Consider the following 72,089-nt stretch of genomic DNA (forward strand, 5'->3'; position numbering starts at 1 on the left):
AGGTTACATATACGCTGAACAAAAATACAAATGGTACATTTTTTGGTTTGCTCCCATTTTTCATGAGCTCAACTCACAGATCTCAGATTTTTTCTATGTACACAAAGTATTGTTCATAAATTTGTCTAAATCTTTGTTAGTGAGTGTGACGATTCAGAGTCTGGCTACTTGTGTTGGGGGTGAACAGCTCCCAATTGGGCCAGATGTATGGTTCCTTTGATAAATCAAGATAAGTCAGCCATTGGCTCATATCAGAATGATGGGAGCTCTATTATCTGTTAAATGTGTATTGTTTCAGCTCCTTTAACTATATAATTGAGAGGAAAATTGTGCAGTTGGATTGAACTAGCGACCAATGAGAGAACAGCCATCTCCCACCAATTCTCGAAGACATAATACCCTGAAATGAGAACTGAGGGGTATAAAATGGGCCTAGCTTCTGTCACCAAGTTGACATTATACAGGACTTTAACGTAGTATCTACAGTTTCAGCTACAGGTTCACAGATTTTCTTCACTTTGTTTATTCTAGAAAACTTCAGCCTGGCATCTATGGTTCCAGCTGGAGGATCACAGAACTGCTTCAAGAGTTATATACTATAGAATGTCAGCCTAGGATCCATGGTTACAGCTGAAAAAAATCAGAGAACTGCTTCCCTGCTCAATGCTAAGCCCATAAATTTATTTGACGAGCAGCGGTTGGGACAACTTTGTCACCTGGCTACATATATTGCTGTGCTCGGGCAGCTTCCTAAACTTGCCGCTATTGTGTCTCAGTGGGTGTTGGTCAAAAGTGAGGTGCTGCTGGCAGGGATAGTTGGCCCTGGATGCACCGAAATCATGAAGATTCTAATCCGTGGTGTGTCTGTGGATGGGACAGTCCTACCAATGTATGGTTACCTTACCCTGTATTGTCTGAATAGTGTTCTGCCCACGAAGGAGTGTGAATGTTTAGTGAGAGGAGCCCTGGTCAGTGCGGTTTTTCTGAAAACATCCAGACAACTGAAGACAACATACGAGAACACCCACTGACCCTCATGTCTCCACAAGGACTCCCCTAACACTTTCACTCATTGACCAATTTATTTAAAAAAAATTCCCCTGAAGCTACAACACGATCCAGTACTGCAAATCAGACTACTATAAGTAGCAGTAAAATACAGCTAATTTTAGACTATGAAGGGGTAAATACTTGCTTTTTTTTATTGGAGGAGAATGATTTGCTGATTTAGCCACATGCTTCTCTACCAGCAGCCAGCCATTTTATGGAAAGCAGTCTTTAAGGAAAGCTGTACTAACAAGTAGAGGAAAAGAACCTATCACACATGTGTACACAATCATACCCCCAACTCTATTAAAGATCAAAAGGCCAACTCGTTTAAAATAAGTTCAAGGTGCAGACTTCACAAGCATCACTTAAGGCCTATGTCTGTTCTATAATATAGAATATGAGATATATATTATATATAAAATCAGTGCTGTTCAAAAGTATTGGCACCCCTGCAATTCTGTCAGATAATATTCAGTTTCTTCTTGAAAATGATTGCAATCACAAATTCTTTGGTATTATTACCTTCATTTAATGTCTTCAATGAAAAAGAAAAAAAAAATTGTCATAAAGCCAAATTGGATATAATTCCACACCAAACATAAAAAAGGGGGTGGACAAAAGTATTGGCACTGTTTGGAAAATCATGTGATGCTTCTCTAATTTGTGTAATTAACAGAACCTGTAACTTACCTGTGGCACCTAACAGGTCTTGGCAATAACTAAATCAGACTTTCAGCCAGTTGACATGGATTAAAGTTGACTCAACCTCTGTCCTGTGTCTTTATGTGTACCACATTGAGCAAGGAGAAAAGAAAGAAGACCAAAGAACTGTCTGAGGACTTGAGAATCCAAAATGTGAGGAAGCATGAGCAATCTCAAGGCTACAAGTCCATCTCCAAAGACCAGAAAGTTAATGTGTCTACGGTGCGCAGTGTCAAGAAGTTTAAAGCCCATGGCACTGTAGCTAACCTCCCTAGATGTGGAAGGAAAAGAAAAATTGACGAGAGACTGATGCAAGATTGTGCGGATGGTAGATAAAGAACCTCGACTAACATCCAAACAAGTTCAAGCTGCCCTGCAGTCCGAGGGTACAACAGTGTCAACCCGTACTATCAGTCGGCATCCGAATGAAAAGGGACTGTATGGTAAAATACCCAGGAAAACCCCACTTCTTACCCCGAGACATAAAAAAGCCAGGCTGGAGTTTGCCAAAACTTACCTGAGGAAGCCTAAAACGTTTTGGAAGAATGTTCTCTGGTCAGATGAGACAAAAGTAGAGCTTTTTGGGAAAAGTCATCAACATAGAGTTTACAGGGAAAAAAAAAAAAAAGAGGCAAAGAAAAGAACACAGTCCCTACAGTCAAACATGGCGGAGGTTCCCTGATGTTTTGGGGTTGCTTTGCTGCCTCTGGCACTGGACTGCTTGACAGTGTGCATGGCATTATGAAGTCTGAAGACTGCCAACAAATTTTGCAGCATAATGTAGGGCCCAGTGTGAGAAAGGTGGGTCTTCCTCAGAGGTCATGGGTCTTCCAGCAGGACATTGACCCAAAACACACTTCAAAAAGCACTAGAAAATGGTTTGACAGAAAGCACTGGAGACTACTAAAGTGGCCAGCAATGAGTCCAGACCTGAATCCCATAGAACACCTGTGGAGAGATCTCAAAATGGCAGTTTGGAGAAGGCACCCTTCAAATCTCAGGGACCTGGAGCAGTTTGCCAAAGAAGAATGGTCTAAAATTCTAGCAGAGCATTGTAAGAAACTCATTGATAGTTACCGGAAGCGGTTGTTCGCAGTTATTTTGGCTAAAGGTTGTGCAACCAAGTATTAGGCTAAGGGTGCCAATACTTTTGTCTGGACCATTTTTGGAGTTTTGTGTGAAATGATCAATGATTTGATTTTTGTTTCATTCTCTTTTGTGTTTGTTCATTGCAAGAAAAATAAATGAAGATAATAATACCAAAGAATTTGTGATTGCAATCATTTTCAAGAAGAAACTGAGTATTATCTGACAGAATTGCAGGGGTGTCAATACTTTTGGCCAGCACTGTATATCTAGCTGTAGTACCCGGGCGTTGCCCGGGATAGTAACTGTCTCTCTCCCAGTCTCTGTATCGTCTGTCTCGCTGTGTCTTTCTTTGTCTGTCTGTGTCTATGTCTCTGTCTGTTTCTATCTCTTTGTCTGTATTTGTATCAGTCTGTCTCCATCTCTGTGTCTGTCTGTCTCTATGTGTGTGTCTGTCTCTCTCTTTCCCGGGCTGTCTCTTTCCCCATCTGTCTCTTTACCCGGATGTCTCTTTCCCCATCTGTCTCTTTCCAGGGCAAAGAGACAGCCCTGGAAAGCGACAGCCAGGCAAAAAGAAAGATGGGCAAAGAGACAGCCAGGCAGTCTCTTTCCCCATCTGTCTCTTTGCCTGGGCTGTCTGTCCTCTCTTTCCTTGTCTCCTTCTCTCTGTCTGTCTCTCTCTATCCGTCTCCCCACCGACATCTTATTACCTCACACATAAGCTTCTTATACTAACAGTTTATTTTGTTCCTATAGCAACCACTGACAGTTGCTATTAACACTAGAACTACTGAGGTAGTCATTTTGACTACTTTGCACCATGTATTTCTATATAGGTGTCACGAGTCCAGTAGTTCTAGTGTTAATAGCCTGTAGCTCCCACCTCCATTCAGTTTAATGGAGGCAGGATTTTGGAGACTAACTAAAGTGCAGGGTTAAAATTTCCCGTCAAAACATAGTCTATGACGTTCCCTGGGTCACACGGGGCGTCTGTCTGTGCAAAATTTCGTGATTGTAAGTGCGGACATACACACATACTGAACATACACTGAGCGTTATATATTCGATAAAATGTGTTAAATCATTAGACCTGACAAGACCATTTTTTCTTCAAAAAAAAAGTTCAGAAACCTATTTTTTTGGTTAATTCAGTTCTCCAATGACTTTGAGGAGCCACACAAATCGCATCATTTTAATATGTAAACTGCTTATAGTATTCAAACTAGAACTAAGAAAGTCTGTGAACTCTTAAGGCCGCTTTACACGCTACGACATCGCTCAAGCGATCTCGTTGGGGTCAAGGAATTTGTGACGTACATCCGGCCGCTTTAGCGATGTCGTTAAGTGTGACACCTATGAGCGATTTTGCATCGTCACAAAAACGTGCAAAATCGCTAATCGGTGACATGACCCCTATTCCCAATTATCGTTGCTGCTGCAGGTACGATGTGCGACACTGCAGGAACGAGGAACCTCACCTTACCTGCGGCCGCCGGCAATGCGGAAGGAAGGAGGTGGGCGGGATGTTCGTCCCGCTCATCTCCGCCCCTCCGCTTCTATTGGGCGGCCGCTTAGTGACGTCGCTGTGACACCGAATGAACCACCCCCTTAAAAAGGAGGCCTTTCGCCGGTTACAGTGACGTCGCTAGGCAGGTAAGTAGTGTGACGGGTCTGAGTGATGTTGTGCGGCACAGGCAGAGATTTTCCCGTGTCGCACAACTGATGGGGGCGGGTACGCGCGATATCGTTAACGATATCGCAGCGGGTAAAGCGGCCTTAAGGCAAACTAATTCAAAGTGGCAAAAAATTATATTTTTTTTTCTCCTATGAAAATGTACATTTAGTCCCTAAGTTTTCATTCTCACAAAGTTGTCCACTATCATTTGGGCACATGGCAAGACACAAGGGAAAGAGTGCCTTTTGGAGCCAAATTGCATGTTAAGGCCCTTGAGATATTAGTATCAAGGAAACCCCAACAGATGTGACCCCATTTTGGAAACTTTACCTGTAAATCGGATTTGCTAACTTTGATTGCTTTTTATCAAAACATTTTTCTGGGTGAAGTGCTTAATAAAACAGGAATTTCTGGGTTGCGTTCACAAGAATAGCCAAGTGACAAGTTAGTTTTATAGGTCGCTAGTTAGATACAGCTATGCTAAATCTATGTATTTTTGTCAATACTAAAAGGACTTTAAAGAATTTTTTATTTGCTTTGCTAGTGTGATACACACCTAGCCCTGAGTCAGAAACTGTTTGAGTCAGATGCTGCTGATTCATTGAGAGGCACACCCCTTGACCCTAATCTTACTCCAGGCACCAATTGCAGTAAGATTTTTGGCATAAGAAACAACTTGCCATGAATTAGATGAGCTATAGTGTCACATCCTTGCTCTGCACATTTTGGCAAAGCTGGGCGAAACTGGTATAAGGATTTTGTCATGTGCTCTCGAAAATCCCATTACTGGTAAGTAACTTAGCCTTTTCCTTTCCCCATGACAGCACCAGAGAAGGGCTTTACAGAGAAAGCAAATTAGGGAGAGACCAGCGCCTCCAGAACCCCTCTTCCAAAAGAAAAGGTCACCAGGTGAGCATAGATCCAATCTATAGTGCTTATAGAAAGCACAGGGTGGGCCATAAGTATGGATGCACCCTGATAAAATGGAAGTGGTTGCTGATATCAACTTACCGTTTTTGGCATATTAGTACATGGGAGGGGCAAAACATTTGAGGCAGTGTGAGCCCAGGGCTGCCATCTGCAAAGCTGCCATTTTGAATTCAACTTTACTCTTTTTTTTATCAGGGTGTATCCATACTTATGGCCCACCCAGGGTGTATCCATACTTATGGCCCACCCTGCAGATTGATAGGACCAAGTCACTGCTTTACATATCTGGTCAATCGACGCCTCCACCGTCTCAGCGCAGGAAGTTGCGAGTACTCTAGTAGAATGGGCTTTAATGCCTATCAGAACTGAATTACCACTAGAGGAGTAGGCTAAGCTAATGAAAAGTAAAACAGGAAAGTCCAGCTCAAACGAACAGTTGCTTCTTTAGTTCTTGAGAATTTGAAGTACACGGACATCAAAATTTTCTCAAGGAAACCACTGTTTTCTTGTGAAAATTTTGATGTGCCATGTATTTGAAATTCTCAAGAAATAAAGAAGCAACTGTTCGTTTGAGCTGGACTTTGTTTTACTTGTTCGATCAGGCCATGGCAGGGCCTATTATTACACTAAGCTAATGACATTCCTAATCTATCTCGCTATAGTGCCCTTTGATACCCCTAGGATTTCCTAGGACCCTGAAAGGAGACAAACAGTGACTGGATCTTCCTCCATGGTTTAGTCCTTAAAACATAATCAACTAGAGACCTCCTGACATCTAAAAGGGGGGGGGGGGAGCTCAGATAATGCCTTGAGTACCAAGTTCTGATCCCAGAGAGGTACTTTTGTAATATGTACTGGTCTGTCTCTATCACACGCTCTGATAAATCTATAGCAATCCATCTACTGCCTGCTAGGTCACTATTATACAAGGCTATAGCTGTTTTTGCACCCTGAGAGTACTGGTGAATAATCCCATGTCTAAACCCTTCTAAAGGAACTGTAGAATAATTTGGAGGACCTACCTGCTTTATGCACCATGCTGCCAGCATATCTCTGCACTGCCTGAGCTGGCATAGGCTTTTTTGGTGTTGTTGAGGGAGTCACAACAGGGGCTTTTAGTCCAGGCCCTCAATTTATCAATATAGATTACGGTCCTAACTGGGCTTCTGATGAACTGTTAACACTCGGAAACGCGTTGAGGCGAATAAGTAGACTGCAAAGTACCAAGATAGCTTCACACATACAGATGACCGATGTGACGATAGTGGGATTTTAATATAGAATAAATCAGGCACTGCTTTGTGAAAAAAGCGAATATACTGTGTATTCAAGAAATTCTTTTATTAAAATGACTCAGAAATAAAGAATAGGCATCCAACTTAGTGGGATTTTAACCACAAGCTCTCTCCATCGATCCTCTGGTTCCTGTTATACGTGAGACAAAGTTAAAGATAAAGAAGGAAGTTTCTTATGAAGCTAAGTATTGGCCTATGGAGCGCTTTGGATGATCTTTGACAGATTTTGGCCTGTATTCAGTACTTGCAGTGGGTCTGTGATTTCTCTAAAAATCCCCCTCCCCTTATGTATTTTTACACAGAGCGTGTGCGAGTTTCAGGGAGGGACAGCCATTGTGGAGCAGGGGTACCACATAAAATCAGGGCATATTTCCTCTATTGACAGGCAGGGTGAGGCTAATTAGGCTAAGTATAGGCCCTGGGCTTCCATCCCCCTGCTACGCCATGCCATCTTTCATGTTTATACATCCAGTGTACTTTTGTGCATATTGATACCTGTGGGTCCATATGATTTTAATGTTCTAATTATATTTTTATGACTGGTTTTTGATATTTGTATTCCCTTAGTCACCAGATATTGTGGAACTCTAGAATAGGTCACACAGGAACTTCTTCACTAAGCTGACCCAGATTACTTGATAAAATGTTTCCCCCAGGTCGTGCCATACATTCTTGTTGTTAACAGTGGCTTTCTACTTCTAAGTAAGGTAGACCAAATTTGGTATGAAAACTTTCTGAATCAGAAGTGACCTTCCTAATTCCAGGGTGTCAAATGTAGTTCCGTCATTAGTGTAGGTTCCCTACAAAAGGACAGGAATCCAACTGTCCAGGGTAGAGGTACCGCCCTTTTATTCAGTAGGTTTCTTGTTCTGGTGGGAAGGATCCCTCTCTCATGTGGTGCTCTCATGGGGGAAAGGAAAAATTGTATTTTCTTTTTTCTTGGGGCCTAAAGGGAGCAGAGGTTAATTCTCCTTTTAGCATATCTTCAGAATCCAATACCTGGGCTTCCTCAGATTCTGAGTCCTCATCCCATATTATTTTCCTTTATTGCTTAGGATGGTGCTAGAGAAAGGAATCTAAAGAAGGAAGAAAGAGGTCTCGATTTCATCACAAACCATATGCTTAATCTCATCCATTAGGGAAGGTTGTTCTTCTATTCCCATTTTGTTAGTACAACACTTATAATTGTCTATTTATGAGAAACTATATGGCAACTTGTTGCAGCAGATGGCACATTTACGGTTTGCCATTTTTTCTTCAGTCTATGATGCAGGGTTTTAGTCCCAAGAAGAGGGGAGACAGGGTAGAAAAAAAAAAACAACCCTGCCCTGAACCCAAAGATAAAAGGGGGATACCCATATCAGGATATACTTACTAGGCCTGGGTTTGTGCTGGGCTCGGCCATAGTGGAGCGAGAGGAAGATATACCCTCAATCTCAGGCATCATTAGTATGTAGTAGAGGTCATGTCCTACCTTAATTCGGGTGTCTTCAGTCAGGGTTACTTATAGGTAAGCGACTGAGACCCAACCCAGTCACCCAACCAAATGTGGCTCCTCTCTCGCGTCCAGTCAAGACTCTGTATTTGGGCACATCACAGGGTACAGCACACAGAGCACAATCAAAGATTTTTTTTTGGGAGAGCCACCTGTGGATTTCCCCTGCCATGCATGCATGTGTGCTTTGTGAAATTACCATGCTAATAGCCCTCCTGGTTTTCGCAAAGAAGGCCTAATTCTGAAAACAGGCATGCATTCCACCACATCATCCCGTAAAATACAATAGGATGTGACAGTTATTCAGGAGCGTGGCTGTGATGACGTCAATTCTGGGCGCTGCATCTGACGTCATTGCCAGAAGCTGAACTGCCTGTCTAACGAAGGAGTATGGTGGGGATAGAGACAGACAAGGGAGCTTGAAGAGGACCGCAGTCTGAACCACTCATCATTGATAGGAGCACATGAGAGTGGTTGAAACCGGTCCTGAGTCCCAAGAAAACAGGAGCAGCCAACAAAGGCAACAGGCCCTCGGCGATTAGCCTCAGCTGCTCAGTAAGAAGTATAGTAAACCAACGGAATAGACTCTGCTATTGGCCAAGAGCCTGTTTCAAACCTCTTCATGCCCCATAGGGACAGGAAAAAACTAAAAGGAGGTGGGGTGGGGCTATTTAACCTTTGTGTTTCCTGTCCCTATAAAGGGTGGGGAGTCAGCCTCCTATGATACGGTCATCAACTGTTAATTGTTAAAACATGGACTAAAATTTCTGGTCTAAGACATTGGATCACAGACATCAAGGTATCACTTTATCCAGCTTTCTATGACCTTTGCACATATAGATGGCTTAGGAGGGTTGATCTAACTGACAGATTGCCTTATCTTATACATCCATGGCTTCTGAGTTGGCACCCTGCAAGGATATATGAGAAATCCTTGACAGGGAAAGGGTTAAAGATGGAAGCGTTCAGATAGGTAGGGAACTCTGATGACATATGGACCAGATGTTCTACTGCTTGACACTATATCCTTAATCTGTGTGAATGATTGTTTAAAATACCTATGTGCTGTGGCATAAATCACAGGCACACTTCGGTTCAGTAAGAACCATTAGCAAGCTGTGGGTATTGCATGATAGATCTGTAACCTGTGAGTGGGCAAAAAAACAATGGTCTGAAAATCCCAACCTGAAATAAAAAGTCCACTTTTTTTTCCTTTAGCTGGATGCAATGCTCAAAAACTGATGAATAATCAGACTGGATTGTAGCGGACAAGAATAGACAGGTGCACAAGAAATTGTAAAAATACAAGGCATAATGTATTAAAATGAAAGGGAGAAATAAAATTTTCTAAAACCAGAAAATGACATTCATGAATCACAAAGTGAAAAATGCAGCCTGAGGTATGAATAATAAAACTTACATGAGAACAGTAAAAAATGGTTTTATAGAAAGTTATACATTGCTAATATACAAATGTTAAAATCACTTTATTCTATTTGAGAGCTTAATACCATACAAGACTGTATAAACATATGGTACATGAGAAATATCACATTCTTACGTTTACGGTGCTGACACCTTCTGGTAGGGTGGTTTATTGACCTTCACTATAAGCAACCTGCTCAGAAACATTAAAAAGACATACAAATTTGTTCAGCCCATATCATATAGGGTAATTTTTCTCCCGAGTGACAGGGTAACAACATCCATTACACAGGGAAAGAGAAAACACTGTAAGCTGCCATGATGCTCAGATTGTAATGAGCGTTTATTGTCTCAGCATGGTGTGGACGGTGGACTGCCATGACTTAGAAGTCTACTAGACAAGTGTCCGTTCTCCTGAGTGACACGCTGGGTGTAGAATATAATATAAGCCTGGGCCTTGCACACCTCTTCAACTGAGCAAGTGTGCAACTTGGAGTCATTACAATGCACCCAGAATCCTAAAGGAAGAACAGAACATTGTCAACATTCATCACTGCAAGAAAAGATATTACACACATATATAAATGCATATTATTTTATATGTATAAGGCTGCTTTCACACTACGTCTTTTTAACATGCGTCCTGAACGTTTTTTTAACGCAGAAACGGATCCAGTGCAAATGCGTTTTCATTTCAATGCATTTGCAATGGACTTGCGTCAATATGCGTTCACCTGCGTTTGCGTGCGTTATAGTGAGGATCCAGCGACTTGCAGTTTTTTAACATCTTTCAAAAACGCTACTTGTAGCGTTTTTGAGCTGCGTCCAACTTCTGCAAATTGCTGGATCCTGACTGAACAGCACGCAAACGCATGTGAACGCTGGCATGCTGATAGGCAGGATCCTGCTTGCTCTACTGAGCATGCCCAGAAGCCAGCCTCCGTGATCAGTCTATCTCTCTCCTACCTCTCTGTCTCTCCCCCCCTGTCTCTCCCCCTCCCTCTCCCCCACCTGAGAGCTGCAGACACTCGTAACCAAGGTAAATATCGGGTAAACACTTATCTTAGTTACCCGATGTTTACGTTGGTAACGTGTGCAGGGAGCCCGGCTCCTAGCAGCTGCAGACGCTTGTAACCAAAGTAAATATTGGGTATCCAAGCAAGTTACCCGATGTTTACCTTGGTTACGAGACTCGCAGCTGTCAGATGCCGGCTCCCAGTCTGGCACGTTTAGTTTCCCTCACTCCCGATCACATGACTCCAATGCCCGCCCCTAAACATCCAGTGACAGGATCCTGCAAATAAGACATGCGTTTGCATGCATTTTTTGCTGTAAAAGCAGGATCCGCTTTTGCAGCAAAAAAACGTTCAGGACGCATGTTAAAAAGACGTAGTGTGAAAGCAGCCTAAATCAGATTTATTGTATAGATTATATATACACACAAAAGTTATGTTATATTTCATTATGATAACACCAAAATAAGAGTGTGTGTCTCGTCCTCAGACATGTTCCTTTATTAAAATTGATGTCAACAATTCTGTTTGGCCAAATTTTGATACTCTATTTGTTTCAGACTTTATTTTCTTAGTGGAGTTCGATTAATGATTTAACCACTAAGGGTGCTTACTGTGTATGGCTATAAACTGCTAAGATTACAGAAGTTGGCCACTACTGGAACATTGACAGACTATCCTCAGGATTAGGTTAGCAATGTCTGATCGGCCAGGGTCCAACATCCTACCGATCAGTTGTTCTCGGACCCTGGGTCAACAGAAGGCGGCTGGAAATGCTCAGTTCCGGAGCTTCCATGTCAACTGATGGTTGGCAGGGTACTGCATGTCTGCCTTCCATTCAAATCAATAGGAGGCACAGGCCGCCGCCACTATCAGAAGACATATCAGCTCCAGATCTGAAAATTTACGGAAGTCTGCTGACGGGACCGAGAACAGCTGATTGGCAGAGGTGCGTGGTGTTGGAAACTGGCCGATCAGACATTGATCTATCCTAGGGAAAGAATAGGCAATCAGTTAAAGTAGTGGACAACTTCTAAACTCAAAAAGAGTTTTAGAGCTATGCATGGAGGTCCACCTAAAAGGTGGCTGCAGGCAACTGCTATGACAAGTCATGGATTCATGAATATAATAAAGATAATAAGCTGCACACTATCCAATAAAAATATAAACATGAAAAATAGTAAAGCATTACTGCTATAGGGATACAATGAAAAATACATCTGGAAAAAATGAAATACATGAAAATGGTATTGCAAAACTGCTATGAATATTTGAAAGTAGTAGAGATTTTTAGCAAATGTATTGATCAATGCAAATGAGCCCGAAAACCAACGACAAGGTCATCTCTAATTTTTCGGGACCCTAACCTTAATGCCTCATGATCCTATATAGCCAGGAGCCTGTCTTCCCATACTTGCAGATTTTTAATAGCACATAGAAGCATTAAGGTTAGGTTCCCGAAAAATTAGAGATTACCTTGTCGTTGGTTTTCGGGCTCATTTGCATTGATCAATACATTTGCTAAACATCTCTACTACTTTTAAATATTCATAGCAGTTTTGCAATACCATTTTTCATATATTCATTTTTTCCAGATAGCTAAATGTATTTCTTATTGTTCATAGCATCCCTATAGCAGTAATGCTTTACCATTTTTCATGCTTATATTTTTATAGTGGTTACTGTGCAGCTTATTATCTTTATTATAGTCATGTATTTTTAAGCTAGCACCTAATTCACACATATAGGTGTTCAAGTCAGTCTTTTTTCTGAATAGCATGTAGTCTCTTCTCACTGAGAACCCAGAACCCCACCCTATTACCAGAGTCTATTCAAGATCTTATATAGCCAGGAGCCTGTCTGCCAATACTTGCAGATTTTTAATAGCACATAGAGGCATTAAGGTTAGGTTCCAAAAAATTAGAGATTACCTTGTCGTTGGTTTTCGGGCTCATTTGCATTGATCAATACATTTGCTAAACATCTCTACTATTTTCAAATATTCATAGCAGTTTTGCAATACCATTTTTCATGTATTTTATGTTTTCCAGATAGCTAAATGTATTTGTCATTGTTCATAGTATCCCTATAGCAGTAATGCTTTACCATTTTTCATGTTTATATTTTTAGTGGATAGTGTGCAGCGTAATATCTTTATTATAGTCATGTATTTTTAGGCTAGCACCTAAGTCATGGATTCAATTTACTCACAGATCCCCACCACATTTTATTGGAATTTAATTTTAATAGCTAGTTTTTAGATTATAAACAACCAAACAAAAAAAGTATAAGGCCTAAAATTAATATTTAACATATTAAAATCAAAACATTACATATGACATTTATGGACTGGTGATACAGGTACGGGGAATAGACAGAAAAACTGCATAGAGTTGTAATGGTTCATATGAGCAATACAAAAGTTACTATTAAAAGGTGTCTACATCCAATAAATATAATAAACACAGTAAAGTGTTCATTGTTCCTTAAGGGAAATAGACATAATAAATCGGGTATTCTAGTAAAAAATATAAATATATTCTTGTGTGTCAATAGATTCATTCTTGAATTCAAATGTCTAGTACAAAAAAAAACAAAAACAAAAACACAAAGTACAAAGGACTTTCCTAGAAAGAGTACACAGCAGGACAGATATATTATTGCTTTATACAAAAGTGCAAATATAAATATCTGTACACGATATATATATTGTTCATTTAAGAACTAAACCTAATTTTTGTAAACAAACCACTGTAAATTGCACAATGAGGTAAGGTGTCTAATGTCAAAGTGCACAGTGCTAAAAAGATATATACACCTCTATATAGAACAGTGTTTGCGTATAAACATGATATTGTATATTGCACAATGACAAGGTGTCTAATGCCAAAGTGCAAAGTGCATCACAAATACTTTTATATCCAACAATCCTAGTGTAGGGATATCCTAGCCTTTTAAGAGCCAGTTTATTTAAATGTCCGGCAGGGGGGGGCTCAAGTGAATCTAAATCATGGTGCCCAAACAGGAATAAGCATAGATAACCCTAAAGACCGCATGTAGCCCGATTACATGAATGGCCCATGTAACTAACATTAGAAGATTAGATGGAGTACTTACTAAATAGAGACAGAGAATTCCATCCATCCCCACTGGGTAGTTTTTGTACTTTTATATGAACCATTACAACTCTATGCAGTTTTTCTGTCTATTCCCAGTACCTGTATCACCATTCCATAAATGTCATATGTAATGTTTTGATTTTAATATGTTAAAGAAAAATTAATTTTAGGCCTTATACTTTTTTGTTTGGTTGTTTATATTGCAGTGGAGTTTATGGCCTTATATAAGTATAGTAAAGGGTACGCAGTGTTGACTAGTATTTAGATTGTTTAAGCCCATAATTTATTTTACAAATGGCCCGGTCTAAAACAACAAAAGGATTTATACTTACGGACACCTTGCCCTCCCCCATACTGACACTAACGTGCTCCTTCACCAGTCTCTAAAAACCTTCAGTGAAAATGGTTAGGCTGCTTTCACACATCCGGTTTTTCCTGTGTGGCACAATCCGGCGCTTTGCAGAAAAAACGCAATCTTTTTTTTTTTGCCGCCGGTAGCGGGTTTTTTTTTTTTGCATAGACTTACATTAGTGCCATATTGTGCCGCATGGGCTTGCGTTCGGTCCGGTTTTAGCCGATGCGGCGGCCGGATGGAACGTTGCCTGGCACGTTTTTTTTGTCCAGCAAAACCCGCATCGCGCCACATCCAGCCGATGCGGCACGATTTGCAATGCATGCCTATGGACGCCGCATGCGGCGTCCTGCGGCAAACACCGCATAGGGCTGCCGCATGCGGTTTTTTCCACTGCGCATGCTCAGTAGCCTGCCGCAAGCGGCAAAAAACGTACAGGCCGCATGTCAAAAACTTATGCAAAGGATGGGGTATTATCGCCGCATCCGTTGCATAGGTTTTAGAGCCGGATTAGCCGGCTCTGCTAAAACCGGAGGTGTGAAAGCAGCCTTCAAAGTTTCATAGTTTTAAGTTTTTAAGGTTGAAGGGAGACTAAAGGCTACTTTACACACTGCGATATCGGTCCCGATATCGCTAGTGTGCGTACCCGCCCCCATCTGTTGCGCGACACGGGCATATCGCTGCCCGTGGCGCACAACATCGCCCAGAGCCGTCACACATACTTACCTGTCCGGCGACGTCGCTGTGACCGGCGAACCGCCTCCTTTCTAAGGGGGCGGTCCGTGCGGCGTCACAGCGACGTCACTGAACCGCCGCCCAATCGCAGCGGAGGGGCGGAGATGAGCGGGACGTAACATCCCGCCCACCTCCTTCCTTCTGCATAGCGGCCGGGAGGCAGGTAGGGAGACGTTCCTCGCTCCTGCAGCGTCACACGCAGCGATGTGTGATGCCGCAGGAACGAGGAACAACCTCGTTACTGCTGAAGTAACGATTTTTGGGAATTAGGACCCGTGTAGCCGATCAGCGATAAATCACGCTTTTGCGACGATTTTACATCGCTGAACGCTGTTACACAAAGCTATATCGCTAACGATTGCGGAAGTGCGTCACCAAAACCGTGACCCCAACGACAAAATTCGGGCGATATCGCAGTGTGTAAAGCCCGCTTTAGTCCATCTAGTTCAACCCGTAGCCTAACATGTTGATCCAGAGGAAGGCAAAAAAAAACCCAAATGTGTCAAATAAGCTCCAATGGGGAAAAAAATTCCTTCCTGACTCCACATACGGCAATCAGACTAGTTCCCTGGATCAACACCCTGTCACAAAATCTAATATACATAACTGGTAATATTATATTTTTAAAGAAAGGCATCCAGGCTCTGCTTTACTTGGATATGAATGCATAATGTGTGTATGTGTGTGCGTTTATATATTACATATGTAAACACACAATATTGGGGGCCAAGCATGGGCAATAGAAAACACCTTTAAAGCATTGGGGCACTTCATCGGTAAATGTTTCACAACCACAGAATTTCCAGCATGCGGGGCTTGGTGACCTATAAAATCCAAGTAAAATTTACTAGATATTCAGGGAAACGCTTCTCTATTCCAGAGCCTAATGGTTTGGAACTCTGACTCCAGAATCTTTTGTTGGCTAACTGGTAAGAGCATCAGGAAATTTTATACAGCTCAAGCTCACTTAAATCCAGGGTTTCACATTGGAAATATCCAGTGATCTGGACGATTAGCCCATGTGCCCACGGAAGGTATTGCTGCAGGTCCACGCAGCAACTCCCTGGAATTCGCAGCTATCCATTGATGCGGTATTTCTGCCTAATTGTTGCAGTAAACCTGCGGAAACAGTGCAGATTTCGTGCGGAATTCCTGCAGATTTCCCACCCTGTATCTCCGTAGTGGAAAGGCAGGAATTCCACAGATAATTCCGCATGAATAATTGACATGCAGTTATGTGCAGCTGCGGGAAATCCGCAGCATTTTCCGCAGCCGTAAATACCGCAGCATTGATACAGCACTCCCCAAATCTCATAGGATAACATGGGGAGTGTCTGTACTTGTGTAAATCCGCGGATTTATCTGTAAAATTTAGAAAATCCGCGCGTTTTCCGCAGCAAAATCTGCAGTTACTTTCTCTTGTGTGCACATGGCCTTAACCCCTTAACGACCCTTGACGTACTGGGTACGTCATGGTGACATGGTGCTAAACGACCCATGACGTACCCAGTACGTCATGGCGAAATCGCGGTCCCGGAGCCCCGGGGAGTGCAATTTGTTTAATTAAACAGTAGATTCCTGACCTCAGGAGGGGTGGTGCCTCCTCCCCGAACCTACAGAGGCTGTGATTGGCTGACGAACGCCGCTCAGCCAATTACAGTCACTGTAATGTTCCAGCCATTGAAAATGGCTGGAACATTGAAATCCAGCCCTGATCAGTGCTGCTGTAGCACTGGCCATTGGCTGGAGCTGGGTGATCGGTGCTTCACCCGCCCCCAGCTCTGATTGGAGAGACCAGTCTTGTGACCGATCTCTCCAATCACCGTGGATCTGGTGCCGGTGACCTGTGTCCGTCCCTGAAAGCCGAGGAGAGCGGTCTCTGCGGGTGGCCATCGGTAAGTTGCTGCCCCCGCCGCCCGCCCCTGTCCCCGATCGCCCTGCCAGCCCCGCCGCTGTCTCCTATTGTCCCGCCCGCCACCGCCAGCCCTGCCGCTGTCTCCGATCACCCCGTCAGCCCCGCCGCTGTCTCCGATCGCCCCGTCAGCCCCGCCGCTGTCTCCGATTGCCCCGTCAGCCCCGCCGCTGTCTCCGATCGCCCCGCCAGCCCCGCCGCTGTCTCCGATCGCCCCGCCGCTGTCTCCGATCGCCCCGCCGCTGTCTCCGATCGCCCCGCCGCTGTCTCCGATCGCCCCGCCGCTGTCTCCGATCGCCCCGCCGCTGTCTCCGATCGCCCCGCCGCTGTCTCCGATCGCCCCGCCGCTGTCTCCGATCGCCCCGCCGCTGTCTCCGATCGCCCCGCCCGCCAGCCTCAGCCCCGCCGCTGTCTCCGATCGCCCCGTCCGCCACCGCCAGCCCCGCCGCTGTCTCTGATCGCCCCGCCGCTGCTCCCGATCCACCGCTGTCCCCAATCTCCCCGCCCGCCACCACGCTCGCCACTGTCCCCGCCGCCGTCGCACACACCTTTTTCAGCCGCTGCTGCCCCCGAATCGGCCCCCACTGTTCCCGATCGGCCGCCGCCTCCTTCATCGGCTGCCCCTTCTCCATCGCCACTACACCTCCTCCCCCTCCATGTGCTGCAAGCCACATGTGCTGCAAGCCACCCTCCCGCCACATGTGCTGCAAGCCACCCTCCCGCCACATGTGCTGCAAGCCACCCTCCCGCCACATGTGCTGCAAGCCACCCTCCCGCCACATGTGCTGCAAGCCACCCTCCCGCCACATGTGCTGCAAGCCACCCTCCCACCACATGTGCTGCAAGCCACCCTCCCGCCACATATGCTGCAAGCCACCCTCCCCCCTCCATGTTCTGGGGGCCCCCCTCCCCCCGGGGCCCCCCCCTCCTCCATGTGCCATCTCTCTTTCCCATCAGACTCTGCCCCCCTCCCCGATCTGCTGCCTGCTCTCTCCCATCCTCTTCATCTACTGCCCCCTCTCACACTCCTCAATCTGTTGCCTCCTTCATCTGCTGCCTCTTCTGTCTGCTGTGATCCTGCTGCCTAGATCCATCCTGTAAGGTAGGTATCCCCATCTCACCTCCCTCCCCCCCATCCTCCGCCGCTCCTTCATCCACTGCGCCATTTCCCATCATCCATCCGCTGCGCCCTTTCCCATCCTCTGCCGCTCCTCCATCCACTGCGCCCTTTCTTATCTGCCGCCCTGCCCTCTCGCATCGCATTATCCAGCGCAGTTGCTCGCTTCCAGACTGGAGTGGATGATGTGATGCGAGACTCGTGCATTGCTCTCACGTTTGGCACTTGTCTTAGTGGCAGGCGCTCATAATTTTTTATTCATTTTTTTTTTTTTTTTACTGATGTCTGTATTTTTTATTTCGCCAAACTAATTTTTTTGTATGGGGGGGGGGGGGTCTGGTTTCCAAAATGGGATCACATGTGGGGGAGCTCCATTGTTTAGGCACCTCAGGGGGTCTCCAAATGCAACATGGCGTCTGCTAATAATTCCAATCAATTTTACTGTGAAATGGCGCTCCTTCTCTTCTGAGCCCCGCCGTACGCCCAAACAATTGATTTCCACCACATATGAGGTACCTGTGTACTCAGGAGAAATTGCACAATACATTTTATGGTGCATTTTTTCCTGATACCCTTGTGAAAAAAAAAGCTACCTGTTTGAAAAAACAATTTTGTGGTAAAAAAAAGAATAAAATATTTTCACGGCTGAACATTACAAACATTTGTGAAGCCTCCAGGGGTTCAAAGTGCTCACTAAACAGCTAGATAAATTCCATGAGGAGTCTAGTTTCCAAAATGGGGTCAATTGTGGGGGAGCTCCATTGTTTAGGCACTTCAGGGGGGTCTCCAAACGCAACATGGCGTCCGCTAATAATTCCAACCAATTTTGCTGTGAAATGGCGCTCCTTGCCTTCCGAGTCCTGCCGTGTGCCCAAACATTTGATTTCCACCACATATGAGGTATCTGCGTACTCAGGAGAAAATGCACAATACATTTTATGGTGCATTTTTTCCTGATAGCCTTGTGATAAAAAAAGCTACCTGGTTGAAGCAACAGTTTTGTGGTAAAAAAAAATTTTTTTCTTTTCACGGCTCAACGTTATAAAGTTCTGTGAAGCCCCCAGGGGTTCAAAGTGCACATCAAACATCTAGAAAATTATTTGAGGGCTCTAGTTTCCAAAATGGGGTCACTTATGGGGGAGCTCCATTGTTTAGGCACCTCAGGGAGTCTTCAAACCCGACATGGCGTCCGCTAATGAGTGCAGCTAATTTTGCACTCAAAAATTCAAATGGCGCTCCTTGCCTTCCGAGTCCTGCCGTCTGCCCAAACATTTGATTTCCACCACATATGAGGTATCTACATACTCAGGAGAAAATGCACGATACATTTTATGATGCATTTTTCCTGATACCCTTGTGAGAATACAAATTTTTATGGCTAAAGTAACATTTTAGTGTTAAAAAAGTAAAATTTTCATTTTTTCTTCTATATTGCTTTGGTTGCTGTGAAGCTCCTAAAGGGTTAATAAACTTCTTGGATGTGGTTTTGAGCAGAGTGAGGGGTGCAGATTTTAGAATGGGGTCACTTTGGGGTATTTTCTGTCGCCTAGGTTTCTAAAATCACTCCAAATGTGATGTGGTACCTAAAAAGTTTTTTTTTGTAAATTTTGTTGGAAAAATGAGAAATTGCTGATGAACTTTGAACCCTTCTAACTTAATTTTTTTTTTTCAAAAATTGCGCTGGTGTAAAGCAGACAAGTGGGAAATGTTATTTAGTAACTATTTTGTGTGACATATCTCTCAGATTTATGGGCATAAAATTTCAAATTTTGAAAATTGCGAAATTTTCAAAATTTTCGCCAAATTTCCGAAATTTTCACAAATAAACGCAAAACATATCGGCATAAATTTACCACTGACATGAAGTACAATATGTCACGAAAAAACAATGTCAGAATCGCCAGGATCCGTTGAAGTGTTCCAGAGTTATAACCTGTCAAAGTGACACTGGTCAAAATTGCAAAAAAATGGCCGGATCTTTAAGGTGAAAACAGGCTGGGGGCTGAAGGGGTTAAGGTACCGTCACACATAACGAGATCGCTAGCGAGAGCGCAGCTGAGTCACGGTTTCTGTGACGCAGTAGCGATCCCGTTAGCGATCTCGTTATGTGTGACACCTACCAGCGATCAGGCCCCTGCTGCGAGATCGCTAGTCGTTGCAGAATGGTCCAGGCCATTTTCTTCAAAGGTGATGTCCTGCTGGCCAGGACACATCGCTGTGTTTGACACTGTGTGACAGGGTCACAGTGACTGCTGAGATCGTTATACAGGTCGCTACTGCGACCTGTATCGTTCCTGCATCGCTGGTAAGATCTGACTGTGTGACATCTCACCAGCGACTTACCAGCGATCCCTATCAGGTCGCATTGTTTTCGGGATCGCTGGTAAGTCGTTGTGTGTGACTGGGCCTTTAGAGTTTTAACAACAGAAACTATTAGCAGAGAGACTACTGAAGTTACAGATCAGAGAGGAGCTATCACCGGGTCAAGAGACCAGTTTTTCCTTGTATTCTACTCCCACCACTCAACTGAATATTTTTTATTTATTTTATTTTTTTAAATTCCGCCATGCAGTTCCAGAGATATGGATCTTTTTATTTAGTACTAATTTTCATGGTGTTTACAAAGGTAGCGTTGCTCTTAGGATAATTGTTTGAAGACACACCTCCATGGCACAGACCATAAAAAAGAATCCCTGAGTTAAAAGGCCCATATCTCATACTGTATGGAGAATTTTAAAAAAATAAAAATAAATAAATAAAAAATACTCAGTAGACCAGTGGGAATAAAACGAGAGCAACATCTTCCAGCTTTTGACCTTGTGACAAGTCCTCTTTAATGAGCAAGGATACAGTCAACAAAAAGCCTGAATCATTTTAACAATGTCTGATTTGCTACTTTACAATAATCGTAATGGGGACACACTTGCTCTTTGGGAAACCGTGACACAGTAAGACATATATAATGGCTTTCCCACAAGACAACGTGAGTTCAGACTTCTGAAAGCGCATCAGTGTATGATTTAGTTGCTGAAATTTGAGACTGAAAATCAGTTCCATTCTTCTAAATGGGTCTGCGATTGAATGAGGCTGGCAGAAACCTATATGCTTACTTCTGACAGGACATTATTAGCTTTTATGAAATACAGAGCACATTCTCTACCTCCTTCCGGGTTGTAGCAAAAGGCCGTATAATGCCCAGAGCCAAATCCCTTCCCATGATGCATCACTACGGCGGACAAATCATAGATAAAAGAATCCGGCTTCAGACTTGTAGTAGATTCTCTACAGCAATATGGCTCCATGTTTAGCATCTGACCAAACTGGACATGCACCCCGATTTTCTCCCGATGATTGCGACCAGACCACCTAAAAAATATATAAAATCACTATGTTGTTCTTCATGCGCAACATTTTTTTATTATATGCAGAACAAAAAATATTGGGTTTCAATCATCAATATTGTATACACAGTGTGCAGAATTATTAGGCAAGTTGTATTTTAGAGGATTTTTTTTTTATTGATCAACAACTATGTTCTCAATCAACCCAAAAGACTCAAATATCAAAGCTTAATATTTTTTTTTAGATTTGGCTATCTTAGGAGGATATCTGTTTGTGCAGGTAACTATTACTGTGCAGAATTATTAGGCAACTTAATAAAAAAACAAATATATTCCCATCTCACTTGTTTATTTTCACCAGGTAAACCAATATAACTGCACAAAATTTAGAAACATTTCTGACATGCAAAAACAAAACCCAAAAAATTAGTAACCAATATAGCCATCTTTCTTTCTGATGACACTCAACAGCCTATCATCCATAGATTCTGTCAGTTGCTTGATCTGTTTACGATCAACATTGTGTGCAGCACCCACCACAGCCTCCCAGACACTGTTCCAAGAGGTGTACTGTTTTCCCTCCCTGTAGACCTTACATTTTATGAGGGACCACAGGTTCTCTATGGGGTTCAGATCAGGTGAACAAGGGGGCCATGTCATTATTTTTTCATCTTTTAGACCTTTACTGGCCAGCCACGCTGTGGAGTAGTTGGATGCATGTGATGGAGCATTGTCCTGCATGAAAATCATGTTTTTCTTGAACGATACCAACTTCTTCCTGTACCACTGCTTGAAGAAGTTGTCTTCCAGAAACTGGCAGTAGGTCTGGGAGTTGAGCTTCACTCCATCCTCAACCCGAAAAGGTCCCACAAGTTAATCTTTGATGATACCAGCCCATACTAGTACCCCACCTCCACCTTGCTGCCGTAGGAGTGGAGCTCTCTGCCCTTCACTGATCCAGCCTCTGGCCCATCAGGAGTCACTCATTTCATCAGTCCATAAAACCTTTGAAAAATCAGTATTAAGATATTTTTTGGCCCAGTCTTGACGTTTGATCTTATGTTTCTTGTTCAAAGATGGTCGTTTTTCAGCCTTCCTTACCTTGGCCATGTCCCTGAGTATGACACACCTTGTGATTTTTGATACTCCAGTAACGTTGCAGCTCTGAAATATGGCCAAACTGGTGGCAAATGGCATCTTGGCAGCTTCACGCTTCATTTTCCTCAATTCATGGGCAGTTATTTTGCTCCTTTTTTGCCCAACACGCTTCTTGCGACCCTGTTGCCTATTTGCCATTTAACGCTTGATTGTTTGGTGATCACGCTTCAAAAGTTTGGCAATTTCAAGACTTCTGCATCCTTCTGCAAGACATCTCACAATTTTGGACTTTTCAGAGCCCGTCAAATCTCTCTTCTGACCCATTTTGCCAAAGGAAAGGAAGTTGCCTAATAATTATGCACCCCTTATATAGGGTGCTGATGTCATTACACCACACCCCTCATTACAGAGATGCACATCACCTGATTTACTTAATTGGTAGTTGGCTCTCAAACCTATACAGCTTGGAGTAGGACAACATGTATAAAAAGTGTCATGTGATCAAAATACTCATTTGCCTAATAATTCTGCATGCAGTGTAAAAGACGATTACTTTTAGCAACAAATCAGAGCTCTGCTTTCATTTCTTAACATGCTCTTTTAAGATGAAAGCTGCACTGTGATTGGCTGTTTTGGGAAACATGGACATGTTTGATAATTCTGTCAGCTGTCTGAATACTTGGCTGAGAATGAAGGCAGTGATACATATGACAATCAGTTGCACATAATATAGTGCCTCACCTGAACCTCTTGAGATGCAGTCTTAGAACTTGAGGTAGTCCACACACCATAAGTTGCTTCTGGGCTTCTGTAAGGACAACTGGTTTTGATGAAAATTTCCTGCGTTTTGCTGCAAATTACATAAAATACGTTAATCACTTTAAGTTCCTTATCTAAAAAGCACTTGCTTCCTGCAAGAGGTGAACTGGGGAAGCAAAAAAATAAATAAAATAAATAAAAATATAAAAAAATTATGGAATTTTTCATTAGTGAGGCAAGTATAATCCTCCTGTGATTATTAGTGGGCAGAAGCTGTAGAATTAGTGTTAGTCTCAAACTTTATTTTCAGTAGCATACTGCTCCCCTGCCTCTCAGCTTCAGAACAGTGCTTACAAGCTTCATTGGAAAGATCTCGTAAGCACTGCACATGTTCCGGCAGTAATCTAGACAATGAGCTGTAAAAGATATTTATTAGGGGAACAGTGCATAATTTTATTAGGTAGTAAATTGCTGCCTTTTTTAGGATGGGAATAACCTTTTAAACACATAATTTATAGAGTGATCTGCAGTACAACAAATATTCAATTTTTGGGTCAAATAAGGACAATATGGCTTGGGAGAGTGCTGAATATTTACAAGCCTAATGTAAGTTAATGTATTTTACCAATTTACCACACAGAAAAATCACTATTTTTCGACATTCAAGCCAAAACAATTTTTGATCTCGGGGAGACCAGCCAGAGAAAACACTGCCGGCAGCCAACAAAGGCGCTCAACACAGTGAAATCCTAGGTGCATTGCCCCCTAAGAAGTATGCAAATCAAAAAGGGTCCGTGGAGCCTCGACACAGAAAATAGCCAGATATCCCTCCGGGAAGGACCTAGCCAAGGAGTGGCTCTTTTTAGGAAACCACCATAACTACCATATTAAGTGGCCCTTTTAGTCAATATCCAACTCTTTGACGAGTTTAAAGATATGACAAGGGCAATGCACCTAGGATTTCACTGTGTTGAGCGCCTTTGCTGGCTGCCGGCAGTGTTTTCTCTTGCTGGTCTCCCCAAGATCAGTGATTGTTTTGTCTTGTTGGTCTACTAGGCATTGCTCTCACCTGGCCAGAATCCTACTCCACACTGATGAGGGGCAATACCCCAAAACAGCTGTCTGTGGATGGATACCTGGCCTTGGTATTTCCCTTGTCATATCTTTAAACTCGTCAAAAGAGTTGGATATTGACTAAAAGGGCCACTTAATATGGTGGTTATGGTGGTCTCCTAAAAAGAGCCACTCTTTGGCTAGGTCCTTCCCGGAGGGATATCTGGCTATTTTCTGTGTCGAGACTCCTAACAGAGGCTCCACGGACCTTTTTTGATTTGTATTTTTCGACAATGTGACAGGTCCTCTAAAGTGTCTCCCTGTGATTTAAGTAAAAAAAAATCAGCTTGATTAGTAAGGAGCTGACCCTGTCAGTCAAGTATATCAATACAATGCAGGTGTTGCAGCTCTTGTCCATGTGCTGTGTCCTTCACTGTATGCCAAGGGACAGCCACCTGTGAGGATGAACATGTGAAAATGCTGCTATTTCACTATGTGCAGAAACCCATGCATATTGTTGGTAGTGTCTCCAACAACCATAAGATCCTTACTTTCAAGCATCATTCCAGATTTTTTTTTTTATTGCACCGCAGGAGTGGTGCTTTAAATGCAAGCCCCCCCCCCCCGTCTTATACTCCTAGCCTAAATGCAAGTCCCTGCCCCCCCCCTGTCTTATACTCCTAGCCTTCCGCTGTCTTTATGCTATCACCGCCTCTTTGGTCGGTCTCCTGCCGGCACGCTCCAGTGCTTCATGGAGTGTGCTGGAGATCACAACTCAATGCATCTATGAGAGCCTCGTTCTCCCTTACATAGAGTTGTATTGAGAGCTTGTGACGTAACATCCGGGTGCTATGGGACCGAAGCAGCGTTGATAAAATGTGAAACCATCGGAAGGTGAATATATAATGGGCAGTTGACTTAGGCGGGCTTTGCACGTTGCTACATCGCAAGCCGATGCTGCGATGTCGCACGCGATAGTCCCCGCCCCCGTCGCAGGTACGATATCTTGTGATAGCTGGCGTAGCGAAAATTATCGCTACGCCAGCTTCACATGCACTCACCTGCCCTGCGACCGTCGCTCTGGCCGGCGACCCGCCTCCTTCCTAAGGGGGCGGATCGTGCGGCGTCATAGCGACGTTACACGGCAGGCGGCCAATAGGCGGAGATGAGCAGGATGTAAACATCCCGCCCACCTCCTTCCTTCCGTATAGCCGCCGGCGGCAGGTAAGGAGAAGTTCCTCGCTCCTGCGGCTTCACACACAGCGATGTGTGCTGCCGCAGGAACGAGGAACAACATCGTACCTGTCGCGGCACCGGCATTATGGAAATGTCGGTGAATGCAACGATGATACGATAACGACGTTTTTGTGCTCGTTCATCGTATCATCTAGCATTTACACAGTACGATGTCGAAAGTGACGCCGGATGTGCGTCACTTTCGATTTGACCCCACCGACATCGCAACGTGCAAAGCCGCCCTTAGATTTTAAATGCCACTTCACTGCTGGAAAAAAAAAACCCGTTGGGAGTCGTGCTTTAAATTCAACAGAAGCCAACAAGCTGAAATATGACAATACAGGTAGCAATTATTGACTTATTTTTATGTTGGGGCATTTATAGATTTACAGGATATACCGGTATACGAGGGGCGATCCAAAAGTAATGATAATCTGTTATTTCTATTGCACACAGAAATTGAAATAAAATGTTTTCTTCTCTCTTAGGTACCCACTAGTCCAGGAAAAAAAATCACTTAAATAGGCCACGATTCCCGGGAGCTACATTCATTTGAATATGAACTGCCGAGGAGTGAACATCAAAATGGAAAAAAACGAGCTCAGAGCTGTCATCAAATACCTCTACTTGAAAAAAAATGACTACCTAAGGCTGCTTTCACACATCCGATTTGAGCCGTGCGGCTCAATCCGGCTGTGAAACCTATGCAACGGATGCGGTGAAAACACCGCATCCTTTGCATAAGTTTTTTACATGCGGCCTGTCCGGTTTTTGCCGCTTGCGGCATCCTACTGAGCATGCGCAGTGACAAAAACCGCATGCGGCGGCCGGATGCGGTTTTTGCCGCATCGCGCCGCATCCATAGGGATGCATTGAGAAAAGCGCCGCATCGGCCGGATGCGGGTTTTTTTGCCGCATAAAAAAAACGTGCCAGGCAACGTTCCATCTGGCCGCCGCATCGGCTAAATCTGCCGCATGTGGCAAAAAACGGACCGAACGCAAGGCCATGCGGCACAATGCGGCACTAATTAAAGTCTATGCGGGAAAAAAGCAACCGGCAGCAAAAATAAAAAACGGTTGCGTTTTTCCTGCAAAGTGCCGGATTGTGCCGCACAGCAAAAACCGGAGGTGTGAAAGCAGCCTAAGACATACACAGCGACTTGGTGGAAACATTGGTGGACTCTTCTCCTCCATATTCCACAGTTGCACAATGGGCCAAGGAATTTAAGCTGGGAAGAACATCGACGGAAGATGAACATCGTGAAGGACGCCCATCCACGTCCCTCAAATGAAGAAAACGTGAAAAAAGTTGAAGAAGTTGTATTGGCAGATCGAAGAGTGACTATCAGGCATGTAGCTGAGGTCACAGGGATCTCATATGGCAGTATTCAAAGAATCCTTGCAAAAGAATTGCATATGAGAAAGGTCTCCGCGCGTTGGGTGCCAAAATGATAACCGACGAGCAAAAGAAGAAACGAGTTGACATTTCAATAGCAAATCTCGAAAAGTTCCAAGCAGACAAGGAGAATTTTTGTCACTTTTTTGACCATGGACGAGACCTGGATCCACCACTTTGATCCCGAGACTAAAAAACAATCGATGACATGGAAATGAGCCGACGAACCGACGCCGAAGAAATTCAAAGTGTCAAGCTCAGCAGGGAAGGTTATGGCGTCCGTTTTTTGGGACGCTTAAGGAATTATTATGGTGGACTATTTGGAGAAGGGAGCCACTATTACGGGCTCCTACTACGCAGATCAAATAAGAAGACTGCAGGAGGCTATCAAGGAGAAAAGGCGCGGCAAACTGCGGGCTGGAGTGCTGTTTCACCAAGATAACGCGCCAGCTCACAAAGCTGCAGTTGCCATGGCAACCATTCAAGAAGCGGGCTTTGAACTGGTGGAACACCCCCCCCCCTATTCGCCAGATCTAGCCCCCAGTGACTTCTTTCTTTTTCCTCGCCTCAAGGAACACCTCCAGGGCAAGACATTTGACGACAATAGCGACGTGATAACCGCTGTTGGGGATTTTTTTGAGGGTCAAGATCAAGAATTGTTTTCGAAGGGAATTCTAAGTTTAGAAAAGAGATGGACTAAATGTATAGACTTGTTAGGAGACTATGTAGAAAAATATATATATTTTTTTAATATATTCATTGTGTTTATTATTGATTATCATTACTTTTGGATCGCCCCTCGTATGTGATGCAGAAAGAAAATAAAGAAGAGCATGTATAATATTCCTGGGTTTAGAACAGAATATCTTTATGAATACATACTGCATCTACTCACTGTTGCACTCGTCACAGGCGTAGATTTTTCCTTCTAGTGCCTCCGTCTCCGTGAACTTAGCCAACATCTCGGTCAACAGACAAGGTCGCTGGGAGGCAGTCTCCTTGCCACTGCAGTGATACCTCTCAGGAAACTCCAGTGACAAGTCCCAGAAGGGTTCTATGGTATTGGACTTATTATCACAGGCAAGACAAGTGACCTATTAAAGAAATACATATACTCATGTTTAGTAATGCACAGAGATGGAGTGTCGATGGTGACATACAAGTGGATTGAGTGAGAGGATACAAAGAGAAGAAATGGTTCCAGTGACTGAGATTTTGGCTCCCATATCATGAGCCCAGCCAAATGCCAGTGGATTCATGTCGATAAGCAGTAAATTCCCCAGGAGTTCCCTTTAGATTATGTTCGCACAGTAAGAATTGAGATTTTTTGATGTTGCAGATTTTCTGCACCTATTAGCTAAATTAGATTCCTGTATTTTTTTTTTTTTTTCCAAAACAATTTTTATTGATTTTACAAACTTATTTCAATATCGTATCAAAAGTAGTATGAGTTACAAAAGACAAGATTTCAGCTGTCGATAAGTATCATTGGAAGGGGTAGAATCCCCGCTCTATCTCCAATCCCGCTTCAGATTGCATTGACAAATAATGAATCAGAGTTAAAAAATCCAAACATAACATAAAACAAACCCCTGAACCCCTGTGCCATTCTCTAATAGTTCTAGTGCCAATGTCATGTCTTGATGACGTCATATTGTCTCGCCTTTGTCCCTCACCTGGGTCCCTGCTAGTTAGTCCTCAGCTTTCCCAGACTATCCTGGATTTCATTTGTGAGGTACCACTCCGTATGTCTGAAGGGTGCCACTAAATGGTTTATGTCCTCCTGTTTGTAATGAACTTCTATAAAAGTTTTCCACCTCCTAAAAAACTTGGTTGTCAAATTATCCTTGTCCCTTTCTGCTTCTAATTTCTCCAGCCTCAAAAGGTTGTGCAGTTCACTGATGACTTCCCCTATGGCTGGGGCCTCCTCCTGTATCCAGTGCCTTAGGATGCATCTTTTAGCTATCATGGCTATGTCATGTATGATTACAAATGTTTTTTTGTCCTGAGCGTTCAATCCCCCTCTAACTCCACCCTCCAAAAAGTGGAAGATCCACACCATTAGTTCTAATTTGCAGGAAATTTTCCATGTTATTTGAACTAACGCTCTGACTTGGTTCCAAAACCTCTTTATTGGACTGCATTCCCACAAACCATGCATCATGTCTGTTTTTTCTTTGTGGCACTTAGGACACCGTGCCACTCTGCCCGGTATGTTGAAGCCCAAAACCGCCCTGTGTAATATCCTAAATTGGGTGTCCCTCCAGCTCTCGTTAGTGACTTGTTTCCTCATCTGGACCCATCCTTTCAATATGACCTCCACCACTTCTCGTCCTTTCAATTGTTTTTCCCATGCTAGAAGTGTTCGACTATCTTCCCTGGATATTAGCACACCTCTAAATGTTTGGTATATTCGGGAGACATTTACATTTGTTACGCTACATCCCATAAGCTCATCAATCATGCTCTTGTTCAATTCCCTTCCAATCTCACCAAGCTCTTTCAGTACTCCATGTTTCAATTGTTCGTACTGCATAATGTGGAGGCCGTTGAGATTGTACTTGTCAAGCACCTCCCGACCTGTCATCCATCTTCTCTCTTCCACATTCATGACATCTATCAGACTCCTAATGCCTCTCTCTTTCCATTTGAGGAATAATTTATTCTCTCTCCCCTGGAGAAAGTTTGGTGACGCCCAAGGATTTAGGTATTTTGATACCTTCCAGGAGAGTCCCAATTTCCGTCTAACCAATCTCCAGGCCAACATGGTGTCTCGAAATATAACCGAGTTTCTTATATGACCTTCAACCTTAGACATTGGGGAGTGTAAAATGGACGTCAGGTCCTATGGTTCTGCATACTTGAGTTCCGTTCCATAATCTGAGTGCCTGCTCGTTCCTCTCAGCCAGTCAATCACATGTCTCATAATGCATACAATGTTATACCCTCTGACATCCGGGAAATTTATCCCACCCTCCTCCACTGACTTCATCAGCGTGCGCAGCTTTATTCTGGGTTTCCTCCCCTCCAAACAAAGTCTGCATACGCTGAATTAAGTCTGTTGACGTCTTTTAGTGTTATCAATAGAGGGATTGTATTTTTTCAATCCATTTTTCTCGTGTTTTGAGGCTGTGATTTTTGTCTTGTTTGGATAGTTCACATTAAATAAAGTGGCTTTGGTTTTTTTATACTTCCTGGTGTCCGGCTTTGAGAACATTTTCTTGATAGTCATATGCAAAGTAAAAGCATTTTTAGTGCGTTCCCGCAGCAGAAGCGAATGTTTTTACCTGAAGATTTTCTGTATTCAATGTAGTTCTAGAGGGAAAATCTGCACAAAAAACTCTGACCACAAGAGAACTTAACTTGTTCCGGATGTCAAACGTGTCAGTTTACACGGCATATAAAAAAAGCACTGTGGGTATGAAATATCTATAAATCCCATCCACTGTCTTTCTGCAGCATCAAAAACTCAGCAAACCCATTGTTACGCCGCTTTCACACTAGGTTCCGCTCCCCGTTCAGTGGTCCCGTCAGGGCTTACGTCCAAACCCCCCTGCAACACAGTTTTCGGATGTATGCGACTATGGGGCCACTGACTACAATTGTGCAAATGGAGTCACCATGTACTCCGTTGTACACAATTTTCAGGAGTATACGTTTACTGGAGGAGCATACCCAGACACAGTCGACTACGTTCGAGTGTCCGTCTGCAGAAAACGTATATGCCCAAAAATGGTGCAAAACAGAGCACACGCTAACAGAGTCTGATCCGTTATAGTCAATGGCCCTGACGGCGCATGTGTCCGAAACACGTTTTGCGGGGTGGGGGAGGGGCAGTTTGGATGGATGCCCCGATGGGACCACTGAACGCAAGTAAAAACGCAGTGTGAAAGTAGCCTTAGTGTTTGGTCAATGTTTCAGTTTTTGCTATCATGGTTTCATCAGTGATTTTCACGTATAAAGAATTACAAAGATTCCCCTACTCATTGCAATGTTAATCATGGGCAGCACATGGAGTTCACACCGATGCCATCCGTATGCATTCAGTAATTTTCAAGGACTCAGACATGTATGAACAACTTTGATCTGTGATTTTTATCAAAAACAAATATGTCTCCAAGAGTCTTGAAAATACATGGTCCAAAAAACATGGACGTGTGATCAGATACTTTTAATGGGTATATGTTCTTTCATGGATAGAACATATATGCAATTCACAGGCGTCTGAAAAGTCTAAAACTGCACCAGATGTCTCACAGATGCCCGATCTGGACCCATCCCATGTCCAAATTACCATGTCAACTTTGGTTGATGCTCTGGTTTAGACATTAAAATGCAAATTCAATAACACGTGACGTATTCTCATACATCAGGGTCCATGCCACCAGAAAAGACATTAAAAGTAATCCTTGCTACACTGCATGCACTACACTCGGTGTATTCATCCTGCAGCGTTACCAGAGGGGAACATTGAGCTCCAGCCAAGCTGAGGACAGCTGACTACAACATTCCCACACTACACTCTTATCTGACCACCACAATGCCAGCTGCTGCTCTCCAAGCAGATTACTAGGAAAGAGGACACCTCTGATGACTGAACATAGAATGTCACATGCCAACATGGCAGAGGGCGACACCAAATATTCCAGCACACTACGAAACAGGTAAGAGCTAAGATTACGGCTTTTATCAGTTAGGCTGTGTGCTCACGTAGCGTATTTTCATGCAGTTACGCTGCGTTCTGCACCGCAGCGTAACTGCATGCGTCCTGCGTCCCCAGCACAATCTATGAAGATTGTGCCTAAACCATGCCCACGTGGCGTATTAGAACTCAGCGCTTTGGCTGCTGCCGAAGTGCTGCGTTCTAAGAAGTTACATAATTATTGCATGTTCTCAGTGAGAGGAACAAAATTATAATCTTGTGATACCTTTTATCACAAAACCTTTTCACTTGTAACTAAAGAAGTGACATGTCACTTCTTTCTTGCACTTTGCATGCGGCCCCCGCTCGGTCTATGGTGAGGGCTGCATCCAGAGTGCATGAAATCGGCTTTTCATTACGGACTGTTTCTGCAGCGATTTGAAGCGCACGTGTGCTGTTCAAATCGCTGCAAAAATTTCTGCAGTGACAGAACGCAACGTGGGCACATAGCCTAATGGTTATGCCCTGTTCATAGCAATAAAAAATTATTGTAACATTCTGCATGGTTTCCCTTAGGCTGCTTTCATGCTTGTGTTGCTTTGCATTAGTTGCCATCCATCGCCTTGAGGAAATACGGCATCCTGCAAAATATTTTGCAGGATTCCGTTTTTTTCCCCCATAGACTCGTATGGACAACAGATTGTGACTGATGGCCTTGCATTGCATCCGCCGCGTGACGAATCAGTCCTGGAACGACTGACAATCGGGTGGCAGGAACGCAGCATGTAACGTTTTTTGAGCGGTGGAATCCTTTTTTTCACTGCGCATGCTCAGCTCATGTTTAATCATTGAAATCAATGTCTCTCTCGGCGGCCAGACGATCAGCTGATCGCCCGGCTACTGTGAACGATCAGCCGATCGCCCGGTGGCTGGCTACTGTGAACCATCAACCGATCGGCCGGCTACTGTGAACGATCAGCCAATCGCCGGCGGCCAGCTACTGTGAACGATCAGCTGATCGCCCGGCTACTGTGAACGATCAGCTGATCGCCCGGCCGCCGGGTGATCAGCTGATCGTTCACAGTAGCCGGCCACCGATAAAAAAACAGTAAAAAAACCCCCAAAAAACAAATAACGGATCGTTGTTTTGCAGCATCAGTCACATCAGTTGTGCCACTATCTGCAATGAATCCGTTGCATCAGTCACACAACTGATTGCGACGGATGCAAAATAACGGAAGTGTGAAAGCAGCCTTAGCTGTGACTATGTGACTACTGCTTATGCATGCAAAACATAGGAACCAAAATGATAATTTACTGCAATGGAGAAGAAAAGATCACATAAGACCCAAAGTATAGAGTTAAATACAGCATTTCTGACTGTCTATATGTATTACATCCAAATCCTAAGTAGTGATTGTGATCTCTGGTTTGTAAGAATACGTATTCCTAAACATCTGATCAAAGTATTTTAGAAAAGTTTAAGGCTAATCACATTATAACACAATCCTCAATTATTAAAATGAAGTTTGTGATGTAGAAGTCTACAATCTGTCAGCTTCCTCCAGGCCCAAATCTAAGACAAATGTAACGAGTGGGTAATCCATGATTGCTGGAATAGTGGTGCAATAGCAGGTTTTTGGAACCTCATGTGAGAGGTGCATAATGATGACAGAGACCCTACATATAACAATTAGTGATGAGCGAGTGTGCTTGCTAAAGCTTGTTAATCAAGCCTCCAGTATCTGAGTTTGAAAATGCTCGCGTTTCCCATTAACTTCAAACATACTCTGTACTTGCGTCGCAGACAAGAACTCCGATGCTCGATCGAGGAACGGGCAGTGTAAGCACGCTGACCCATCACTAAGGCTGCTTTCATATTTCTGTTTGTTTGCATCAGTTGTAATCCGTCGCCCTGAGTAAATACGGTATCCTGCATCCTATTTTGCAGGATTCCGTTTTTTTCCCCATAGACATGTATTAACGACGGATTGTGACTGATGGCCCTGCGTTGCATCCGCCGCGTGACGGATCAGTCGTTTAGTGACTGACCGTTGGGCGGAAGCAACGCAGAATGTAACGTTTTTTATGTGCGGCGATAAAAACTGACAGCAACGGATGCGTCGGCATCCGTAGTGTGTTATAATGGAAGGCTATGGGTGGCGGAACCAGTCAATTGGCGGAATCAGGCAACAGATCCGTTTTTTTTATTCAGAGCAAGTGTAAACTTCTGGTCATGAAAATTCTTTCTCTGTCTCTCTTTCAATTTTACAAGGGTAACAGGGGAAAATGGACCATAAAATTTGTTGTGCAATTTCTCCTGAGTACACAGATACCTCATATGTAATGGAAAAATACTGTTCTGGCACACAAGAAGGCTGTGCCTTGTCACATTAGCAGAGCCCCTGACATGCCAAAAAAAAAAAAAGCAGTGCCACCCATAAATGACCAAATTTTACAAAGTACACTCCTCAATGAATTCATCTAGTGGTGCAGTGAGCTAAGGGTTAAAAAGAAAGAAAATGGACCACACAGTTTGTTTAATTTTTCCTGAGTGCGCCAATACCCTCCATGTAATCAGGAACTACTTTTGAATGCAGTGGAAAGCTCAGACGGGAAGGAGAGCCATATTGGACTTCAGAGTTAGCTGGAATAGTCTGCGGGTGCCACGTCACATTGGCAAAGCCCCAGAGGTCCCAAACAGCAGAAATCTCAGTGACCCCTTTTTTATAAACTGACCTCTCAGTTACTTCATCTAGGGGTGCAGTGATCACATTGACACCACAAGTGTTATACTATTGGGCGGTAAAGAAAAAATAATTATATTTTTATTAGTAAAAAAGAGAATTTTGTTTACTTACCGTAAATTCTTTTTCTTATAGTTCCGTATTGGGAGACCCAGACATTGGGGTGTATAGCTTCTGCCTCCGGAGGACACACAAAGTACTACACTAAAAAGTGTAGCTCCTCCCTCTGAGCATATACACCCCCTGGATACCAGATCTAGCTAGTTTAGTGCAAAAGCTGAAGGAGAATAGCCACCCACAAGTAAAGATAGAGGAAGAACCGGAACAACCGGAGCCTCTGTCTACAACAACAGCCGGTGATAACACACGGAACAAGAAACTGCCAACAGGCAACAGGGAGGGAGCTGGGTCTCCCATTACGGAACTATAAGAAAAAGAATTTACGGTAAGTAAACAAAATTCTCTTTTTCTTTATCGTTCCTATGGGAGACCCAGACATTGGGACGTCTCAAAGCAGTCCATGGGTGGGAATAAACAGAAACCTGAGAAGTAGGCGGAACCTAACTTCACAAATGGGCGACAGCCGCCTGAAGGATGCGTCTGCCCAAGCTTGCATCTGCCGAAGCATGAGCATGCACTTGGTAGTGCTTTGAAAAGGTATGCAGACTAGTCCAAGTGGCAGCCTGACAGACCTGCTGAGCCGTAGCCTGGTGCCTGAAAGCCCAAGAGGCACCGACAGCTCTGGTTGAGTGTGCCTTGATCCCCGGCGAGGGAGGCACCTGAGTACACTGGTAGGCATCGGAAATGGCCGACCTAATCCAACGAGCTAAGGTCGGCTTAGAAGCCAAGAGGCCCTTACGCCGACCTGTGGTCAGCACAAAAAGAGAGGTGCACCGCCTAAGAACAGCGGTGCGAGACACATAGATCCGGAGAGCACGCACCAGATCTAGAGTATGCAACGCTTTTTCAAAGCGATGAACAGGAGCCGGACAAAAGGAAGGCAGGGAAATGTCCTGGTTAAGGTGGAAAGGAGAAACCACCTTAGGGAGAAAGTCCGGAGTCGGACGGAGAACCACCTTGTCTGGATGAAAAACCAAAAAAGGTGACTCCGAAGAGAGCGCAGCCAAATCAGAGACTCTCCTGAGGGAAGTTATGGCCACTAGAAAGACCACCTTCTGTGAAAGACGAGACAAAGAAACCTCCCTAAGAGGCTCAAAGGGGGGTTTCTGCAAGGCCGTGAGGACCAGATTGAGGTCCCAGGGATCCAAGGGCCGCCGGTAAGGCGGAATGATGTGAGACGCGCCCTGCATGAAGGTGCGTACCTGCGCCAGCTGGGCGATACGCCGCTGGAACAACACTGACAGAGCCGAGACTTGTCCCTTGAGGGAATTGAGGGATAGTCCTAGCTGCAGACCGGACTGTAGAAAAGACAGAAGGGTCGGCAAGGAAAAAGGCCAAGGAGCATGGCCGGAAGAGCGACACCAGGACAGGAAAATTCTCCAGGTCCTGTGATAGATTTTGGCCGAGGAAGACTTCCGAGCCCGAGTCATAGTGGAGATGACTTCAGGAGGAATACCAGAAGAAGTCAAGATCCAGGACTCAAGAGCCACGCCGTCAATCTGAGAGCCGCAGAATTCTGGCGGAAAAACGGACCTTGTGAGAGAAGGTCTGGACGGTCCGGAAGATGCCACGGCACGTCTACGGACAGATGGAGCAGGTCTGGGTACCAAGCTCGCCTGGGCCAGTCCGGAGCAATGAGGATAATCCCGACTGCCCTCCATTCTGATCTTGCGCAGAACTCTGGGCAAGAGAGCTAGAGGGGGAAACACGTAGGACAGACGAAACTGGGACCAATCTTGAACCAGAGCGTCCGCTTGAAAGGCTAGGAGGGCTAGAAGCACAGCTCTGGTTTCCAGCACATTGATCGAGAGGGCTGATTCGGACGGAGTCCAAGTGCCCTGTGCTCGGTGGTGGAGACATACCGCTCCCCAGCCGGATAGACTGGCATCCGTGGTGAGGATCACCCAGGACGGAGCCAGGAAGGAGCGTCCCTGAGACAGAGAGAGGGGCCGAAGCCACCACTGAAGGGAGCCCCTGGTCTGTGGCGACAGAGCCACTAACCTGTGCAAGGAGGAAGTCCGCTTGTCCCAACAGCGGAGGATGTCCAGCTGCAGAGGACGCAGATGGAACTGGGCAAAGGGAACAGCCTCCATTGATGCTACCATCTGACCCAGCACCTGCATTAGGTGCCTGATGGAATGACGGCAGGGCCTCAGCAGAGAGCGCACCGCCAGATGGAGGGACTGCTGTTTGACCAAGGGCAGCTTCACAAGTGCCGGCAGAGTCTCGAACTGCATCCCTAGGTATGCGAGACTCTGGGTCGGAGTCAGAGTGGATTTGGGCAGATTGACAAGCCACCCGAATTGGACTAGAGTGGCGAGAGTGAGCGAGACACTCCGCTGACAGTCTGCGCTGGATGAAGCCTTGACTAGAAGGTCGTCCAGGTAAGGTATCACTGCCAACCTCTGGAGGTGCAGAACCGCAACCACTGCTGCCATGACCTTGGTGAATACTCGGGGGGCCGTGGCTAACCCGAAGGGGAGAGCCACGAATTGGAAATGTTCCTCTCCGATTGCAAAACGTAGCCAACGCTGGTGTGAAACTGCAATTGGCAAATGCAGATAGGCATCTCTGATGTCGATTGATGCCAGGAAATCTCCTTGGGTCATTGAGGCAATGACTGATCGCAGAGACTCCATGCGGAAATGCCGCACCTGAACATGCTTGTTGTGAAGCTTGAGATCCAGGATGGGCCGGAAGGAACCGTCCTTTTTGGGGACTAGGAAGAGATTTGAGTAGAAACCTCTGAACCGTTCCCGGGCGGGAACCGGTACAATTACTCCGTTGGCCTGCAAGGATGCCACGGCCTGAGAGAAGGCGGCGGCCTTGGAGCAGGGGGGAGTGGACAGAAAAAATCTGTTTGGCGGGCTGGAAGAGAATTCTATCCTATAGCCGTGGGAGATGATATCCCGCACCCACTGATCGGAGACGTGTTGAAACCACACGTCGCCAAAGTGGGAGAGCCTGCCACCGACTAAGGACGTTGCTGGCGCGGACAGATAGTCAAGAGGAGGCTGCCTTAGTGGAATCAGCTCCTGCGGTCTTCTGTGGACGCGCCCTTGTGCGCCAGTTGGATTTTTGGTCCTTGGCTGAGTTAGTGGACGAGGCCGAGGGCTTAGAGGATGACCAGTTGGAGGAACGAAAGGAACGAAACTTCGACTGGTTCCTACCCTGGGCAGGTTTCCTGGTTTTAGTTTGTGGCATGGAAGTACTCTTCCCGCCAGTAGCTTCCTTAATAATTTCATCCAGTTGTTCACCGAATAGCCTGGATCCAGCAAAAGGGAGCCCAGCAAGGTACTTCTTTGAAGAAGCATCTGCCTTCCACTCTCGAAGCCACAAGATCCTGCGGATAGCGAGGGAATTAGCCGAAGCCACCGCAGTGCGGTGAGAAGCCTCCAGCATGGCAGACATGGCATAGGATGAAAAAGCTGAAGCTTGGGAAGTTAAGGCAACCATTTCGGGCATAGATTCCCTGGTGAGGGAATGCATCTCCTCTAGAGAAGCAGAGATGGTTTTGAGAGCCCACACTGCTGCAAAAGATGGGGAGAACGAGGCCCCTGCCACCTCATATACAGATTTGGCCAGAAGGTCAACCTGGCGGTCAGTGGAATCCTTAAGAGAGGTGCCATCAGCCACTGATACAACTGTCCGGGCTGAGAGTCTAGACACCGGAGGGTCTACCTTTGGTGAATGAGCCCACTCCTTGACCACCTCAGGTGGAAAGGGAAAACGGTCATCAGAACCACGCTTTGGGAAGAGTTTGTCAGGACAGGCCCTAGGCTTGGTCATAGTGGCCTGAAAACTGGAGTGGTTAAAGAACACACTCCTTGTCCTCTTAGGCAAGGTAAACTGGTGCTTTTCTGCCAGAGAGGGTTGCTCCTCTGATACTGGCGGATTGAGATCCAGTACAGAATTAATGGACGCAATCAAATCACTAACATCTGAGTCACTTTCGGACAGATCAATGGGGCACATGGAGGCAGCCTCCGAGCTCCCAGTAATGGCATTCTCCTCGTCCTGCGAGTCAGCTCTTGAATCAGAGCCGCGGGACGAGGTAGGAGAGGGAGCCCTGCGTCTCCTCTTAGGAGGACGGGGTCTGGGACCAGATGAAAAATCCTCTGTGAGCTCCGCTGAGAGAGCCCTAGCAGCAGAGGCGCCCTGAGAAGGGGGCTGATGCATGGTCAGCAAAGTCCGGGACAGCTGTCCCATGGAGTCGGCAAAAGACTGGGAGATTGACCTAGAGAAGGATTCTACCCAAGCCGGGGGTTCAGCCACCGGAGCCGGAGCAGCCGGAGGGACCACTCTGGGTGCGATTCCAGGCTGAGGCATTGTCAGGTTAGAGCAGGCATCACAATGTGGATATGTGCTCTGTTCAGGCAGTATGAGCTTACATGCAGTGCATATAGAGTACAGCCTTGCAGCCTTGCTCCTCGTGTGAGACATGCTGCTGAAGTGGGGGCTCTGAGCCAGAATGACCCCCAGAGAGTCTATAAGCAGTTCCACAACTGGAGGTTGTGGCTTACCAGACCGTTTGTGTGCCCTCCAGATCCCACAGCCCGGAACCCCAAGCAGCTTAGCAGGGATGCTGCAGCCAGCGCCGAAAACGCTGATAAAATTGCGCCGGAGCGAGGAGAGGGGGCGGGACCTGCTGAGAGCGGGATCTGGAGGGCCAAGGAGATTTACAGGGGAGGGGACATGTGCTCAGAGAGGAGTGTCCCTCCCCTGTGCCGAACTACCGCTGGGCGGAGCCGCACTGTCCCTCTGCATGATTGACATGCAAGGGCAGTGAAATCGAAAGTAGGCCTCCGGCGAAGCCGGGGCCTAAATTTAAGCGATGCGGCCGGCGAGCAGGCACCCTCGTCGCGGTTCTCAGGCGACAACCAGAGAACCGGCCGGAAATGTCAAAACAGTTACACAGCACACTCTCCCCAACAATAAAGTACAAGGGACCCCCCGGGTATAAACGTCTCAGATACTTAGCTTGCTGAGACGCAGGGTTCCAAGTCCCTGGGGATGAGTGCTCCGTCCAGCAGGATCCTGAAGGGCTGCGGATGGAGACCGGCCTCCTGCAAAGCAAGGAGAACCGTGCTGGCTCCCACTTCAAGCCCGAGGGATGGTGAAGGAGCGCGGCATGTAAGGCTCCAGCCTTGGAATCAACCTTAACAACACCGCCGACACAGTGGGGTGAGAAGGGACATGCCGGGGGTCCAGGCTTGGACCCGCTTTTCTTCAAAAAACTTTCCAAAATGAAAAATCAGATGAGAATGCATGTGTGGATGTATGCCTCCTGAACACAAAGCAATGAACTGGCTAGATCTGGTATCCAGGGGGTGTATATGCTCAGAGGGAGGAGCTACACTTTTTAGTGTAGTACTTTGTGTGTCCTCCGGAGGCAGAAGCTATACACCCCAATGTCTGGGTCTCCCATAGGAACGATAAAGAAATGTTGTTTTAGCCCTAGATTTCCAATTGTCACAAGAGGAATAGATAAAACAAGCCCCATAATGTGTTACACCATTTGTCCTGAACGTAGCAATACCCCACATGTACAGTACTGTTTGTCCACATGGCAGGGCTCAGGAGGGAAGGAGCGCCATTTGACTTTTGGAGCACAGATGTTCTTAGAATAGTTTTTTTGGACTAATATACTCTGGCAATTCATGTAGGAGTGTAAAGACGATTTTATCTCTGCAAAACAAACATGGAGTCAAACACCGTGAATGTTGCAGAATAAAAAAAAAAAATTGCAAATATGCCCTTGTAGTGCCCAGTACACTGTAGTGTCCACTCGTGCTTCTGGACACACACCCTGTAAATTAAGCGGGCTATCCTCACTACAACTTTGCCAAATGTGTGGATGTTAACTATGGTTTAGGGTACGCTCACATGAGCACTGCGATCGGACGAGTGCAATGTGAGAAAATCTCGCATTGCACTCTGACCAATGTTAGGCAATGACGGCGAGCAGTTGGTTAGCTTTTCTCGCATCCAGAATCTGGATTCCAGAAAAGTAGCAGCATGCTGTGATTTTTTGCGAGAGCCGTATCCCTCGCACCCATTCAAGAGAATGGGTGCATGAGATACATCGGACTGCATACGGATGTTATCCCACTGCAGTGCGATATATGCACAGGCTGACAATGGAGGAGATAGGGGGGGGGATTAACTCCTCCCTCCCCTCTGCAGCGCCCGCCCCTAGCTTCACAGCTGTGACCTGATTGCAGGATCGGGTCACAATCGCATGACACTCGGCTTACGCTCGCAGCAGAACCTGAGGCTGGGGTCATTAGCATATCGCATCCGATGCGCTCGTTTGAGTCCAGCCTTAGGCACATTACGGTACTCAAAAAAAAAGGGCAGCATTTGAATTTGGGAGAGCAAAAATTCATGGATTTCTTTTTGGAAGGTAGCCACATCGCTTTTCCAGAGCCTTTGTGCTAGTAACTGGAAGCCCCCTATATTTCCATTGACAGATGACAGACCTGAGTGGAGACTTGTTTATTTGTGGGTTCAGTTGAATGCCATTTGTAGCTACTTGGGGTACATTTTGGATCAGTTTACAATTATCCTCTGCTTTATGCTGAGCATTTACATTAGGGTTTCAATCTACATTTGAGCAGCACGGTAGCTCAGTGGTTAGTTCTGTTGCTTTGCAACGCTTTGGTTCTGGGTTGAAATCCCACCAAGGACAACATTTGTAAGGAGTTTGTATGTTCTCCCAGTGTTTGTGTGAGTTTCCTTCAGATTCTCCAGTTTCCTCCCACACTCCAAAGACCTACAAATAGAGAAGTAATGCGGGCGTCACACGAGACGATCTATCGTTGCGATGCATCCTCGGGGTCACGTTTTTTGTGACGCACATACGGCATAGTTTGCGACGTCGTCCCGTGTGACAACCTACGAGCGACGCAAAGCGTTTGCAAATCGTGTGCAAATAGTTTATCTGTCACATGTCGCTCATTTTTAAAAAATCGTTTATTTTTCTTTGCGCTGGTTGTTCATTGTACCCGGGGCAGCACACATCGCTCCGTGTGACACCCTGGGAACAATGAACAATGAACACAGCTTACCTGCGTCCCGCGGCACCCGCCGGCAATGCGGAAGGAAGGAGGTGGGCGGGATGTTTACGTTCAGCTCATCTCCGCCCCTCCGCTTCTATTGGCTGGCCGCTGTGGGACGTCGCTGTGACGCAGAACGTCCCTCCCCCTTCAGGAAGAGGATGTTCGCCGCCCACAGCCAGGTCGCTCAGCAGGTAAGTACGTGTGACAGCGGTTTAACGACTTTGTGCGACATGGGTAGCGATTTGCCCGTGACGCACACACAACGGCGGCGGGTACGATCGCTCGTGCGATCACACGATAGATCATACCGTGTGACGCCCGCATTAGATTGTGAACCCCAATGAGGACAGTGTTGCTGATATATGTAAAAGCGCAATATAAGTGAATAAAATTATTATTTAATTTCCGAAATATGTAGTTCAGGTAAAACCCCCGAGAGATCCATACACTAATGAGGCAGCAAAGTTACTCCGGGCTCCGTTTGGCCTCAGTGTCCTCCTTTTCAAAAAGTGCACAAAACTGTTGTTGACTGCACTTTTGTGCACACCTAAAAAAAAAAAAAAAATGTAAAAAGATGGACACCACCAGAATACAGGCCAGACGGGACTTCAAAGAGACTCCATTTGCCTCATTACAGTAAATTTTCCGTTGGGAATTTTGTCTCACATATTTTCAGAAATTTACATGGAAACCCTGATATAAGCGCCCAGCATAGAGAGCAGGATAAATGTGAGCTGAGCTTTACTGTGATCATCGGGAGGCAGAATGAACAGATCAATAATAGTTAAAAAAGTGGCTTTGTTTTTTTTACACTATTCGCCTTGAAGTATAAGTGATTAGGCGGGGTATAATTTTTTCCTAGGTTTGGCTACTATCACACTAAAAAAACTTAACAAATTTTATAATTTTTTTGCATCACTGAAGGCTATAGTTTTTTTTTTCTTCATTTTTATGCCAAAAGAGTCATGTGAGGGCTTTTTTTTTTTTTTTTTGCAGGTGGAGTTGTTTTATTTTTACTATTTTGGGCCACATTTTTTGATCGCTTTCTATTCTGTTTTATTTATTTGTGAGGCAAAATCAAAAAGTAACAGCAATTCAGGAATTTTTTGGATGCCACATTTCTATATTTATGTTTTGCAGCTTTAACACAATAATAACAAATTTCTAGAAGGAAAAAAAAGTTTTTGCATTGGTATATTCTGGCAACGATTGGACCCCTGTGATAACATTGAGGGGGGGGCCCAATTTAGTGGGCGAGGGAGCGCACTCCGTCTCCCAGCCCTACAATCGCTATTGTTCACAACATTTAGGGGGTTAAACAGCCATAGCTCTGATATCACTTACACCAAGCTCCCGGCAGCGATCGCGTGTGCACAGCTCCCGTGCCCGGATGATCGCCATAAGATAATAGTACATCCATGTGCGGGAGGTCATCGCAAAATATTACGTACAGGTATTTCATATGTCGGGAAGGGGTTAAGCAATAAGTATGCAGTCACCATGTGACTGCAGACTTGTGAATTCTCCCATTGCGCTCACTGCACACTGTGAGGATGCCGGCGCTAGGAGCAGTGGGTGCATGCCAGCAAGTATGCAATATGTATACTCCCAGCCACATTCCGTCTAGATTGCATCCGTCCTCGCTCCATATACTTGCACAGAGTGACCGCAGACTTGTAGCAGTCTTTGGAAAAACAAATTATTAAAGAAAAGGGTTATCCGGTGTAAAACTGGATAACCTTTTTCTTTAAAGAGAACCTGGCACCAGATTTTTACCTATTAAACTAAAAGAATCCCCTTCTGCAGCTCCTGGGCTGCATTCTATGAAGGTGCACCTTGGCCCTGACTCTGCTTCCAGACCCCAAAAATAACTTTATAAAACTTGGCCGTTGACTGGCGCGAGCTAGGGCAGCTATGTTTTCTGCTCTGCCCACGATATGGCAGAGCGAACTGCGCCTGCACGAGCTGACCTAACTGCACAGGCGCAAGAATTGAAAATGCGACGAGGAGGATGACGGAGGCGTCATCCAGTCAATCAACGAAGCAAGACGGTGCTCAGCGACAGTGGGGGGATAAACAAGCAGAAAATGAGCCCGTTTATTTGGCCAACCAAGGTAATTAGCATACCTAAGGGCCAATTTTATAAAGTTATTTTTGGGGTCTGGAAGGGGAGTCAGGGCCTAGGTGCACCTTCATAGAATGCAGCCCAGGAGCTGCATAAGGGGATTCTTTTAGTTTAATAGTGAAAATTCAGGTGACAGGTTCCCTTTAATAATTTGTTTTTATGAAATAAAATAAACAAGATAAATTAAATCAAAATGTTATTAACTGATAAAAAAATAAACTATTAACACTTCTATTTTTGAAAAGCATTCTTAATTTGCAGCATTTGCCCCACACCTTCCTAAATTCTTTGGACAGTACTGCATATGTACATAGAGTAGAGCTTCATTATTGGTCTTGAAGGAATAAAGCTGGTCTTTGAGATAGGTATGCATGTATGTATATGCGAATCACTGTATACAACTTGCACTATACAGATGCATATAAATGGCCTACTTATAAAGTCACTGAACAGGACGGCATGCATTGGTAATTTACATGCAAATAAGCTGATTTTCCATGCCTAGTCTCCTGCATTGAGCAATGGCTCCACAGAGATGAGTGTTCTACCTCATAAGAAAATAAACTGATGATACATGATGACTGAAGGAGAGAAGAGAACGGATAGCCAGTCAAGACTACAAACATAAAACTATAGATTGCTTTCATTGTACACTGTACCCACAGTGTTTTTCTTTATCAGACACCTGCCAATTACTCTCAATGACTTTAAAAGTACCGTATTGTTCAGACTATAAGACGCACCGTATCATAAGACGCACCCTGGTTTTAGAGGAGGAAAATATGAAAATAAAATATTAAGCAAAAAATTTGGTCATGACACACTTATGGGGCGAGGATCTGCTGATGACACTATTAAACTCTGCACTAAGGTTCCCCATCCTGGTAATGATCCTCCTGCCTTGTATATGATCCCCATCCTTGTATATATGTCCCTTATCCTGGTATAGCCCCCATCCTAATAAAAACCCCCATCCTGCTCATAATATACCCCTATCCTACTATATACCCCCATCCTGCTCATAATATACCCCATCCTGGTATATGGCCTGTATCCTGTGGCACACAAAAAAAAAAAATAAACGTTTATACTCACCTTTCCTCCCTCCAGCAGCATCGATCATCTTCCTGTCTGTGTCAGCAGCAGCGCCGCTCTCCTATGTGGAGTCGGTCACCGTTCCCCTGCAGCATCGCAATGTCTTCCCGTCTGCTGGCTTGCGATGTGTGTGGAGACTAGCGGTGCGCACAGGGATGACGTCATCGCTGTGCTCACTGCTCTCTACACAGATCAGCTGGCCGCCAGACAGGAGGAAATCGCGATGCTGCAGGGAACGGAGGAACGGTGAGTATACTGTACTTATTCACTGTCCCCCGCGCTGATGATGATACTCGGGGGGCAGTGAATATAGCCGCACATGATCACTCCAGGTTGTAGTTGCCAGGGGTGATCACGCGGGCCGGCTCTTTACTATGCACGCACCCCTTGCCCATCATCCCGCCCACCTATCAGCTCCGGCTTCAGTGCTGAGAGATGATGGGTGGGAGGATGCATGCATATGAAATGAATGGGTCCACGTGGTCACGGAAGGGCGCTGCTACAGCCTGCGCATGCCGCCGATGACCCGCTCCACCGCAGCACCCTCATTCCCCGCAGCCATGGCCAACATTCAGACTATAAGATGCACCCCCCACTTTCCCCCAACATTTGGGGGGGAAAAAGTGCGTCTTATAGTCCGAAAAATATGGTAAATCAAAAACCCAAAATGGTCTGGGATTCCTCTTAATTAGTGATGGGCGAACCCAGACTACAAAGTTCGGTGTCCATACCAGAAACCTAGTGTCCGTGCGCAGACCCCAAACACTGAGTTCTTAGGGAACTCCATGTAACTGTTCGGATTCAGGAACCCGGATAAGTCTAATTAAAAATGAAGGGAAAAGAAAGAAAATTAGGAATAAAGCAGGAGAGTTATACTTAATGAGTCTCCCGCGTGGCTGTAACACTACTTCCAGGTCTGATCATTAGCTCTCATACACATTCGGGTCCCCATAGACTTTTTGGGTTCGGCATCCGGGCAGATGTTTAGGTTCAAGACTTGTCCCAAAATTGATTTATTTTTTTAAATCTGGCTGGACCCTCCGAACGCGAACATCTGCAGGTTCGCCCATCTCTACTCTTAATCAACAGGCCCAAAGTTGCCAAAAAAAAAAAAAAAAGGAGTCACCCAATGGCGGATCATCAAATGGCAAAATGGCACATGCAATTCTGGAAGTATATGAACAGCAGTGTCCTAGAGTGTGCAACATGTATTTGCAAAGGCATCAGGCTATGTGCGCATGTTGCATACTAGCCCTGCAGAAATTTCTGCAGCGATCTGAAGAGCACACGTGCGCTTCAAATCGCTGCAGAAAATGTCCGTAGAGAAAAAAAAAAGCTGATTCCATGTGCTCTGAGTGCAGCCCCTCCCATAGACAGAGCAGGGGCTGCTGGCAAAGCGCAGGAAAGAAGTGACATGTCACTTCTTAGACCGCAGCGCTTCGGGCAGCAGCCGAAGCGCTGCGCTCTAAGACGCCACGTGCGCACGGCCCCTGCACAATCTCCATAGACTGTGCAGGGGACGCAGGACGCATGCAGTTACGCTGCATGTATTTACGCAACGTGCGCACATAGCCTCAGATGACTGGTGACAACCTTTTTACAAACTATGGTGCAGGCTCGGCGTTGCTTATGTGCTTTTTTCATAGTACTTTGAATCATATTCATTATTTGATTTGCACTTTTTTTTTTAAGCCAAATTTACTTTGTTTGGTCTTTTTGATTCTGCACTTTGGTTTTTGGTTATTAAGGTGTTTTATTCCATTTGAGACTTGCAAAAATGTCACAAAATTTCAGTACAATTGTACTCCAGAGTTTGGACCACAAAATCTATATTTTTTTTGTGCAGATAAGACAATTTGTGACATTTGAAAGCGTTGTGGGATTTAACGCTAAACAAAAAAAAAAAAAACATAAAAAAAGGTCAAAACTTTGAGCATCTTTTAATTTGTGCCAATTCATCAAACTACGCCAATATTGATCCATTCGATATAAAATCCATAGGCGTAAAAATAAAATAAAAACAAACAAAATTATGAAGACTAGTAACTACGTAGGATCATTATTTTTACTGTGACGGGAATATTTGGGAAGTACGCTTGTGATCATAATCTTGTTCCTGCCATGATGATGTTCTTCACACCGGTATGACTAGTTCTGTAGCATTTTTCATGTGTTTGTATAACTAGGGATCTTGGCTCCTGTATTCCCTGACATAAAAAAAAAAAAAAAAAGGAAAAAAAAGCAAAGTACAAATCCCACATATAAGTGACAACAAGAGTGTAAAACCACTGCTCACATAGACCAATAAAATGTGGCTGTATCATTATCTGGGGCCCGATACATACCAGTACTGATACGTCAAATAAGGCAAAGTCTATCAGATGGTTCCAAATTGTCCAATGCAATACATACACATAAAAGGTTCTAAGGATCAAAAATGAAAGTGGGGCTTGCACGTCCCTCCAGCAGCACTTCAATAACAGGGCACCCAGTAAAGGGGGAGTCCGGAGATCACTAGCATACTGCATTGAGTCGGCCGCCCCCGGTGGGATTTGATTGTTATGCTTCAATGCATGTGAAAAGGATTTTTTTTTCTCAATGACCATTCTAACATGAAAGAAAAAGCTTCACTGAGCGCATTTGCCAATGAAAAGGTTAAAAAAAAAAACTCCTGCGGGAGAGTGGACAGAGAAGCAGATACAAGGCCAGTTATATGCATCCTTCAGACTGTGGTGCCTAATTTATCAAACACTCTAGTGAAGACGCTACATAACTAGATCCACGTGAACCAACCTTATAAAGTGCCCAAATAGGCAACAATGCCATACAATGAGCCATTAGAAAATGTCCTGATGGCTTATAACCGAAGAGAAAAAGACCTCACACAACAGGCAGAAACAAAGATAACCTGTCCACAAAGGAGGCCACACATTCCAGGACGCAGAGACAGACATCTTCGGGCCCTCATTCAGTGATTTTCCTCGTACACAAACCATGTCCAGTGTCTCATCGGGTGGATCAGATTTTCATCAGTAATTTTCTCGTATGCAAAAAATAAATACCAAGCTTCTCCCGCTCATTTCATTGTTACTCATGGACAGCACAAGGATGGCATCCATCTGTGATATTCACTGACCAATATACTTTTATGGGTAATTTTGATCTGTGACTAATAAAACATATCTCCATGATTTGCTCAGGTTCCACTTAAAAACCATGGACATGAGAAAAGCCCCATAGACTATAATCGGCACGTTTTACACATAAAAAACATGGTCACGACACGTACGATTCATGGATTTCTAATTAAGGTCTTCATGTATGAACCAAAAACCAGTATGTAAGGAAATATATAACTGTAGGGGAAATGTATGGCAGCAGCATGAAAAGTAACACTGGTTTAAGTCTGCCATCTTTACACAAAGGGCATAGGGTTTGGATTACAGGAACTCACAACCAGGGGTTGTTTCCATGAGAATACAGAGGGTGTAATGTGCAACGCCTTGGTCTGGGACACTGAGCTTCAAAACCTGGACAGATGGACCCTTGTGGCCAGGCTTGGGATTTTATATTCACTATAGGAAAGGGGGTGTTTGGAAGAAACAAGAAATTATGGGCAAGTACCTTGCATATTAAAAGTAGCCCACAGGCCATTCACAGACTGGATATTGGAATATTAACATCCAGGCTGTCCTGGAAGCACAAGCCCAGGGTCAAATATAGAAACGTTGGGTGGCATAAAAGAAAGCTGATCATATATGGGGGCCTGACTATGCTGAAGGGTGTTCCACATCTCATTTTCTCCTCCCCCAAGGAAACAGAAGGCAACTAAGACTAGAAAATTTAGAGATTTCTGTTACTTTCTCCCTTTTATTTTAGAACTGTTTTGCATATGCATGTGTCTTTTTTTTTATCTTTGTCTTTTATACCTTTTTATTGTAAGCAGTGTATTTTTATATTAAAGCCTAGAACTTTAACCCCTTCAGCCCCCGGGCACTTTCCGTTTTTGCTCCCCTTCTTCCGAGAGCCATAACTTTTTTATTTTTCCATCAATCTTGCCATATGAGGGCTTGTTTTTTGTGGGACGAGTTGTACTTTTAAATGAAACCATAAGTTTTACCATATAGTGTACTGGAAAATGGCAAAAATATTCCAAGTGCGGAAAAATTGCAAAAAAAGTGTGATCGTACAATAGTTTTTGGGATATTTTATTCAGTATGTTCACTATATGGTAAAACTGAGGTATCTATGTGATGCCTCAGGTCGGTGCGAGTTTATAGACACCAAACATGTATAGGTTTACTTGTATCTAAGGGGTTCAAAAAAATTCACACGATTGTTCAAAAAAAGTGGTGCACGTTTTGCGCCATTTTCCAAAACCCATAGCGTTCTCATTTTTCGGGATCTGAGGCTGTGATGGCTTATTTTTTGCGTCTCGACCTGATGTTTTTAACGGTACCATTTTTGCGCAGATGCTACGTTTTGATCGCCTGTTATTGCATTTTGCGCAAAATTTGCGGCGACCAAAAAACGTAATTTTGGCGTTTGGAATGTTTTTGCCGCTGCGTCGCTTACTGATCAGATTCATTAATTTTATATTTTGATAGAACGGGCATTTCTGAACGCGGCGATACCAAATGTGTGTATTTTTTATTTTTTTAACCCTTTAATTTTCAATGAGGTGAAAGGGGGGTGATTCGAACTTTTAGGTTTTTTATTTTTTTTTATTTTTTAAAACTTTTTTTTTTACTTTCTTTTATTTTACTAGTCCCCTTAGGGGGCTATAGCAATCAGTAATCCGATCGCTCTGCACTATCTGCAGATCTCAGCTACAGAGCTGAGAACTGCAGATTTGCTGCTTTACTTTCAATGCCGGCTGTATTCCGGCATTGAGAGGAAGTGCGTCATGTTAGCTACAGGCGTCATCACATAACCCTGTGCTACCATGGCAACCACCGAAAGTCACGTGATCATGTCACGTGACTTCCGGTGGGGGCGGGGTAAGTGACTGTCATGGCGGCGGCGCCGCCCATATACATATCGCTGCCAGATATTGGCAGCGAAATGTAAAGGGTTAATGGCCGCGGGTGGAAACGATTCCACCCGCGGCTAGCAGGCACACATGTCAGCTGTTGATAACAGCTGATATGTGCGCGGATCGCCGCTGCCTGCCGGCGGCAGGGGGCGGGGCTTACCGGCACACGATCCCTGACGTACCCAGTATGTCATGGGTCGTTAAGGGGTTAATAAGTTTGATCCTTGTGTTCTCTGAAGAATCCATAGCCTTATGCCTAAGCCACACGGCATGAAAATCGGTGCGAGTGGAGTGAGATAAAAAAGAAAAATCGCATTCCACTCGGACCAATATTAGCCTGTGTGCCAGCACCCATGAGCGATTATTTTCTCGGCCATAATCGAACCGAGAAAACAATCGCAGCATGCTGCGGGTGCAATGCGAGACTCTCTCGCACCCATTCAAGAGTATGGGGCGAGAGAAAACTCGCACTGCACTCGCAGTACACACCGGTGGTACCGCGAGTGCAGGGCGAGAATGGCAATAGCCAGCTATGGAGGAGAGAGGGAGATAAATCCCTTCCTCTCCTCCTCCATGCTGGCCCACCCCTCCTCAGTGCCAGCCCGCCCCCCCGCAGCTGAGGTCCGCTCGCACGGTCGGACCTCAATCGCAGGGACACTCGCATCACACTCGGCTCTGCTGTACTGCCAGCGTGTCATGCGAGGTGATCGCAGTAATCCCTGTGTGGCCCCAGCCTACTGAGAGCGTGTGACCCTGTTGACTGTCAGACAGTAGTATGTTTCAGGGACTCCATCACCCTAGGTGTATGATGAGCGGTGGAAGCATGCTGTGTAGCCGGGGTGTGTGGACTGTATCGGGGTGTGATTTAAGCTCACTTAATAGCCTATAACAGAGGTTAAATCCTGGATTGAGTGAGGGGAGATAAAGTAACCCTTGCAGGCATAACCCATGTCATGTGCTGAGACATGTGTACATGATACAGTAGAATGGCAGTCCCCTGAATGTCCGCTCCAAAGAGAACAGAAGTGCTTTCAATGCAAGACCAGACTGGAATATTGTGGACTGTGCTTACATTTATAGGGAATTCGATATTGATGGCGTATACTTGTAGGCCACCATTATAAGGCTGCTTTCACACATCCGGTTTTTGCAGTGAGGCTCAATCCGGCTCAAAAACCTATGCAACGGATGCAGCGAAAAAAACGGATCTGTTGCACAAGTTTCTCCATGCGGCCCATCCGTTTTTTGACGGATGCGGCTTGATACTGAGTATGCGCAGTGCAAAAAAAAAACGCATCCGGCCACCGGATGCGGTTTTTGCCGCAGGACGCCGCATCTGGCGTCCATAGGCTTGCATTGTAAATCGCACCACATCGCGCCAGATTCGGCGCGATGAGGTTTTTTCGCTGCAGAAAAAAACGTGCCAGGCGACGTTCCATCCGGCCGCCGCATGGGCTAAATATGCCGCATCCGGCAAAAAACGGACGCAAAGCAAGGCCATGCGGCACAATACGGCGCTAATGCAAGTCTATGCAGAAAAAAACGCAACCGGCGGCAAAAAAAAGGTTGCGTTTTTTCTGGAAAGCGCCGTATTGTGCCGCTCAGCAAAAACCGGATGTGTGAAAGCAGCCTTAGATTGGTGGTGGCGTCCTGCCAGCCCTGGACAATATGCTTATAGAATGGACATTCGTTTTACATGTACAGTGCTGAAGTTTGCAGCTCTGCTGGATATTGAAGCTCAGTCCTATTCACTTTGTGCCCCCATTTATCAAAATTAAAACCTGCAAAGGCTTTGACCACATCACATCCATGTCAGTATTGCTTCGTCTGTCCCTCCACTAATGGAAAAGAGTAACAAGTACAGCTAATATAAAATGTATGGAGCTGTGCCTGGTAAACTGTACGGATCTTTTTATCACCAAACCATGAGGGTTGATTTCATATTAATGGCCCATATGTATACGCCATCAATAACAAAGTCTAGGAAACCTCTGTTAAACAGAAATCACAGCCACAATTTTGTCGCAACCACTAACTTCCTAATGAATTAAACTTGAAGTTTACGGTGGTCTAAGATCAGTTTCAAGTTTAAAGGAGAAGCACGAATGTGACACGGTGTAAAAATATGCAATTTCCTATATGGTATCTTCACAAATATGGAGATCTTTGCTTACAGTCCTTAAAAAGAAGATAACAGCCGGTCACATCAAGATCATGCACGGCATTACTGCACTGTAATAACCTATGTATCTGAGTTATCATCATAACCTCAGAAATGTTCTCCCTGACAGCAAATGAAGCTTCCTATTGAGAAATACGCAGAGAATATAAGAGAATTCTATAAAGTACATAAAAATTATTAAAAAAAAAAAAAAAAAAAAAAAAAAAAAGGGTCTCTGCCTATTTGCTGAAAACAAAAAAATGCCTTTAAAGATCTCAAAAAGCATGTTCAGCAAGATTATCAGTGACATCATTAATATCAAGCCATGACATCACAGTGACTGTCCACAGCAGGACATATGGTCACCCCACGCTGCCATCTAGCATGCTGGTAACATACCTGACTGAGAAGCTCTCCATGAAAGATGTTGTTGACCACATTCAGGACTTGTTTAACGAGTTTCTTCTGAGAACTGGGAATCACGGTTGGGTACCTGGTCCCAGTCGTCTCCAGTTCTTGTTGTACTTTATCCAAAAGTTCACAAAGGAATTCCTGAGCATCTTGCTGTGCATATCCACGAAAGGCCGGTATCAGCCTCCAGACTGAATGAAGCATGGCGAAGGGAGAGACTAGTGCCCACTTACCAGACCACATGACTTGGAAGAGAGTATGCAATTCGTGACAAAGAGAAATGTGTGTTGAGCTAGGCTTAGGTTGAATGAGTTCCATGTTTCGACTCTTTGATGCTCCGCCACTAAGGCCAGATGAAGAGCTTTGGCGCTTTACCAAAGACCTCTCCTCTTTTGTGTGCTTTTTAGCTTTTCTAGATAAGTCTGTAGCAGAAGAGATTTGGCTCATAGATTTGTTTCTTCTATTGGTGGTGGCTGCCAATAACTCCTGAGTTTGATTGAGATCAAGCTGTAAGAAACATTCCCGGAACACGTGCAAGTGACTTAAGATTTGTAGAATAGAGTTCATATAGCAAGTGTTCCCAAGGTTCCTCAGTCCTGTCACCCCAGGGGTCAGAGTGGGCTTCCTTTTTATTGGAGAATCACTCAATTTCTTTTTACGTACATCATTAGAGGTAGGTTGTGACATTTTTCGTTTTCTGTTACGTACTGTTTTTTGGCGGGTTTTCGGTATTGTTAGTGGTACTATCTTAGGCGGTGTTTGCATTTGCTGTTGCAAGCGGTAGCTCTTTCTAGGGGGAGTACTTTCCATATCTTCTTTTAATTTGTGCTTTTGCAGCTGGCGCCTTTGCCTGGCTTCCTCCCTTTTCTGCTCAGCCTTCTCCCTGAGACAGTCTTCTTCTAACCTTTGTTTACCTCTTGGGGTCAAAGACAACCATGATCTAAACACTTTCCCCAAGAGTGCGTGTCTTCGATGCCAAAGAGCCGTAAACGTGAGGTCTTCAGTTTGAAGAAGTGCTTTAGCTCCTTGATGAGAACTATACGAGTCATCAACAGCCACCATTGACCGTAAAGTCCGTCCACTACGTGTTGTGCAGTCATAGTTTTGACTTTTGATTGCACTCAATGTGCTGCGTAGAAGTTTAAGGTCACCAGTGGTATTGTCATTGAGGACGTAATCATCACAGAGGTAACAGAATACATAGAGTTCGTTCACCTCCAGTGCCATCGGATGCTTGCTTTCCTGAAAGTGTTGCAGTGCATGCTCTTCAATGTATCGACCACATGCCACGTGGGCACAACTCAGGCAGGCCCACACAGATTCTGTAGTATTACAATCCACACAGTGCCATTTTTGAGGGTTTAATATTGAGTGGTCCTGAGCGAGCCGTAACCGGCCCACATGCCTACATTTATCCATCTTGAATTTTCAGGTGTGTCAGCTCCACTGTGACAGATCTGAGGCTTTTTGCATGTACATTCTGGCCTGCAAGTCAACAATGACAAATTAGACAGAGGTAGAGATATGTACCACATTAGAATCACTATTCATTTGACTTCATCTGAGCACTCCAACGAATAATTAGCAACGATCCCATTATTCTGGAACATCCACAGCTCCTTTCGTTATTTTTGTATTCATTTTACTGTAATACCTTATTTTTTGGGGTGTTTAACCTATAAAAACGAAACACCATGGACAGGTGCCTGATATACTGTCCATATATCCAACGCCTCTACCGATTAACACACAACTATTTTATGGTGATGATCCTTAGGAATGTACAGCTGTTACTGTATGGTGCTCCATTCACATAAACATGTTCCGAGTGCTATTTTTATATAAGGATTCTTTATCATGTCTTCACTCCCAGTAAACAGGTTGTCCAAGAATTGTAAAAGTGGCCACGAACTAAGATATGTTATTTTGTTATGTAATCACTTATCAGGTAAGTCCCTAAGACTCCAGCACTGCTCTTCTACTGGTGAACTGTCAGCGGTGAGGACATGCCAGCCATGCACGTGACAGGTACAACCAACCTTCACTGCAGAATAAGTCACAAAGATCACACGAGCGACCGGCATGATGTTACTTTATTGCCTTCCTAGCTTTGTGACTGTATTTAAAAAAGAACCTTAATCAACCCCTTTAAAATTCTTCAGTTTATCAAAATACTCCCTTAACGTCACAAATCATGAATGAAACCAATAGTGGCTTATTGACCCTACTGAAGTATAAAGGTTACGTTTGCGTGTTGAGAATTTTTCTGTCAAATTTGAAGGAATCTGCAACTGAGGCTCCTGACAGAGAAAGCCCCCGTATTCCTTATGGTCATGAGTGTAACAGGCTCCTATTTTGAGTAACATCAAGCTAAATATGAAAGGTGGAAATGATGAGCGAGCACCACCATGCTCAGGTGCTCTGGACTTGTAACGAGCAGTTGGATGCTCAGATGGGCACGACTCGAGTACCCGAGTATAATGGGAGTCAATGGGGGGGCTTGAGCATTTTTCCAGGAAATCTTCAGGAAAAATGCTTGAGTTTCCCACTGACTCCTATTATACTTGGGTACACGGCGCGCCTATCCAAACGTCCAACTGCTCATCACGAGTACAGAGCACCTGAGCATGGTGGCACTCGCTCATCACTAGTGGAAATCACAAGATATTTCTGGCTCTGACGGAACCGTAACACTTTGAAGATGCACATTTCTCACTTCAAGGGACTCTGTCAGCACAGAATGACTGTTCAAGCAAAGTACAGATGCTCGGTACATCATGGTCTGGCCAAATATTTCAGTGCACCTCCCCGCCTGCTGGTTTTTCATCCATCTCTCTCACCCTTCTTTTTTGATTGACGGCTCTGGCTTTATAGAGCCAAAGGTCAGAGACAAATAGAAAGCAAGCAGGAAAATTAATTTAAATGTTTGGCTCCACCAAGACGCACAGAGTGCCTGCAATTGGTGTGAACAGTCATTCTGTGCTGACAGAAAACCTTTAACCCAGCCATACACATTAGGGCGGGCCGGCACGGAGGAGGGGCGGGCCGGCACGGAGGAGGGGCGGGCCGGCACGGAGGAGGGGCGGGCCGGCACGGAGGAGGGGCGGGCCGGCACGGAGGAGGGGCGGGCCGGCACGGAGGAGGGGCGGGCCGGCACGGAGGAGGGGCGGGCCGGCACGGAGGAGGGGCGGGCCGGCACGGAGGAGGGGCGGGCCGGCACGGAGGAGGGGCGGGCCGGCACGGAGGCACGGAGGAGGGGCGGGCCGGCACGGAGGCACGGAGGAGGGGCGGGCCGGCACGGAGGAGGGGCGGGCCGGCACGGAGGAGGGGCGGGCCGGCACGGAGGAGGGGCGGGCCGGCACGGAGGAGGGGCGGGCCGGCACGGAGGAGGGGCGGGCCGGCACGGAGGAGGGGCGGGCCGGCACGGAGGAGGGGCGGGCCGGCACGGAGGAGGGGAGGGCCGGCACGGAGGAGGGGAGGGCCGGCACGGAGGAGGGGAGGGCCGGCACGGAGGAGGGGAGGGCCGGCACGGAGGAGGGGAGGGCCAGCAAAGAGGGGAGGGAAGGATTTATCTCACCAGTGTATCCTGCAAGTGCAGTGCGATTTTTCTCTCGCCCCATAGACTAGAATGGGTGCGAGAGAAACCAGGATCACATTACAGTCGCAGCATGCTGCAATTGTTTTCTCGGTCCGATTATGGCTGAGAAAATAATCGCTCATGGGTGCTGACACACAGGCTAATCTTGGTCCAAATGGAATATGATGTTTTATCGCATTTCACTCACTCCGATTTTCATGCCGTGTGTCTTAGGCCTTATGTTCCCTGAAATAATGTCAGGGCAGTTAGAGGGTCCCATGCACATTACATCCTCGGGAGGTTCAGACAACTTATCAAATGTATATGAGGGCCTTTACTAAAATAATAGAAGCCTGATGAATAGAGTTCAGCAAAAAAGATTTGCCAGCCCCTGTTCGATGGGTGAAGACCTGAGCCGTGAGCTTCCACCCCAGCACCTCTTCTGATCAGTAGGCCTGCTGCAGAGTGATCTGTGCATGTTGTCTCACTAGTGCTCACAACACCCTGCTCCAGCGGCCACACAATCCAAGGATAATGGAACAAGGACCTCTAAACCTTTTTTGCTCAATTCAATGATTATGAACCCTATTGATGATCACTTGCAGCTCTATTCCTCCCACTGGACCAGGATTCTGGATTTAGAGAGTCTAAAAACACACCAGATTTATTAGTGGATTGCGCCAGTTTTAGGCCCAACACATAAGGACCAGTGTTTCACTTCCAGGAAGATGTGCCAGGGTAAATGTGGCTCCTGTTTCTTGATTGTAATAACGAGTGCAAAACTTATTCTTCATAAGCAGTATGCACATGACCAGGTTTTAGGCTCGTGTATGGATATTCATGACAGCTTCGTAGTACCCCGACTGTTGAGTTCAGGATCAGAAGACCTGCATTACAGATTTCACAGTCCACACTTAAAACTGGCCATGTGAATGCAGCCTATACCTACAGCCTTGGCTACACCTGGAGGCTGATGCTTTCCGAGAAAGTTTTTCCATTCTCCGACAACCAAAACAGACCCTAAAAAAGGGAGGAAAGGTTTTGTACAAAGTTGTCACCCGTTGTGCTCTACAGCGATTGACCATCATTCACAGTATCGATACACATCACTGAGCGGATCTAGTCTGCCAAGACCTACAATCAGAATCAGAATCAGGGCCATAAAGCAAATGGAGACCCCCAAATCAGCACTGCCTTAGCGCCAGCTCTTACAGGGTGCGTGTGAGTAATGCCCTAGCGCCAGCTCTTACAGGTTCCCTGTGAGTACTGCCCTAGCGCCAGCTCTTACAGGGTACATGTGAGTACTGCCCTAGCGCCAGCTCTTACAGGGTACATGTGAGTACTGCCCTAGCGCCAGCTCTTACAGGGTCCCTGTGAGTACTGCCCTAGCGCCAGCTCTTACAGGGTCCCTGTGAGTACTGCCCTAGTTCCAGCTCTTACAGGGTCCCTGTGAGTACTGACCTAGCGCCAGCTCTTACAGGGTCCCTGTGAGTACTGCCCTAGTTCCAGCTCTTACAGGGTCCCTGTGAGTACTGCCCTAGTTCCAGCTCTTACAGGGTCCCTGTGAGTACTGCCCTAGTTCCAGCTCTTACAGGGTCCCTGTGAGTACTGCCCTAGCGCCAGCTCTTGCAGGGTCCCTGTGAGTACTGCCCTAGTTCCAGCTCTTACAGGGTCCCTGTGAGTACTGCCCTAGTTCCAGCTCTTACAGGGTCCCTGTGAGTACTGCCCTAGCACCAGCTCTTACAGGGTCCCTGTGAGTACTGCCCTAGCACCAGCTCTTACAGGGTCCCTGTGAGTACTGCCCTAGCACCAGCTCTTACAGGGTCCCTGTGAGTACTGCCCTAGCACCAGCTCTTACAGGGTCCCTGTGAGTACTGCCCTAGCTCCAGCTCTTACAGGGTCCCTGTGAGTACTGCCCTAGCACCAGCTCTTACAGGGTCCCTGTGAGTACTGCCCTAGCTCCAGCTCTTACAGGGTCCCTGTGAGTACTGCCCTAGCGCCAGCTCTTACAGGGTCCCTGTGAGTACTGCCCTAGCGCCAGCTCTTACAGGGTCCCTGTGAGTACTGCCCTAGCGCCAGCTCTTACAGGGTCCCTGTGAGTACTGCCCTAGCACCAGCTCTTACAGGGTCCCTGTGAGTACTGCCCTAGCGCCAGCTCTTACAGGGTCCCTGTGAGTACTGCCCTAGCACCAGCTCTTACAGGGTCCCTGTGAGTACTGCCCTAGCGCCAGCTCTTACAGGGTCCCTGTGAGTACTGCCCTAGCGCCAGCTCTTACAGGGTCCCTGTGAGTACTGCCCTAGCGCCAGCTCTTACAGGGTCCCTGTGAGTACTGCCCTAGCACCAGCTCTTACAGGGTCCCTGTGAGTACTGCCCTAGCACCAGCTCTTACAGGGTCCCTGTGAGTACTGCCCTAGTTCCAGCTCTTACAGGGTCCCTGTGAGTACTGCCCTAGCACCAGCTCTTACAGGGTCCCTGTGAGTACTGCCCTAGCTCCAGCTCTTACAGGGTCCCTGTGAGTACTGCCCTAGCACCAGCTCTTACAGGGTCCCTGTGAGTACTGCCCTAGCTCCAGCTCTTACAGGGTCCCTGTGAGTACTGCCCTAGCGCCAGCTCTTACAGGGTCCCTGTGAGTACTGCCCTAGCGCCAGCTCTTACAGGGTCCCTGTGAGTACTGCCCTAGCGCCAGCTCTTACAGGGTCCCTGTGAGTACTGCCCTAGCACCAGCTCTTACAGGGTCCCTGTGAGTACTGCCCTAGCGCCAGCTCTTACAGGGTCCCTGTGAGTACTGCCCTAGCACCAGCTCTTACAGGGTCCCTGTGAGTACTGCCCTAGCGCCAGCTCTTACAGGGTCCCTGTGAGTACTGCCCTAGCGCCAGCTCTTACAGGGTCCCTGTGAGTACTGCCCTAGCGCCAGCTCTTACAGGGTCCCTGTGAGTACTGCCCTAGCACCAGCTCTTACAGGGTCCCTGTGAGTACTGCCCTAGCACCAGCTCTTACAGGGTCCCTGTGAGTACTGCCCTAGTTCCAGCTCTTACAGGGTCCCTGTGAGTACTGCCCTAGCACCAGCTCTTACAGGGTCCCTGTGAGTACTGCCCTAGCGCCAGCTTACAGGGTCCCTGTGAGTACTGCCCTAGCACCAGCTCTTACAGGGTCCCTGTGAGTACTGCCCTAGCACCAGCTCTTACAGGGTCCCTGTGAGTACTGCCCTAGCGCCAGCTTACAGGGTCCCTGTGAGTACTGCCCTAGCGCCAGCTCTTACAGGGTCCCTGTGAGTACTGCCCTAGCGCCAGCTCTTACAGGGTCCCTGTGAGTACTGCCCTAGTTCCAGCTCTTACAGGGTCCCTGTGAGTACTGCCCTAGCACCAGCTCTTACAGGGTCCCTGTGAGCACTGCCCTAGCGCCAGCTCTTACAGGGTCCCTGTGAGTACTGCGCTAGCGCCAGCTCTTACAGGGTCCCTGTGAGTACTGCCCTAGCGCCAGCTCTTACAGGGTCCCTGTGAGTACTGCCCTAGTTCCAGCTCTTACAGGGTCCCTGTGAGTACTGCCCTAGCACCAGCTCTTACAGGGTCCCTGTGAGCACTGCCCTAGCGCCAGCTCTTACAGGGTCCCTGTGAGCCCTACCCTGCTCTATACAAATCCCCTGTAATGCCTCAGCCTAATGATGTGACAGCGGAAGACGGGCACAGGAGCAGTCCGCGCGGGGAGATCTGCCCGATCACCACCAGAACTTTATTCCACAGACTCCCTGCCTGTCGGAGCTGTGTATGAGCAGAAATCTGCCCTCTACAGGCTTTGCCCAGCAGCCAGGGCGGCCGGGTGACATGTGCCCTCACAGGCTTTGTCCAGCAGCCGGAGCGGCCGGGTGACATGTGCCGCACTAGCTGAGAGCACGTCGGTACCATTGTCCGCTGGAGCCGCTGCTGGGACACAAGGAGCACTCACCGCGCAGACGTATGGCAGCTGCCCGGGACGGAGGGAGACGGGGAGCACGGCAACAATAACACTGAGTGGCTTTCACTCAGCCCGCCGCTCTGCTCTCTCCTTCTGGACTGTGACGAGGAGGATGACGTCTGAGAACGGCCAAAGGGAGGGGGGGGACACAATCCGGGCACTAAGCAGTACTGCCGCTGCGGTGGGTGGGGCCTGAGCTGAGCAACAACAAGCCGGCATTCTGATTGGTGCAGAAGGCAAAGGAGGCGTGTGAAGTGAGACTGTCAGCGCCATGTTAGATGAGGGATCGGATCTCCTGCGGTGCTGGAGCGGCTGCCTGCCTAGTATGTGACGGTGCACACAGCGGAGCAGAGCGCGGTACCGCGGGCGGCGATTCCTCACTACCGCTATGTGTAGCTATGTACTGACTGTTTTCTACTTTGGATCTGAAGGCTATGTTCGCACACGGCATTTTTTATATGTAGCCAAAACCTCCGTATGTTACAGAGCTGCAGAAGTCGCAAGCAGCAAGGTGGGTTCCCATTGCAATCAATAGGGAATTCAGCGCATTTGGAGCGGTTTCTAATGTGGATTGATGGTGATGCAGAGCCCCTTCACAATCCATGTCAGTAACTGGCTGCAATAAATGCTTCCTATCCTCTGAATACGTTTACTAGTCACATTAATAGGGAAACACATAGTGCTAATGGCGCTGGTTGTGTGGTTGTAGGAGGGCGCAGGGCTCGGCCCACCCCAGATCTGCAGACTGTAACCTGGACGATTATTGTGGAACTGTATCTTGGTAAATGGCCACAAGATGGCCCCGGAGTGCTCGGCCGCTTCCCTGGTGCTGTGGGCCAGGAAAGGGTTAGTGAGGGTGGAGCAACAGACACAAGAAGCCACGGTTGTGAGCCAAGGGCAGGAAACAAGTCAGTAGCTGAGAGATACGGGGGATCCCGGGACACTTGGAGAAGAAATTGGGACCTTCTGGGTCATATCTTGGCACCCGACATGTGGGTCCCTGGTGAGAGGTGGGCTGACCTAACCACGTCCCAAAGGGGTGAAGTCTGGATGGTGGCTGCCATCTGGCGTATACCCAACAAACCCCCTCTCCAGGCTGCAGGTTAGGCTGCTTTCACACCTTCGGTTTTAGCATAGCCAGCCAATCCGGCTCTAAAACCTATGCAACGGATGCGGCAACAATACTGCATCCTTTGCATAAGTTTTTTCCATGCGGCTTGTCCGGTTTTTGTCGCTTGTGGCAGGCTACTGAGCATGCGCAGTGGAAAAAAACGCATGCGGCTGCCGGATGCGGTTTTTACCGCAGGATGCCGCATGCGGCGTCCATAGGCTTGCATTGCAAATCGTGCAGCATTGGCTGGATGTGGCGTGATGCGTTTTTTTTTTTTTTTTTTTTGCCGGACAAAAAAGGTGCCAGGCAACGTTTCATCCGGCCGCCGCATCGGCTAAATCTGCGGTACAATACGGCACTAATGTAAGTCTATGCAAAAAAAACGCAACCAGCGGCAAAAAAAACCTGTTGCGTTTTTCTGCAAAGAGCCGGATTGTGCTGCAGAGCAAAAACCGGATGTGTGAAAGCAGCCTTAGTGGACCCCAGGGACCCCGTCACTGCTTATAGCTAATCCCTGTGGGTGGAAGATGGACCCCTGAAGGACTATATGAATCTACCCAACAGAATGAAGATGAGTGAGGGGATGAGGGGCTCTAGGAACAGTGTACTACGGCAGTGGCTGGCCGGCAAATTGAGAGTAACTCCGGTTGCTACTGGCAACGACCACAGTGGAGAACTGGAGTGGAAGTGTAGAGAACTGTGTAACATGAAGTATCTCCCCATTGTAACAAATAAGATGTGCCATGTTAAGTAAAGAGAGCGTTTTGGTTCAGAAGTATCGTGTGTGTGTGTGTGTGTGTGTGTGTGTGTGTGTGTGTGTGCTGACACTGGGGCCTTCTGCAGCCGGCAGCTGTGAGACGGCCCTGAAGAAGCTAGAACCAATCCTGGCCTCCAGCCTTGAAGTCTTGAAGTATCCCGCACCACAAATCCCAGCAACCCTTCCCCTGTAGTGTAACGGAGGTGGTGGTGCAAAGTGCTGATCCAGGGCTGCATGGCGGCCATACAGCGGTACCTGATGACCCTTCTACATGGCTTTTCAGGGTGGAAAGCAAAACAAGGTATCAGTTCACTTGAAAAACTCTTCAATGTGACTATTAAATTTACTGAAATAGAAAACGCCCCATGTACAAAAACTGCTGTTTGTAGCGGATGCTCATAAAGATGCTTCAGTTAAGGCCCAGTCACACTAAACAACTTACCAGCGATCCCAACAACGATACAACCTGATAGGGATCACTGGTAAGTTGCTAGGAGGTCGCTGGTGAGATGTCACACTGCGACGCTCCAGCGATCCCACCAGCAACCTGACCTGGCAGGGATCGCTGGAGCGTCGCTACACGTGGAAGCATGCTGCGCTTGGTAACTAAGGTAAATATCGGGTAACCAACCCAATATTTACCTTGGTTACCAGCGCACACCGCTTAGCGCTGGCTCCCTGCACACCTAGCCACAGTACACATCTGGTTAATTACCCGATGTGTACTCTGCTACGTGTGCAGGCAGCAGGGAGCCGGCTTCTGCGAACGCTGGTAACCACGGTAAACATCGGGTAACCAAGAAGCCCTTACCTTGGTTACCCGATATTTACCTTCGTTGCCAGCGTCTGCCGCTCTCACACTGCCACTGCCGGCTCCCTGTTCCCTGCACTCCTAGCCACAGTACACTTTTACAAATGTGTGTACCACACAATGGAGTTTATTTAAATGCAAATTTTATTAAACATATTAAAAAGAGGGAGGAAACATCACAGACACCATGTCTATCCCAAATGTAACATTAAGTAATCAGCGGACAAAAAGGAATAACCTCACAATGTGGGGATCAGGACAACAGTAATAATATGATGCACTTAGTAATGGCAGGAAATGCAAATATTATCATATACAGGGAGAGATCTTCCCATAATCATACCTGCAAAGTGCACCATACGTATAACATAATCCCCAGTGTTCTGACACCCTGAGGATGACCATAATCAGTCATCCACCTGCACCATGCAAAATATATTGTTATTGCCCAAATAGGGGCAGTTAGGTGCAATCGTACATACCAGTATGTGATCAGAAAGGGGGGAAGATTTGTCCTGGTCCACGCCCGACGCGCGTTTCGGCTGCCTTTCTCAAGGGCCACCACACGTTGTGTGTATCCTTGTGGCACCCTCCCTTAAATACCCCTCTGGATCCCATTATCCATCCGTCATAAACCCAAACAGCTGCGCGCCCGTACGGCGTGCTCCGGGAGTCAAAAACGAAGCACACAGCCGGCGGCAAGTAGCGCACTACCGCGCATGCGTCGGGGAAGAAATCCCCTGACGTCATTCACGCATGCGCGGCGCCGCTCGAGAAGCCGCCGGGTGCATGCACCCGGAAGACACGCTCATACTGCGCGCATAGTAGGTGGCAGGCGGATGGATAACATGAGTGAGTGGTTAGATCTTTCTGTCATATAGCCGATCTTGTATATCTCAGTAAGAGAAACATATTATGGCCCAAGTAAAGCTTATAATCGGCACCCAAAGAATGGCCATACTTCATCCCAGACACTGGCAGTCTAAATACACATTTATTGTTCATAAATAAGTTTAACATAATATTCCCCACAGGTTAATACAGTTATGCATCAAACCCAACAAAAAGCGTACAATCTGATGGTTCCAGAATCCATTATCCCATCAGTCCACGCAGCAAGAGGGAATGCTATAATCTCTGTGGGTCATGCTCAGTCGTGCCTAATTCCCATATAAGTGTAAACAGATACTGCCTCTTCTTTATAGGGGGGATCTCAATGGCCATGCTCCTCGTACATAGGCCACAGTACAATTCGATATCAAGAAGAGCACCGCTTAGTCAGATTATTTACATGGTAGGAGTAAGGTTATTAACCAGACACACAATGGTTATGGTTACAAAAAGATGTAATTAGTTCCATTCAGACTCACTCCCCTGAATATCTCAAAGGACGTCATCCTAATATGTAGTCCAACAAGGACCTCATGCAACCACCAAACCACCCCTTCACGGGGAGGAAAACCATTGTGTGTCAAGGTTCGTACCATCATAATATATCAAAAAGCCAAAAATACACAGTACACGTTGGGTTAATTACCCGATGTGTACTCCAGCTACGTGTGCAGAGAACAGGGTGCCGGCACTGACAGCGTGAGAGTGGCGGACGCTAGTAACGTAAATATCGGGTAACCAAGGTAAGGGCTTCTTGGTTACCCGATGTTTACCGTGGTTACCAGCATCCGCAGAAGCCGGCTCCTGCTGCCTGCACATTTAGTTGTTGCTCTGTCGCTGTCACACACAGCGATGTGTGCTTCACAGCGGGAGAGCAACAACTAAAAAATGGTCCAGGACATTCAGCAACAACCAATGACCTCACAGCAGGGGCCAGGTTGTTGCTGGATGTCACACACAGCAACATCACTAGCAAGTCGTGCCTCAGCAGCGATGTTGTTAGCGATGTTGCTAAGGCCGGTTTCACACATCCGGCGTTTTGCCGGATTCGGCGCTCTCCCGTACAGATAATACAGTACAATGACAGCGCTGTAACTTCCGGGTCACATGCTCCGGTCACATGACAGCATGTGACCGGCGCTTGTTGCGCTGTCATTGTACTGTATTAACTGTACGGGAGAGCGCCGCATCCGGCAAAACGGAAAAAAGCCGGATGTGTGAAACCGGCCTTAGTGTGACGGTACCTTTACCTTCTTTAAGTGATATTTTTTTCTAAACAATATGCACTTTTTTGTCAAATATTTTACATGCTTTTTTGCCAGCATTTTTAATTGGGTTTTTGACCCATTCATTTCAGTTGGTGAAAGCGCTGCCAAAACGCTGAAACAAGCGACATGCTGCTTCTTGGCAAAAAAGCAGGAAGGCACAAAATACGCATGGAAGGAAAACAAAGCCTGTATAAGATTGCAGAAATGTCATTGATTATGTGGTATTGTAAAACGCTACTTATTTTACTCAGCAAAAAGCCTACGTGTGGACATTCCTTTGGGGTGTGCGCTCACATCGTCTTTTAGGCCACGTGCACACGTTGAGTATTTGAGGTTTTTTTACCGCAGTATTTGTAAACCAAACCAGGAGAGGGTGATAAATAACACAGAAGGGGTGCCTGGTGTCTATTATACTTTATTATACTGTTTCACTCCTGGTATTTGTAGCCACATGCAAATGTTGAGTAAGTTTTTACCTTAATTTTTGTAGCCAAATCCAGGAGAGTGTATAATCCGGAAGTGGTGCTCGTTTCTATTCTACTTTCCTGATTGTTCCTCTCCTGGTTTTGTCTTACAAATGCTGAGGTAAATACTCAATGTATGCACAAGGTCTTACAAATTCTGAGGTAAAAAACTGACCAAATGCACCATGTGCACACATTAAGCATTTGAGTTTTTTACCTCAGTATTTGTAGACAAAAACCAGGAGTGGGTGCAAAACACTTTTCTATTATACGTTTCCTCTGTTCCACTCCCAGTTTTGGCTGTATAACTGAGGTAAAAAAAACTCGCCAAATACCATTTGCACATGGTGCATTTGGTCATTTTCATATCTTAGCAATTGTTAGGCCACAAGCACACTGAGTATTTGAGGGTTTTTTTTTGTTTATTTTACCTCAGTATTTGTAGCCTAAACCAGCAGTGGAACAATGAGCGGAAAAGCAGAAGTCCAGAATCACACTTGCAAGTGACACACGTGTAATATGCGCGAGTCTCTCATCGGCATCCCCTGGCACGGCCTGCTGCTCTCGGGACAGGAGCTGCATAGAAATACATGAAGCCGACCCACTCCTGTCAGTGTGCGGCCGTGCCGTGGTGATGCCGATGAGAGACTCGCGCATATTACATGTGAGTCACTTGCAAGCGTGACTCCGGCCTTCTAGAAATACATACACCACTTGTGTATTATTTACCCACTCCTGGATTTGGATTATAAATACTGAGGTAAGAAACTCACCAAATACTCAATGTGTGCACATGGCCTACAAATACTGAGGTAAAAACTCACCAAATGGGCCACGTGCACACATTGAATATTTGCTGACTTTTTTTACCTCAGTATTTAAAAAAACAAACAAACCCAAAAACTTGTGTTCATGTGGCCTATATCATCTTTCTTCTTAATTGTATGTATTTTTTAATATTTGAAAAATGGACGTGTCGCATCTTCATGGCTTTGGAAGCCTGAGGACGATAAAATAGCTACCGCTTTTTACATTGCTGTACATATGTTCGTTTTTTGTGCTTTTTAGCATTTTTCCACGCAAATTCCTGGTGGAATCCACCTGAAAAGATGTCCCGTGCACATACCCTAAGGCTGTGCCCACGGGGAAAGTGTCCTGCGGATATATCTGCAGGAGCTCCCAAAAAAACGCAGCACAACTTTGTTTTAATGCTGCGGAATGTCCTGCGGATTCTGCATTGAGGTTACTGCATGCTCAATGCAGAACAAGTGCTGGAGTGATCGGTGAGTTCATACTTGCCTCCATCACGCAGCACTTCCCTCTCCGGCCGTGTCTGTCTGCACTCTGCAGGAGGAGGTGAGCGGGCCTGAACTAGCTCCTAGCTTCACCGCGCTCCTCTGCACCGGAGGAAGTGACTCCGGTGTCTGCTATCAAGCCAGGTAAGTATAGGATCCTGCGGAAAAATCCGCAGAAATAATTGACATGCTGCAGATTGTTCTGCAGGGAAATCCGAACTATTTCCGCCGTGGAAAAAAACGCAGCATGAGCACAGCAGTTCCAAAATGCCATAGAAATGGCTGGGGACGCGCTGTACGGCGAATTTTTGGGAGAAATCTGTGGAATTTCTGCAAAAAAAGCGCGTCAAATTCCGCAAATTTTCTGGAGCGTGGGCACATAGCCTTAGAGTGTGTACAAAGAGGATTTTTATGTGTATTCTGCTCCAAAATTCACATGAAATAAGCTGCTCAAACTTTCTTTGAATAAGCTTCCTATTAAATTGGAAAACATGCCTATATTACACATGATTTTATTTTTTTTCCACCTGAAATAAGAAATAACTTACACAAAACAGGAGCTGTGCCAACATATATATCCATGCTAACACCAGTATGAATCATTTTTAAATGGAATCGGTCACCAGGTTTTGCTACCCCATCTGAGCAGCATAACGCAGAGGCAGAGACCCTGATGCTGGTGATGTATCACTTACTTGGGCTGCATGCTGCAGTTTTGATGAAATATCTGTTTTATCTGCTGCAGTTCTACTAGATATCTAAATGCTGTGGATAATCCAGCCCACACCACTGATTGGCAGCTTTATGCATAATGTACACAACTTGTCAATCAGAGGGGGTTGGGACTAAACAGAGCTCATCATGAATATGTAGGACTCCATGGCAGCAGCTTTACCAGTCCTCTAAAGGCCGCTTTACACGCTGCAAAATCGTTACTGATATCGCTAGCGTGCATACCCACCCCCATCGGTTGTGCGACACGGGAAAATCGCTGCCCGTGGCGCACAACATCGCTCAGACCCGTCACACTACTTACCTGCCTAGTGACGTCGTTGTGACCGGCGAACCGCCTCCTTTCTAAGGGGGCGGTTCTTTCGGCATCACAGCGACATCACTAAGCGGCTACCCAATAGAAGCAGAGGGGCGGAGATGAGCGGGACGTAACATCCCGCCGATCTCCTTCCTTCCGCATTGCCGGCGGCCGCAGGAAAGGTGAGGTTCCTCGTTCCTGTGGTGTCACATATAGCGATGTGTGCTGCCGCAAGAACGACGAACTACATCGTACCTGCAGCAGCAACGATAATTGAGAATAGGGGGGCATGTCACAGGTTAGCGATTTTGCACGTTTTTGCGATGATGCAAAATCACTCATAGGTGTCACATGCAATGACATCGCTAAAGCGGCCGGATGTGCGTCACAAATTCTGTGACCCCAACGAGATCGCTTGAGCGATGTCGTAGCATGTAAAGTGGCCTTAAGGCTATGTGCCCACGGGAGCTCGCACCTGTGGATATATCTGCAGGTACGGCCGCAGATTTACCGCAGCTGCCCGCCGGCATCCACAGCTATTGTTAGCTGCGGGATTCCAGCGGAATAGCTGCGGTAAACCTGTGGACTTTTCATGCGATTTACCTGCGGACGTCCCGGCCTCTATCTCCATAGTGGAGGGCCGGGATTTCTGCAGGTAATTCCGCAGGAATAATTGACATGCAGTTATGTGCGGCTGCTGGACATCCACAGCATATTCCGCAGCCGCATATTCCGCAGCCGCACATTCCGCAGCGTGGACACAGACACTCCCCATGTCCCATAGGATAACCTGGTGAGTGTCTGTACTTGCTGAAACCTGCGGATTTATCTGGAAAATCCAGATAAATCCGCAGGTTTTCCGTGGCAGAAGCAAGCTCCCGTGGGCACATTCACATGACTGTTCCATCTGTCCTGGTCAGTTCCTGTTTTTTGCAGACCAATGGACAGGACCATCTTTTCAATGTCTTTTGTGTAGGATCGGATGGCACACAGAAGCACCTCCATGTGCATCCGATCCTACAAAAAAACACATCGGATGCCGTATGTCCGTTCCGTTATTATGGAACATGTCCTATTCTTTTCCGTAATAATGGACCATGACTCAATACAAGTCAATGGGCCCGCAAAATCCCCAGAAGCAGCACGGAAGCACTTTCGTGTGCCCGTGCAGTCTGTGTCCCGCTCCCGCACAAGCCCCGCAGCTGCTTGCACTGCAGTGTGGCAGCATATGCCCGCACTGTAGTGTGAGCAGCCGCGGGGATGATGAGCGTTGCCGTTAGTGAAGTTCATTACCTGCGGTGATGAAGTCCTGCCCTCCTGACGTCAGCGCTTGTCACTGACAGCTGCATTCTCACATCACTTCTCGCGGGCGTCGCGAGACTGTGACTAGCGGTGATGTTACAGGCCGCTCGCGAGAGGTGATCTGAGAACGCGGCGGGCATAGAACTCAGTGACCAGCGCTGATGTCAAGAATGCAGCGGTTTACATCAATCACCGCAGGTAATGTACCTCGTTAACCTCCTGAAGTCAGCACTGGTCATGCCTTGCAGTGACCTGGGCTGACCTCATGATGTTAGCTCAGGTCACTGCACTGCTCTCCCAGTCATTGGGGAACATTCTGTTCTTCATTGACTGGGACAGTGACTATGGATCGTCGTGGGACCCCCTTATTTTGGATTACGCCGGACCTGGATTTGTTGTTTCTCTTCAATAAATTTGTGAAAGAGGGAAAGTGTTGTAGTGTTTTTTTTTTTTCTTCAAATTAAAATTTGTTTGTCCTTCTTCTTTTTTTTTTTTTTTTTTTTTTTTTTTTTTTTTCTTTATTACTGACTGGGTTACTGATGTCGGGTATCTGATACACACCGTGACATCACTATCCCCAGGGCTTGATGCCAGGTGACATTACACATCTGGTATCAATCCCACATATTACCCTGTTTGCCACCGCACAAGGGCATCGGGATGAGGTGGGGAAAGCACCAGGATTGGCACATCTAATGGATGCTCCACTTCTGGGGCGGCTGCGGCCTGCTATTTTTAGGCTGGGAAGGGTCCAAAAACCACGGACCTCCCTAGTCTGAGAATAACAAACCACAGCTGTCCGCTTTACCTTGGCTGGTGATCCAATTTGGGGGGGACTCCACCTTTTTTGTTTTAAATTATTTAATTTAAAATAACAGCATGGGGTGCCCTCTGTTATGGATTACCAGCCAACGTGAAGCTGCCAGCTGTGGTCTGCAGGCTGCAGCCGTCTGCTTTACCCGAGCTGGCTACAAAAAATAGGGGAATCCCATGTTTTGTTTTTTTTTTTGGCTAACTACAAGGCTAAGCACCCTTTAGTGCCACATGAAAGGCACTAAGGGGAGCAAAATTACAAAATGCTGGGGAGTGGGTGGGACATTATCTTTCTCATCTATGCCTCTATCTATCCGCTTCCGTGTTTTGCAGTCCGCAAAAAAAAAGGAAGGCACACGGATGACACATGGTCCGTATACGGAATGGATGTCACACGGATGCATCCGTGAAAAAACGGACCGTGTTTTGCGGACCGCAAAAAACGGAATGGTCATGTGAATGTAGCCTTGTGATAATCTCTTGTTGATGATCAGTGATTTTATCAAAACTACAGCAAGCAGCCCAGGAACTGATATATCGCTGGTTCAGGATCTGTCTCTAAGGCCCCCTTCACACATCCGTGAAAAGCGATTTTTCATTCACGTAATAAAGGTGCATATGTCCCTCTGTGTGCTGTGATTTTTGGCACACGTGTGATCTCCGTGTGCTATCCGTGCTAATACACAGAGATCAGGCACTTATACTCACCTGTCCACGCTGCTGCTCTCCGTTGTGTTTGAAGTCTCCCGTGATGCTGTCTGGCCGCTGCTGTCTCCAGTCTGCAGCTTATTCCTGGTCGGCTACGCACTGCATATGCATGAGCATAATTAGCCAGCCTGGAAGCAGAGACAACAGCAGCTGAAGACTGCATCGCTGCAGACTGGTGAGTTTAAAAAGCTTTTTATTTTAAATGGATGTGATTTTTCTGGTACAGTGATGTGATCCGTGGGACATCAGTGATGCCAGAAAAAAACAGACGTCTCCATGCAGAACAAACGGATATGCGTGTGCGCCGCACGGAAACAAATCAGTGAGAAATCGCTGATGTGTGCGCAGACCCATTAATATTAATGGGTCTGCCTGTGTGTGTGGTTGTGATTCTGGTACGTATAAAAACTGCAACATACGTACCAGAATCACTGACGTGTGAAGGGGGCCTTATGGTGCTTTCAAATTAGGTGTCAAAATCTGATGACGATTACCTTTCAGTTTCAGAATGTGTTTGCAAAGGATATACTATATCATAAAAAACAAAGGTAATTCAGGAAATTCCAAGGTATGACACTCTGAGATAGGTTTCTTTACCATGTTATGTATTTATAGCTGTCATAAGTGGAGAACGGATTGTTAAGAACTAGAGCATGTGTTATGTAAGTTATTTTTATGGTTTGCCCACACCAGGGTATCTAAATCTTTTCTACTGGGACTTCCTCAGCCAGAACATTGAGATGCCTGAGCCTCACAGTAAAGGATCATTTTATTTTCTTTTGTCTCTTGAACCTAGCATAAAATGTAAGATATCTCAGCACTCCTGACATGTCTATTTTAAGAAATTATTTTATTCTCCTCAAAATAAAAATTCTTATTTTACAACTTTGATTTGGCCTGTTTCTCTGTTATGCCTCAAAAAGGCTCATTCACACATCCAAGTTACATATTCTAATGCTGTCTGCATTGTTCACAGTTAGCACTTGTATGTCTGATAGTCTTTGGGGCTGTTCAGATGTTCGTGATTTCTTTTTCAGGGATTTTTGAAATCCTTATAGCAGATGCTCTGAAGTGTCATGGAATCCAGTTGGAAGCCATGTTGTCATAAGCCAAGACGTCTGGATGCTTAGGCAGCTTGACATTAGTCAAGTCTGGTAGCCTTTTTAAACATGCAAGAGATTCAAAGAGTCTTTTGTGTGAAATGAGTTAGCATCTCTTAGACACCACACCTCACTCGAGTCAGCAGCAGACTAGTAGCAGCCTCAAAATGTCATATTCTAACATTGTCAGGCCGCTGGACCTACTAACTCAAGCGACTGGTGTAAAAGTAAATGCTTCTGTCCTAGCGGATTTTCATAAACAAGGGATATGCCACCAAGAAATTTTTCATTCCTTCACAGGATTGCCTCCAATCTGTATACATTCCAAATTGTACCTGGTCCATCTTTTGCAGTATGCACATCTGTGACTGCTGTTTCTTAAAGTAGTTTGAGAAAGTGATAAAAAGTAAAAAGCCACCGTCACAAAGGTCAAGGTAAAACTCGTTCTAGTCTTATGTCAGGAAGGGTTCGGGCTGAGGACTATCATTGTGAACAATATGCTTGATCTGCTCACTCAGCCGATGAGCAGGGTCATGATAGAAAAAAAAAAAGTAGAAGAGATAGTGAAAGCCGCAGATAGTCAGGAAACTGGTAGTAGAGGTACTGAGAGCTGCAGCCTGACAGAAGACCAGTAGGAGAGGTCTTGGAAGTCAAAGACAGACAGGAGATTGGTAGCAGAGATGCTGGAAACCACAGACAAGAGACCAGTAACAAGAGGTACAGGAAGCCGCAGATAGACAGAAATCAGGAACCCTAAAGTCTTAATACTACGGATTTGTGTCGGTGAGCCTAATATAGGCCCACGCAGATAATCACATAGGAGT

The 72,089-nt window shown here is 46.0% G+C and overlaps 1 protein-coding gene across 1 annotated transcript; it reads right to left on the reverse strand.

Annotated features, from left to right (window-relative positions):
- Positions 1 to 6,801: 6,801 nt before the first annotated feature.
- Positions 6,802 to 59,847, reverse strand: USP44 (ubiquitin specific peptidase 44). Its single transcript, XM_075344816.1, has 6 exons — positions 59,707 to 59,847; positions 52,175 to 53,671; positions 27,685 to 27,883; positions 23,087 to 23,195; positions 21,067 to 21,272; positions 6,802 to 10,176 (listed from the first exon to the last, which is right to left on the reverse strand). Exons 2-6 carry the CDS (start codon positions 53,603 to 53,605, stop codon positions 10,010 to 10,012), a joined length of 2,112 nt encoding a protein of 703 aa, XP_075200931.1. The 5' UTR covers positions 53,606 to 53,671; positions 59,707 to 59,847; the 3' UTR covers positions 6,802 to 10,009.
- Between the last annotated feature and the right edge of the window lie 12,242 nt (positions 59,848 to 72,089).

The sequence above is a fragment of the Anomaloglossus baeobatrachus genome, chromosome 4, assembly GCF_048569485.1.
Source record: "Anomaloglossus baeobatrachus isolate aAnoBae1 chromosome 4, aAnoBae1.hap1, whole genome shotgun sequence".
Taxonomy (NCBI): Eukaryota; Metazoa; Chordata; class Amphibia; order Anura; family Aromobatidae; genus Anomaloglossus; species Anomaloglossus baeobatrachus.

Coding starts and splice junctions, on each gene's coding strand:
- USP44 (XM_075344816.1), bottom strand. CDS start 53,605: ATGGATAAATGTAGGCATGTGGGCCGGTTACGGCTCGCTCAGGACCAC. Junction 21,273..23,086: donor CTGCATCTCAAGAGGTTCAG/GTGAGGCACTAT, acceptor TATATTTTTTAG/GTGGTCTGGTCGCAATCATC. Junction 10,177..21,066: donor TTGCTACAACCCGGAAGGAG/GTAGAGAATGTG, acceptor TTCTTCCTTTAG/GATTCTGGGTGCATTGTAAT.